Source organism: Lepidochelys olivacea (genome assembly GCF_965140295.1).
Source record: "Lepidochelys olivacea isolate rLepOli2 genome assembly, chromosome: 3".
NCBI classification, from domain to species: Eukaryota; Metazoa; Chordata; order Testudines; family Cheloniidae; genus Lepidochelys; species Lepidochelys olivacea.
Genome location: NC_140413.1, coordinates 35,319,562 through 35,391,650, shown reverse-complemented (window position 1 = coordinate 35,391,650; position 72,089 = coordinate 35,319,562).

Genomic DNA, 72,089 nt, shown 5'->3' with positions numbered 1-72,089 from the left:
GGAGCTGGGTAGAATGCTGGCTTTTGTGAATCCCATTCTGAAGTGTCTATTTCTCCACATTCACTATATAGGGAGCCTGAATGCCTAACTCAGGCTTTGTGAATCCCAGTGATTTTCCTAGGTGCTTGCATTCCTTTGAGAATCTAGCCCACAGAATTCCAGACAAATGGGATAGTGAGTGAATGAGCAAAGCTGAACTACAGACAGATGAGAAGAAGTTGAAGAAGAGGCCAGGCTAGAGGAGAAAAGTAACTACAAGTTGTTATAAGGTCAGGTAGGTAGAGTGGAGCAAGTCAAAGAGGAAAAATTATATTGGCTAAGAAACTAGTCAAGGACCGTGAGGATTACTGACAGTATATAAGCTTCTTTGGGGAGCTTTATGAAATTCAAAACTTTTTGGCAGAATTTTGTATGAAATTGTTTACCATTTTCTTTCACACAATTCTGTACCCTCTGAACTTCACTTTGATTTATAATTTTGTACCCATAAATGCCACCTAACTTATAATGTTGACTAAAGGAATGTTTTTATGTGGGTAGTTTGTAAAAAAAAAAAAAAAAAAAAAAAAAAAAAAAAAAAAAAACAACCAAATAACTTTCACCTGTTTTCACTCATAAATACACTAGTTTTTGCTTGAAAATTGGCTTTTTTTTTTTACTGGGAAATATTCCGTATATTCCAAGTATTTTTGAGGCTTACCAAAAAGTTGAATTCCAACATGCACAAGTCTGGCTAAATCATTTAGTTTTAATTGCAATATTAAATTGAAAAGCTGCTAGAGAAAAATGCTTATATGTTTTACACTGTAATTTGTAGTATATCTACATAGCTGATTTTCCACCTTGTGTGTTGAATATTGCACTTTGCAGAGCTATCAAGAATGCTTGTAACTTCTCTTTATAGGCATATCCCCCCCCTCTAATCTTATTCATATCAATGTGATTTTCTTATATGAAACCCACAGCTTTAATTAGATAAAAGTGCTATTTTCTTTCCAAGGCTCTTGAAGGGTCAAAAACACTCAGCTATATTTCATGCATCTCTTACCTAAACTGCTTACTGTTTGATAAATTACATATAGCCATCTTTATCAAGTGCCACCTTAAACTCAGAGGGCAGCTGGCCCTTTACATCATGATTCACCAGTGCTGACATTCCCTCATTGCTCAAGTTACCCATCCTGTCATGTTGACCCCCTCTGTGCTCCCACTTCTAGCCTGCAGTTCTCCCTTGCACTGTTGTTTACTCTGAATGATCACCACCTCTCCTTGATACGTCCCTGAAATATATCAGCTACCTCTCTTTAATGCTTCTAGAGCAGCAACCAGTTTCTTCTTCATTGTTGCAGTAGATGATCATTTGTCTTCTTCCCTAGCCTTGATGTCTGCAATGTATAGCAGACACAGAATCTCAAAGGACTCTGGCCACTTCATATCTGCTGCCTGGAGTATCCAGCGTTCATGGCTATATGTAGCAATAGATCAAATAATCAGTGCTTATGCCAGCTTGACCTTTATGATCAGATGGCCTACCTGCCCTTTTCTCTTGAAATGCCTTTTAAACTAATGTCTGCTAAATGTGGCATGGCCAACCTTATCCATATGTTATTACAACTGTTGCCATCCTTATGCATAATGAAAGCCAGGTAGAGCATGTTCCTTTTCTTCCCCTCCCCCATCCTCTTTTTTCATTTTAGTAGAAGATGCCCAATTTCTTCCCTCTTCTTCTCTCTATTTTTACTTGTATCCTGCAGTGGGAGAGTAGGACCCAAGGTTTTAGAAATTAGCAAAGATTTTTGCATCTGTAAGGGTATGAGGAGGACCCCTTCTATTAAAATAACTGGACTGGAGCTCAAGAGCTATAAGTTCGTACATCAGACATACGTCATCTAGGGGAGAGACATATGAACTTTAAAGACGCTCATTAAAGCATTTCCTTGAATTTCAAAAGTCCCTGAGATTTGTTTTGAATATCAGACGTTAATAACCTCAGCGTCTCAAAGAAATGAGTTTCACCTAATTTTTCCATTGAAACCATATGAGAGTGTGAAATTCACTTGATTTTGATGCAAAACCATAAATCAGCCTCAGCTTGTTGAAATGGGAGCCTGGGGTTATTCAAAAGGGTTGTGAACCTTAGCAAAGATTTAAATGACACTGGTCAGAGTTGGAAGCTGAAACTAAGGGAGTGTTTTGGAGTTTTTGATGCAAATATTTCTTGCAGCTCAAGGGATACTTAAAACATGAAAAGACTCAGAAGAAAATGGAAAGATAAAATGAAGCAGTGTCGGTTTTCTCTCTCATGCACCTTCAGCTTAAATAGAGAACTATAGAAGTAAAAAATCTGTATTTTAATTTACACATGTGGAAAAGAAGTGATTTATATGTCGCTTGGGAAGGGCTTTAAGCTACACTGAAAAAGCTACTCTTATACTGGAATAAGAGTGCCCACATGTGCGGGTTACAGTGCTATAACAAACTTGCACGTAAAATTCAGTGAAGGATTTTATCATACTTACCATTAATTTCTTGATATCTTTTAATATTTTTTACCCTACAGCTGTTCGAAAACTAACTTTATTCCCTACCTAAATTTAGATTATTTTTTTTAAAATTGATTTCATCCAGGTTTTTCATGGAAAATACTTTTTGTCAAATCAGAAATCTATAATTTTTTACCTGGAAATGGAACATTTTTGCAACTGTTCAGTTTTTCAACAAAAAGTTGAAATTTTTCTAGAGAGAAGATACTTTCCCTAGAAAAAATATTTTAATCTTAAATCCAATATTCTGTCAACCAGCCCTAGGTTATCCTCTTCCTTTGAGATCTGTGAGCAAACATGCTACATTTTGATTGTTGTTAAAGGGGGTGACTTATAAAATAAAGATAAGGAAGACCCAACTGTTATCTGTGCCTTTGAAAATCTCGTCTTGACATATTAATGACTGCTTTGCTAATTCTGATTGTTTCCTTCCTGATGTGTCAGCGAGCATAATATCTAGTAAAACAGTACTGAACTCACTGGATTTCATATAGTAAATACAATTCATATCAGGAAATCAGCTGACCAAATATCTTAATGAGATGGGACAGAATTAAATTTTGTCAAGGCCAGGGGTAGGTTTAGTTGGGACTTCTATTAACATACTATTCCAGAGTAGGAAGAATTGATTAATACATGTATATGGAAAAGTTTTAATCTCTTTATATATGATTTGTAGGTATGATAAAAGCTGTAAGTCAATAACAAAAATAAAGGACTACCATGAGAAAATCTACTTTTTGCTTTTTAGAAAGGGTTTCTGCTTCTAAGGGGAAGTAAACACTTCACTGATAAAAGAATGCCAAAAGGGAAAAGTAGCAGGGATTTGTTGGAAATTTTATTTCAGCCTGGCCAAAAATGTGTGGATGAAAATAAGATTCTTAAATGCCTGTACGCTGACCTGAGACTTCACCTCACTTCTCAATTTGTGGATTAACAATTTGTGGATTGCCATTGTTTGTGGTACATTAGGTCCTTGGCCAGCTCTTTTAAAACTCTTGGATGCCAGTTATCCAGTCTGGCTGATTTGAAAATGGCTAGTTTTAGAAACTGCTATTTAACAAACTCTTGAGTGCTGTTTGTCTAAACTACAATTTATAGTGTGTTAAATTGCATTAGCTAACACATGTTAACTAATATGTTCTAAAAGTCTAGCGTAGGCTGCCCCCTTATGCATTATCTTGACCAGTTTATAATGTGATAAGGTATGTGCCACCTTGGCTACACTAGACTTTTGGGTTTAACACACCATTAAATCCTTTCTAGACAAATGTATGCTCCATTCAGGCATAAAGGGGTGGGAAAGAATTGGAGCCATGCTCCTCCACACAGCACTCTGCTGAAGGACGGTGCAGTTTATGCATTATGGAGCTTGAGGTCCTCAGGCTTCTATTTCCATGATGCAGAACCCCTTCCCAAGCACTTACAGGATTGTGCAGCTCTCTCTTATTCCAGTGCAGGGCTATGCACAAATGGCACAACCTAGTCCAGTGGCTTTCCAGACTACTGTACTGCTTTCAGGAATCTGATTTGTCTTGCATACCCCAAGTTTCACCTTACTTAAAAACTACCTGCTTACAAAATCAGACATAAAAAATACAGAAGTGTCACAGCACACTATTACTGAAAAATTGCTTGCTTTCTCATTTTTACCATATAATTATAAAATAAATCAATTGGAATATACTGCACTTACATTTCAGTGTAAAGTATATAGAGCAGTATAAACAAGTCATTGGCTGTATGAAATTTTAGTTTGTACTGACTTCGCTAGTGTTTTCTATGTAGACTGTTGTAAAACTAGACAAATATCTAGATGAATTGAGGTACCCCCTGGAAGACCTCTGCATACCCCCAGGGATACCCCTGGTTGAGAACCACTGATCTAGTTCTCAATTTGAAGTGAGCTTTGGTACCCCAATTCCCCTGCTCAGCTCCCGACTATAAACATGACTCACCCAACGAAAATTCTGTGCTATTTAAAGTGTGTTAAAGCTGGGAAGCTTAAAAAAAAAAGTTGACAAAGTCTCCTTAAATCTCATCATAAAAGACTTATAGAATACTCTAAAACCAGATCTAATATAGAGGAATTGAAGGAGTTAACAGATACCACATTCTTTCTAAGTGCAACTGTGTGCTACTGTTTGCACTCAGTGTCTGCTTAACACTTAACTCATCATTCATCTCCCTGATTCACTTTTTTTCAGCTATTTACTTTGATACAGCAATAATGGAGCCCTTTGTGCTATTGATGTGCACTCACCCATGCATGCCAAATCAACAGAGAATCTTTTTTCTTCGGAGTTAGCTTCAATTAGCCCACTTAGAATCTTGGAATGAATGTCCTTTCTGACCTTCAGGCCAGGTTGTTTCTAGAAAATGATTTAACTAGATTGGACAGTAGACAGAGATGGCAGGGTTTTGTTTACTGTCCAGCTGATGGACCTAGTCTATGGTCATTAAAGAAAAGCAGTACTAATTGGTGACTCACAGCCCATAGAAACAGCAAACAAACACCACATTTTAATTTGTCCCTTCCCAGCAAAACACTGTCTTTACATTAAAAAGTATCTGGGCCCATTTCTCTAATGCTACCAAGACTATTTCAATTTATATCTGACCAATATTACATTTGCTAATAGCACTTATTGCTATGAACATTAAACTGGTCCTATCTGTTTTATTTCCAGTTTTACTATAGGCTCTAAACCTCTCCAAATTAAAAAAAAAAATGGTGCAGAAGATTTAAATTAGATGTTCTGATGTTTTTACAACGGATTACCATAATTATGAGATTGGAAGTAAATGGACTAAATACACCTGTATTATCTACTTTTCAGAAATAAATAGGAATTTTACCAATTAACAAAACATCTTTTTTAGGCATGGAAAAAGCAATGTTATGAATGAGACAGTAAGAAATAATGGGAGATCATTTTCTGAACTGTGTGAGAGCTTCTGCACTGAAAGAGTTAAAGAGCTTGTGTGTGTCTTGTGTGTTGTTCATTCCCATAAGTAACTGATGATGTATTTCAAATGTTAATCTTGGAAAAAATGTTCTCCTTAGCCAAACTATTTTTAGAAAGATTAATTAAAAATCCTTTCAGTAGGTTGAAAAGAAAGTTAACAGAGACAGATAACCTGATATGTTATGTTATGTTTTTAATTTTCATCTAAATCTGCCTGGTACTATATATCACCACAGAGTAGAAGACTAATATTAATATCAGTGGTGAAGAGTCACGTTTCTGACTCAACATCCATTCAGGCAGGGGGATTATAGAAATGTGTTTGGTATGCAGTCAATACTAAAAGAATTATAATGAAAGGAATGAATTCACCCACATTAACAAGACAAGATACTATACAGAATTGTGTCTAAATAACTTTCCCCATTCTATTAATATTCATCCTGTCATTTTACTGTAGGTTCACAGGGAAGATGCTGGTTTTCCATGGGTTTATAGAATTTGCCATATAGTATTAAATGAGTGAATCTGGAATCTCTTATCAACAGTGAATACGTGCTGGTTCAGCGGACACCACCATAATTTCGAATTCACATATGGAATAAGCTAAATTGTGGCTCCCTGCACAGGCAGCAGCGTGAGTTTGCACTGTCCCAGTGGGAGCTCCCCTCCAGGAATGGCCAGCTCCCCTCCAGGAAGGCCAACTCCCCTGCCTCCTTTTGCAGAGCCAAGTGTCAGTCATGGTACTAGCCTTGCAACATCCTTGCAGTTGTAGAGTGCAAGTGTGATGGCCCCCATCTTCACCAACACACTGGGGACTGAATTGGGGACCTCCAGACCCAAACGCATAAGGCTTTACAGCTTGAGCTAGAGAGTCAGTCTTGCAAACTGAGTGCAATAACACACCCACATCCTCTATGGATTGGGAACAGACAGCAATGAATAACTCTCCCTGAACAGTGGGATACACAAGGACATCCATTGTGCCATGTTCCTTAAGCTACTAATAATAGTCTAATGATATGGAATAGTCTAACCTCAGATCTGCTATAGAGGCATTTTATGGCAATGATGGATATTACAGGGACTGGGCACTGTCAGACTTAATACATAGAGCTAGCTGTGTAATACTGTACAGTAGGCGAGTGAGTAAGGAGGGAAATTCCTTCTTGCATCCTTCACGTGATCAGCTTACACTTTGAAGCATGAGTTTTAAATGTCTATCTTGCTTGAAGGGCTACAGATGTTATTAGCATAGACTCCATTAGTGAAGGCTCCCAACAGAATCAAAGCCTCTGTTTTGAACAATGAATTTAAAAATGACACAGACACTAAATCATGGGTATTTACTAGTCAATGTAAATAAGACAGTTGGCCTGCTGGCAAAATCTCAGATGTGTGTTAGAATATTCCAAAGTCTCATTTCAGTAACTGATACACCATATCTTAGAGCAGAAGCTGTGCTGACCACATTTTTCCTAGAGTGTCATCAGCCAGATCCTTGGGGGAGTACTACAAGCATCTGGCTAGGCAGAGATACACATTTGGTTCCCCAGCTTGATACTGTTTGCTGCCATGGAAAGGAAACAAAGAGAAAAGCAGACAGAACTTGGAAAAAAAATAAAAGAAAATGCATGGCAGGACAAAGTTCAGGGTGACAGATACTTATATTTTGTAATGTGAGTGGATTTCTCTTATGAGCTTCATGTACCCTCACGGTGAAATCTACACATTTGTTTAACATGAAATGCCAGTGCCTGTACCATAGGTTAATGAGAGAGTTTCACTGTACCTTGGAAGGACTTTCATTGATCTAATGGAACCTAGAAGCTATTTAGAGTAACCAATGACTAGTAATTTAGGAATTAAAGTGCAGCTTCAACAAATGGCATACTACAGTGCTAACAAGATTAGAAAGTGTGAGCCAATTTTCCTATGCAGAAACATGTGGAAAATAATTTCTAATCCACAAAATGCACAAAGGGTGTATCCATAATATAATGAAAAAGAGTATATATATATCTGATTGCTCACACCCCAGATTCTGTTGTATTATTAGCACATTTTCATTCTGAATATAATTAACCCCCTTATTGGAGATGGTATATAAAGCAACTGATCAGCAACCACTTGGCCCCTATGTTTAAAAAAAAGAGAGGAAAAAAGCACCCCATGCATATTTAGGAGGCAAATAATCATGACACCAAAACATTTTTACATTTCCCAAGCAATAATTGGTTTTAGTAGCTCTTGTTAATTCATAAAGTGTTTTCTTTGTTTCCAAAATGCTAATCCTAAAGCTGTTGCTTCTTCAGATTTCCAGTAAATCAGTTACAAACGTAATGGGGAATGTGTTCAATAGGCTTCACAGAAAAGCAGACTACAGAGCATAGATCAAGAGGGTGAAAATCCAAACCACTCAGAGCACAGTGGTCAGACTTAGGAGAAAGTGTGCTACAGACTTCATGCAAGACGAAGTGGTTTGAATCACTGGGCTGCCTGCTAGGTGAGATTTTGAGGAGGGGGATTTTTGAGCTGTTCTAAGGCAACAGGAGGAGGACCTAAAGGGTTGGACTCTGAAAATGAGCACTGTTGAGCTGGTGCACAAAAGTTAAAACAAGGATCAAAATAACTCGGGGAGAGAGCGAGGTCTGCCATGGTGTTTCTGTGGGAACTGGATGTGAAGGACACTAAAAGAAAGCTAGTGGTATCCAAAAGGAAAAAAAATAGAGGGAGAGGATGGAATGTAAAAAGGTCCACCTGGTGCCATAGTTTTTCATTTGTAGGCTATGGAACAACCACCAGCTCCTTAAACTCTTGTTGTCCATGCCTACAGGACTCCCTGCTAAGACAATTAAAATAATGCGGGCATTAGGGTGTCTGTTTGTTTGCGTCAGGGAAGCCTGGCTGTTTAAAAATAGCCAGAGCTTCGCGAACCAGCTGAGCAGCAGGGGACAGCAGAGCAGCACACAGCAGGAGTTTGCCTGGGAGTTCGCCTGGAGTGAGCCCAGTGAGGCTTACATCTTGCAAACTGCTCTGAGGAAGCTCATAGTAGGAAGGTGATATGGAAGGGGGGGGTTCAGCTGTTGTGACCTGCACTGGATGTGCCATGTTTGTCTTTCTTCCACAGGACAGAAGCGACTTTGTCTGTACAAAGTGCAAGCTGGTCTCCATATTGGAAGAGAAGATTGAAGGTCTGGAGCAACAGATAATGACCCTGCGTTGCATACGAGAAACTGAGGATTTTCTGGACAAAACTCAGGATAGGCTTCTAGGGGCACAAAGCTCTAAAGATATAGAGCAGGTTGCACAGAGGAGCCAAGAGGCCAGTGAAGAAGCTTGGCAACATGTGACCTCCAGAAGAGGTAAGTGGAATGTCCAGGTTCCAGTAACACAGACACAGGTAACTAACCGCTTTCATGTTCTCTCCACAGGTACCGTTGCGGAGAGTGGACCAGATGATATGTCTGGGGGGAGAAAGCAGAAGGAGACTCCGCTGGTTGGAAGGCATGAGATGTGATGTCCTGAGGTTGGGGGTTCCACGACCACCACTCCCAAGAGGAGAAGGCGGGTGGTGGTGGTCGGGGACTCTCTCCTCCGGGGGACTGAGTCATCTATCTGCCGCCCTGACCGGGAAAACCGAGAAGTCTGGTGCTTGCCAGGGGCTAAGATTCGCGATGTAACAGAGAGACTGCCGAGACTCATCAAGCCCTCGGATCGCTACCCCTTCCTGCTTCTCCACGTGGGCACCAATGATACTGCCAAGAATGACCTTGAGCGGATCACTGCGGACTACGTGGCTCTGGGAAGAAGGATAAAGGAGTTGGAGGCGCAAGTGGTGTTCTCGTCCATCCTCCCCGTGGAAGGAAAAGGCCTGGGTAGGGACCGTCGAATCATGGAAGTCAACGAATGGCTACGCAGGTGGTGTCGGAGAGAAGGCTTTGGATTCTTTGACCATGGGATGGTGTTCCATGAAGGAGGAGTGCTGGGCAGAGACGGGCTCCATCTTACGAAGAGAGGGAAGAGCATCTTTGCCAGCAGGCTGGCTAACCTAGTGAGGAGGGCTTTAAACTAGGTTCACCGGGGGAAGGAGACCAAAGCCCTGAGGTAAGTGGGAAAGCGGGATACCGGGAGGAAGCACAGGCAGGAATGTCTGTGAGGGGAGGGCTCCTGCCTCATACTGGGAATGAGGGGCGATCAACAGGTTCTGTCAAGTGCTTATATACAAATGCACAAAGCCTTGGTAACAAGCAGGGAGAACTGGAGGTCCTGGTGATGTCAAAGAACTATGACGTGATTGGAATAACAGAGACTTGGTGGGATAACTCACATGACTGGAGTACTGTCATGGATGGTTATAAACTGTTCAGGAAGGACAGGCAGGGCAGAAAAGGTGGGGGAGTAGCACTGTATGTAAGGGAGCAGTATGACTGCTCAGAGCTCCGGTACGAAACTGTAGAAACACCTGAGTGTCTCTGGATTAAGTTTAGAAGTGTGTGCAACAAGAGTGATGTAGTGGTGGGAGTCTGCTATAGACCACCGGACCAGGGGGATGAGGTAGATGAGGCTTTCTTCCGGCAGCTCACGGAAGCTACTAGATCGCATGCCCTGATTCTCCTGGGTGACTTTAATTTTCCTGATATCTGCTGGGAGAGCAATACAGCGGTGCATAGACAATCCAGGAAGTTTTTGGAAAGCGTAGGGGACAATTTCCTGGCGCAAGTGCTAGAGGAGCCAACTAGGGGGGGCGCTTTTCTTGACCTGCTGCTCACAAACCGGGTAGAATTAGTGGGGGAAGCAAAAGTGGATGGGAATCTGGGAGGCAGTGACCATGAGTTGGTTGAGTTCAGGATCCTGACGCAGGGAAGAAAGGTAAGCAGCAGGATACGGACCCTGGACTTCAGAAAAGCAGACTTCGACTCCCTCAGGGAACGGATGGCCAGGATCCCCTGGGGGACTAACTTGAAGGGGAAAGGAGTCCAGGAGAGCTGGCTGTATTTCAAGGAATCCCTGTTGAGGTTACAGGGACAAACCACCCCGATGATTCGAAAGAATAGTAAATATGGCAGGCGACCAGCTTGGCTTAATGGTGAAATCCTAGCGGATCTTAAACATAAAAAAGAAGCTCACAAGAAGTGGAAGGTTGGACATATGACCAGGGAAGAGTATAAAAATATTGCTCGGGCATGTAGGAATGATATCAGGAGGGCCAAATCGCACCTGGAGCTGCAGCTAGCAAGCGATGTCAAGAGTAACAAGAAGGGTTTCTTCAGGTATGTTGACAACAAGAAGAAAGCCAAGGAAAGTGTGGGCCCCTTACTGAATGAGGGAGCCAACCTAGTGACAGAGGATGTGGAAAAAGCTAATGTACTCAATGCTTTTTTTGCCTCTGTCTTCACTAACAAGGTCAGCTCCCAGACTGCTGCGCTGGGCATCACAAAATGGGGAAGAGATGGCCAGCCCTCTGTGGAGATAGAGGTGGTTAGGGACTATTTAGAAAAGCTGGACGTGCACAAGTCCATGGGGCCGGACGAGTTGCATCCGAGAGTGCTGAAGGAATTGGCGGCTGTGATTGCAGAGCCATTGGCCATTATCTTTGAAAACTCGTGGCGAACCGGGGAAGTCCCGGATGACTGGAAAAAGGCTAATGTAGTGCCAATCTTTAAAAAAGGGAAGAAGGAGGATCCTGGGAACTACAGGCCAGTCAGCCTCACCTCAGTCCCTGGAAAAATCATGGAGCAGGTCCTCAAGGAATCAATCCTGAAGCACTTGCATGAGAGGAAAGTGATCAGGAACAGCCAGCATGGATTCACCAAGGGAAGGTCATGCCTGACTAATCTAATTGCCTTTTATGATGAGATTACTGGTTCTGTGTATGAAGGGAAAGCAGTGGATGTATTGTTTCTTGACTTTAGCAAAGCTTTTGACACGGTCTCCCACAGTATTCTTGTCAGCAAGTTAAGGAAGTATGGGCTGGATGAATGCACTATAAGGTGGGTAGAAAGCTGGTTAGATTGTCGGGCTCAACAGGTAGTAATCAATGGCTCCATGTCTAGTTGGCAGCCGGTATCAAGTGGAGTGCCCCAAGGGTCAGTCCTGGGGCCAGTTTTGTTCAATATCTTCATAAATGATCTGGAGGATGGTGTGGATTGCACTCTCAGCAAATTTGCGGATGACACTAAACTGGGAGGAGTGGTAGATACGCTGGAGGGGAGGGATAGGATACAGAAGGACCTAGACAAATTGGAGGATTGGGCCAAAAGAAATCTGATGAGGTTCAATAAGGATAAGTGCAGGGTCCTGCACTTAGGATGGAAGAATCCAATGCACCGCTACAGACTAGGGACTGAATGGCTAGGCAGCAGTTCTGCGGAAAAGGACCTAGGGGTGACAGTGGACGAGAAGCTGGATATGAGTCAGCAGTGTGCCCTTGTTGCCAAGAAGGCCAATGGCATTTTGGGATGTATAAGTAGGGGCATAGCGAGCAGATCGAGGGACGTGATCGTTCCCCTCTATTCGACATTGGTGAGGCCTCATCTGGAGTACTGTGTCCAGTTTTGGGCCCCACACTACAAGAAGGATGTGGATAAATTGGAGAGAGTCCAGCGAAGGGCAACAAAAATGATTAGGGGTCTAGAACACATGAGTTATGAGGAGAGGCTGAGGGAGCTGGGATTGTTTAGCCTGCAGAAGAGAAGAATGAGGGGGGATTTGATAGCTGCTTTCAACTACCTGAAAGGGGGTTCCAAAGAGGATGGCTCTAGACTGTTCTCAATGGTAGCAGATGACAGAACGAGGAGTAATGGTCTCAAGTTACAGTGGGGGAGGTTTAGATTGGATATTAGGAAAAACTTTTTCACTAAGAGGGTGGTGAAACACTGGAATGCGTTACCTAGGGAGGTGGTAGAATCTCCTTCCTTAGAGGTTTTTAAGGTCAGGCTTGACAAAGCCCTGGCTGGGATGATTTAACTGGGAATTGGTCCTGCTTCGAGCAGGGGGTTGGACTAGATGACCTTCAGGGGTCCCTTCCAACCCTGATATTCTATGATTAATCTTGGTAACAAGAATTAATAACTTGTTGACAGTAACTTGCTGACATAAAAATTAAATTTCGGTTGGACTTTTGTGCTGGACATACAATAAGCATTTGTTTAATAGACAATGAAAATAATTCCCTTGTTTTTTAATAGGTTAGGCTACCAAAGTTTAGTCATGCCCAGAATATGTTTTTGGTCTGTCAACATTTGCTACTGGTGTTTTCCAGATGTCTGAATGTCTTATTAGTTTAAGATTCTAAATGCTTTACTTCTTGACCTAAACTTTCTCTTGCAGAATATCAGCTACTGCCTTTGAGACATTCTGCAATTTAGGCTTTTTGCATATATTTTGGTATACGTCAGACATGACCCAACATGCTCAATAGCTGGGTGATAGTTCTGCCTTCATATATTCACATGTATTTCCCAATGAAATCAATGAGGGTTGTGTGGAAGTATTTGAGAGCAGGAGTGGGCCCTAGAAGACCTAATGTAGTGTTTCAACATAATTAATGATGGGCAAGCAGAAGGTTTGGAATTTGGTTTCAGTTTAGATAAACATCCACAGGTTATGTTGCACTCAGATGCTATGGTGATAAGAATGGTATAAGAATCAAAATAGAACAGCATAGATTCAGTTGCATGTTCTCAGTTTACTTGATACAGTTGATTCTTTTGTCTGGAAATCTCTCAAGAATAGTCTTCAGGTTATATTTTTAAATGAGCTGACATATGGTATCCCCATTTATGCATGCAATTTGAATTTGCAAAATTGTCGCCTGAATTTTTGTATTTGCATTTCAATTAGGGATGCAAAAATTGAGATGCAAAATTTTGAGGCACCTGCAAAAGGAAGTCCAGTCTTCTTAAAATGTAAGCATTTTTTCCACACACAATGTATGACACTTCTGCTTTCAACCCCAGCTGAAACCCAAATGGGGTGGAAAATTATCAGAACCATTACAGATCTTTGAAAAAGTTTTGCTTCCAAACTTGTTTTAGAAATGAATAAATGTTCACAGAATGGGATTTTGTATTTTTCATATTACCCTAGCATTATCTAAATAGATTTCTGCAAGCCCTAACTTTAAGATTGCTTTTCAAAAGTTGCCCTTTGAATTCTGGGAAAATACAGATTTTGAAATTAAACTCTGAAAAGTTAGTAATTTTTTCTGGAGAAATATGTATTTTTTCATGTTAACAGTTCTGTGGAAGAGTCTTTTTTTTTTCTACCCCCTCCTCCTCTTACACCGTCTCACAATAATACAAATTATGACCAGTCCACTCACTCACTCCAGGATACAGAACTATATTACCCTGTCTATTCCTCTGGTGTGTTCACTGATTAGTTATCAATCACCGACACTCCTGATATTTAAAAACTTTCTATGAACTCCCAAATTACCACTCACAACTTCATATATAAACCTACACAGCTGACTGTTCACTGCATTCTCTTTATCTAGACTTCCTCTCTATTCCCTCCCAGTGATTTTCCATCTCTACTGTTTACAGGTCTTGCTGTTATTTGTGCTGTCCCCAGTACCTCCATGTATTTCAATCTCGTCATTAAAACTCACCATTTTCTCTTTGGCACATTTGGCTGCATTTAAAATCTTTTCTAAAGAGATATTTAGCGTTTGTGGCATTGGGCACTGTGCCCTGTGCCTTTAAGGGCTGAGATTCCGAGATACGGGTCTGGATGGGGAGCTATGAAGCATTTGATATGCACATCTAGTTGGAACCAGCCTCCAAATAAAGGAAGATTCTTTTAAGCACTGAGTGTTCACTGAACACCATAGGGTATGTCTACACTGTAGCTGTAGGGCTACAGCTAGTGTGTTAAAAATAGCAATGTGGATGTTCCCGTTCAGGCTGGAACTCAGTCTCACAAGCCTACGGGTCTGCTCGGCTTGAGAGCCTGAGCTTCCTTCCAAACCAGAACATCCACATTGCTATTTTCAGAGTGCTAGCTTGAGTGGGTATGTGAGGTTCTGTGCCTACAATGTGTAGGTCAGAATAGATGAGCATCGTGGTCCCTTCAGGCCTTAAAGTCTGTGAGTTTGTCTACCCAGGCTGGGAGACTCATTCTCAGCTGCAGAGTAGACAAATCCAAGGTGTTCTTGAAAGGTATTAGATTCTGGATACTGAAGTCCACTATTCGTATACTAACAAATTTATTTGAGCATAAGCTTTTGTGGGCTACAACCCACTTCATCAGAAGTGGTTTGTAGCCCACGAAAGCTTATGCTCAAATAAATTTGTTAGTCTCTAAGGTGCCACAAGTACTCCTGTTCTTTTTGCGGATATAGACTAATACGGCTGCTACTCTGAAACCTATTTGTACACTAAACACTGTTTGTATCTGCAGGGTGTAGGTGTAACCCCATATGTCTATCTTATCTGATGGTGCTGGACAATTTGGGCCATCTTTTTGTTCTGGATGTATTGAATTGTGGGCAAAGTAAAAGCTGAACATGCTTAGTAGAGAACATGAAAACAAACTATGGACAAAGTCCTTTAATTTGGAATTGATTTAGAAAATGATGGGAAACCAGTGGCTACTCTCCAAAAGGCACCGGAGGTATACTATGGCTTTGATCCCACAAACACTTGTGCACATGTGAAATGTTACTCATGTAAATGAAGTTAAGAACATGCTGCTCAGGTGTTTGCAGAATCAAAGCCTATGGTTCAAGAATTGCTGAGGAAAAAAACACAGAAGAGGAGGATGTAGCAGTAGGAAACATCAGGACACTTTTTGGCCCTTGTGGTTTAATTTATCAGCCCAGTATGCTTGTGGAAATTAAACCTGATTTAAGGAGTGGGAGAAGTTCTGTGAAATTATAACATCTTGGTTTAAAAAAAGTCCCATTCTGTTTGTTTGTTTTTTTAAAAGGCTATTTTTTCACTATTTGGATGTTTAAAAATTTTGTGTCAAATATTTAATTAATTTAATATTTTGGATGGTTGAGATCAGTCTCTAAATCACAGTGATGCTGGTTCCTGATTGGTTGAATCTACCCTATATAATCACGAAGAAGTTATTTTGACCATTTCTGTAACATAACTGTGTGATTACTTTTGATTTTGACAGCTTGCATTACATATAATTTGTAACTTACGTCATGTGACTTTGCCTTGCATTAGGATATGACATGATTTATAAAAACATGGCAAAATGAAATAATGACATCTGAGTATCCATCCATCTAAAGAACACTCCTTTTTCAGATTTGATAACAGTAATTAATTCACATAGGTGTACTTTATGAAATACTGGATAAAATATATAAAATGGATGTATATACAAAGGGGAGCTGAATTTAAATTGCTCTGTTTAGGAATTCCATATTACAAACTACATTTAAAAACATTAATTAAGTTGCAAAACCAAGCACTTGAAAGTTAGGAGATGCCAGAACGTAGGTTGGCCACACAAACTTTATTCTGCCCTTTGTGTATATGATACAGTTTTTAATTACATGATCACTATTTTATTCCTACAGGAACTCTGCCTCCTTCAGTGCACAGGATGGATTGTGCTCAGAGAAAGAGGCCTGCTCTTCAATATTTTTATCATTATCATTCAGTTAGTGGCCCATGCCTTATTTACTGCACACCATCCAATTAATACAGAGGTATACATTCCCTCATAGTCTTTTCTAGGGCTTAAGTAACTATAAAAGTGTTGTGCGAGCTAAAAATTACATTTAAAAAAACCAAAATTAAAAGAAAGCTGTTAAGCACTCCAACATTAGGAAAAACCTATATAAGATTGCCTTAATTTTGCCTCCTAGTGCTGTGGTTCTCAATCAGGGATGTATGTACCCCTGGGAGCATGCAGAGGTCTTCCAGGGGTACATCAGCTCATCTAGATATTTATCTAGTTTTACAACAGGCTACATAAAAAGCACTAGTGAAGTCATTACAAATAAATTTCATACAGACAATAATTTGTTTATACTGCTCTGTATACTGTACAGTGAAATGTAAGTACAATATTTATATTCCAATTGATTTATACTTATATGGTAAAAAATGAGAAAGTAAGCAATTTTTTAGTCATAGTAAGTAATTTTTCAGTATTTTTATGTCTAATTTTGTAAGCAAGTAGATTTTAAGTGTGAGGTGAAACGTGGGCTACACAAGACAAATCAGACTCCAGAAAGGAGTATAGTAGTCTGGAAAGGTTGAGAGCCACTGTCTTAGTGCGTCGCACCTGTGCACTGAATGAGGCGGACATCCTGTAGAAAAATGGTATCTGATAAAGTTAAAGACTGTGTCATAATGCATATTCACAAGGGGAGCAAATTAAGCTTAGTTAAATCCCCTACTGAGCATGCACAAACTAAGATTTTTCAAAGGCTTATAACGTTGCTAAATGTGGGCAGTTTTTGATGGGGACAGCAAAAGACACATCCCTGACATAAAGGTCACACACTCCTGCCAAATTAAGTTCTGGGTTCTCAAGGAAAAATTGCCAGTATTTTTTTTTAACACGGGTAAAACTTATTTTGTCCTTGATCTCATTCTTAGAAATGGCTGAACTATTTTGGCTGAAATTTTCCAGAATATTTCAGTTTGATACAGACACTTGATATGGAAAATTTCAGCCCAAATGATTAAAGTTTGCAAAAAAGTTATAAGCAACTGAAATCAGGGTTTTTATAATGGGAAGTGTCAGGCATGGAGTTGGTTGGAAAACCTTTGATGTAACCATTTTCCATCAAAGAATATAGTTCCATTGAAATTGAAATGCTTCATGAAATCATGTCAATTTCACAGAAATTTCATTTTGGAGAAAAACTGGGGAAAAAGTTCAGACAATGCTGACTTTGATTAAAATTTTTATTTTATCTTATATTTGTCTTATATTGTAATATAAAATAAAAAGGCTCAATAAAAACAAAACTTTTTGAATCTGTAAATGAAACATTTCAATTGATCAAATAAAAATAATTTCAGAATGTTCTTTTGTGGAGATTTTCAAAAAATTGGGGGGTTATTTTGATTTGGAACAGAGCCAAACTGAAATCTCAAAATCCTTCATGAAATGGAATTTCCATCCTCCAATACATCTCTAGTCTTGGGCAGCCTTCGTAATAGGAGGTGCTTCCACTACACCTACAATAAATATATTTAAAATACGCTGTATGGGAAATCAGAAGCCAAATTCGTCTCTCAATTTCTGTAGTGTAAGTCTGAAAGTAACTGAATAGATATCAATAAAATTTACTCTACATTTATAACAGCATCATTGATGGCAGAGTTTCTTCCAAAATGTTAAAAGTTATGGGAAGCTCTGACAAGAAGTATAATTATAATGGAGTTTAGTCTAGTTAGTGTAAGCATACTATAATGGAGAAAGCCTTGTAACAAGATAGAAAGCAAGTGTAATGTAGGAAGATATCGAAGTGCGTTCCTCTTATGTGAGTTGGTAGCAGATAAGAGGGCTGGTAAATTTCTACATGAAAAAAGCGGCTGTGCAAAAATGTCATATTGAGATCAATATGATCCTTCTACATATTGCCATTTCTCATCCATTTAGTGCATAATAAGTAATTGCATGTGGCTCCCTTTGGTACTCTTTTAACAACTCAGTAAACTAGAAGTGTCATTTAATGTTGCAATTAACCTGCAGTACCTCTGTAGTCAAACTATGAACAACAACCAAAAATGCTTACGGTGCTGATGAGCTTGGCCCTGCTCCAGCTGATATAGTGGCTGCTGCTCAGATTATCTCCTTGCTTTATGGCAACATAATCAGGTTGACAAAAACTGGACAAGATTTTTGGAGGCAATCAAGTGCTCTGTTTTACTTTAAAATGCTGAATAGGTGCAACTGGGACACATTCAAGGTGGTCATTAAGCAAAAGTTGCTTTGCATAAGATGGACCCAACATCTGTGCCTATTATCACAGATACAAAAGAGCAAGCCTCCAATGGAAATGTGAGTGGGATCCAAATGGATGAAGCAGCAGGACTGAATAAAACCTTCTGATTTAGGACTTTCACTGCTTATTGTAATTAGCATTTGAAAAAAAACAAGATCAATCTCTTTTTCCCTTGGGATAGGGGAGGAGGAGTCCGAGTTAATTAAGAAGAGCATTAACTCAAGGCAGCTACATAATCAAACGTTAACTATAATCAGAACAAGCGAAGTATAATGGGTTCTTAGTGATTTAAATGTTTTCTTGTAGAGCTGCACGGATTCCTTGTGGTCATTCTCTTTGTTTTAGCTGAAAACTCTAGTCAGTATTTCCTTCAAATACTCTGCAGTTTAAGACTGGTTAGTAGGACCTTCTTACAATAGATATTTTTGACATAGATTTTATATCAAAGATACTTTATTTACTAGAGAGCAAACAAGGATTTTGTATAACTTTGAAGGAGAACAATGTACTCAAATTGTTTTATGACCGTTTATTCACTCAGCAAGATAGTTGAATGTATTCATCTAGTTTTTTGTCACAATGTTCATGGGAACTATTACAATTTTTCTTACAAAAGTTGCCCAAGTGTCATTTCAAGCTTCATGTATTTCAGTTTATTACTTTTCTCTTTAGGTAATAGTGTTTTCATCATGTTGGTGACATTCAGCTTTGTATATCTATCTCACCCAATCCAGCCACTCTCCTGAATGCACTACCCAGGTCTGGTTGAGATTGCAGCATGAATGAGAGTCGGGTGTGGATAAGATTGGTGGGATGCTGATAAAATGTGGAAAGTAACTAGAAACTAGAGGATACATCTGCCCCTATCATAGATATGTGTGCCTACAATTAGTAATTTGGGGCTGATGTTGGATCCTCAGCTGCTGTTTAAATGATCATATAGCAGCAGTGACCATAAAAATTTCGCACATGTTCAGCAGGCCAGTAGAGTAAAGTGGTTTCTTTTGGATCTGAACCTGGCTACCATAACACCCGTCTCTTTGTCACCTCAAAACTAGACTATTTGCAGTGCACTATATATTTGCCTGTACTTTAAATCAGCCTGTACACAGAAGCTGTTCCAGAATGCAGTGGTTTGCTTATTGTGCAGTACATCATGCTGGGAACACATGATGCCAGTGCTTGTTGAACTGTGCTGGCTGCCTGCTTGTTTCTGGGTGGAGTTTAGGATTTTAATTTTCACTTAGAAAGCCTTTATTTATATAATTATTTAGATATAAAATAATAAAGATGCCTACTCAAGGCTTTATTTGGCACCCTAACATTACTAACCAAGTCCCAGCTGTATTAAAGTAGCCATTTCAGCAGGAACTCAGCAAGTAGACACCTACAGAAGCTCCTTTTCCACACCTTCTTCATTATTGGAAACACCCTCTCCAAGACCACATCAAACAGATGCCTTATGTTAGGAGCTGTCTACTGGAGGGACCCATATTGCCACAACTGCCGTCAGCTAAGGTGCTCAGCTTGGAGCCATGTCAGTATAAATGAAAGGGAGCTACCCTCAGGGCACTTTCCATGAGCATTCTCAACTTTGGAACTGACTCCTCCATTTGCTCCGAAATAGCCCAAGGCCCCTGACATTCTGAGTATGCTGCAAGGTCCATCGACTTGCCCCCCAGGCTGTTGGGAAAGCAAGGCTATGATGAAAGCTGCCACTTAAGAGTAAATATTTACTATTATATGTTGTTACTGTAGTCCATTATGGTAGGTGCTGTACATGTAGATAAAAAGAGTGAGTCCCCTGTTTGCAAAGATCAAAAAATCTAAATATAAAAAATAGAAAAAGGGTGGAAAAAAGGTGCCATTATTATCCTCCTTTTTCAGATGAGGAACTGAGCCACAGAGAGCTTAATTTCCGATAACGTGTACAGGAACAGGGACTTAAAGTGACTTGTCCAAGGGCACATAGCAAATATAGGTTAGACCCTGGGAACTGCATCTAGATCTCCTGAGCCCCAGACAAGTGGCTTTCTTCCGAGCTGGTCTAGTGTAAGCTCACACATTTTCTTATATTTCCCTCCCCTCCATTTTAATGTGAATAATAGTCACCCTAAACAGGAAAAGCATTGAGGCACTGGGTAGTTTCTCACTCCTTACAAGTTATATTGACTTGTATGTCAACTGTAATCATCTCCTATTCAAAGATGTAGATGAACTTTGAGCATCTTCCAGGCAGAAGACAGTGAATACGATAAACAAAAGTGAATATCCCATTTTGTCTTTTTCATTTTTAAGAGTATCATTACATTTCTGACAAATGGTACAATTTAGTAATCAACCTGTGAATTTAAAATGACATCCTCTCTCAGCTTAAATTATTTATTCCTTCTGAGGTCATCTTTTACATTACAAAGCTTCCAGCCTCTGGACTAAAAAAAAAGAAAAGGATTCAAACCTAGATATGGAAAAAATTGTTCAATATTACATTTTTAAGCAGAGGGCACTGTAGGGAAGCATGTAATCTTCTGCGCCTAGTAGCAGTCAGTTTGCAGACAGCAAGCCTAGAGAAAAGTGAATTGCGCCTCACTGATTTGGGGAGTAGGCTGCTATGTCTCTCTCTCTCTGTTTCAGGGTTCTTGTATGTTATCATTCTGTGAATTCTAAGAAATAAAATAGTGTTAAGTTGCAATCATCCATCAAGCGGGTTTTATGTTTTTATCTAGCTTCTCTGTTTGTGTGTTGTGAAATATAACAGGGTCTGTCTTCCCGAACAATTGTTAGTACAGGATTGGGACTGAAATATAGGGGCCTAATTCCAGGCAGCTAAGTTTCAAAATTTTGACGCTAGTCAATTATTTTCTACCTGTTTCACCAATCACATGAAAAATATGCACTGTGGGTAGAATAGTGAAATAAGATCTTCTCTACTTTTGACTCTGAAATATTTTTTAATATTCCCTCTTCATCAGGTCTTTATGTGGACTGTGCCCAGAATGTATTAACAAAAAGTGCTTCAAGACAGTATTTTGTGGTTTTGTGTATCACTCTTTATTCTAAACCTTTTGAACATTATCCAGTTAACTTATAATGAGGGGAAACTATAATCTGGCATGTTATAAATCAGAGTCCTGTTACACAGGCATCAAATAGTCTTGGCCTGAATGTACACTGGTATAAATCTGGAGTTGTTCTGATGGAGTGACATAGGTATGAAACTAGGATACATGAGAGCATAATTGGGCCCTATGTGTGTGTATTTAGATGGTGTCAAGTATCAGGGGGTAGCTGTGTTAGTCTGTATCCACAAAAACAACAAGGAGTCCGGTGGCACCTTAAAGACTAACTGTTAGTTAGCTAAATTAATTTTAGTAACTGTTAGTTACTTAGACTAACTGTTAGTCTTTAAGGTGCCACCAGACTCCTTGTTGTTTAGATGGTGTTACTCTAAAATTGAATTTTAAAGATGGAACTGGTGCATCACTACTCAGGCAGACCCAAGTATGTCTCTTCAAAGCAGGTTTCGATCCTTCAGCCATATTTATTTGTTTTCTGTGCTCACGAGGCAAACTTTGTGCTTCTGGAAGTGATTGATTGCACTGAAGAATGAAACTCTTTATCCACAGGCCACCTATGTTGACTGCCTCTTTTGACTTCTGTCCCTCCCTGTCTAATCTCTGACCCAGCTAGATAACAACAAGCTGAAATCATCTATTTAGGCTCCACACACATTCATTATTGAACTGTACCAGCCTGTGCTCAGTATAGGAGGAGATTGTGTATCTTACGTGAGATAGTGGGAATGCTATATGATATGAATTAACACAAACATGTGATAGGTGGTGTCACACTTAATTTAATCTGGTGTTTAGAGATGGCAGAATAGTACGGAGTGCCTGATCCTGTAAACCCTTGCTTATGTGACTAGATTGTCAGGGTTTCCAGGATCAAACTCTAAATCCCTTTACATAATGTCTGTAAAAGCTACAACAATTGTATATTTACTTTTTAAAAAGGTTTATTTTAAAACTGTATTTAAGAAAAGTGTGCGTGTGTCTGTGTGTGTGTGTATATATATGTATAATACACGTATGTGTGTACATAATAGTCTGGAATATCTTTTCAAAAGTGACTAGTGATCTGAGGAACAATTAAATTTTGGGGCTCTCTAACCACCAGCTTGCCAGCCTAGAACCCCCAAGCAGTACCATCCTGCCCTGGTCAAGTCTGGCCAGTAGATGGGTTTAATTGTGTTGAGTAGGGGCCAGATTTTCAGAAAGTGCTAGGACCCAGTCTTTTAAAATTGGGCCCTCTGTATAGGTGTCACAAACAGAGCACCCAGAATTTAATATACCCCAAAACCAAAAGTTAATACTGAAAATGTAGGCAATATGTATTTAGGAACCTAAATAATTGGACTGATTTTTCAAAGGCGTGGAATACATGCAGCTCCCATTCCATTCAACATAAAATGTGTGTGTCCAGTCCCTCTGAAAATCAGGAAAGTTATTTAAATGTCTAAATACAGATTTAGCTTTAGCCACCCAAGTTTTAAAATATTGTCCTGTGTGTGTCTGCACGCCATATCCTCTGTAGTGGATTTAAATTTGATTTATTTTCAAGCCTTGGACTAAGCGTGCAATTCCCTTTGACATCTATGGTTGTTCCTCATACAAAAACAGTTTAGAATTTAGGGCTAGTTTAAGGCATTTGAGTGTACGAGACAACTTTGGGTTCTGGGATCTCAAAATAAAGCCCTCATTGCCCCACCCCCTTACGGAGGCAGTAGCAAGGTCTGGCGCATGGCTTGCCATACCTTCTCTTAGGGAAGGCTCACCTCTCAGGATCAGGTAATGACATAAGTGTCTCCTCCTACATATAGAGTCCTGGGCTGGGGTGGTGTCAGCAGAGCCCCTGCTACCCCCAAATAGCAGGTGTTGGCATTAACCCCCCCATTGACATGAATTGGGCCATTCACACTGTGACAGGGTGCCATCTGGAACTGGGGTATCACTGAGCCCCCTGACCCACCAGCCTGGGCTCCCTCTCACACTGTGCTGTTGTGACAAGCCTGCACTTTCACCAGCATTCACACAGCTAGGGACACATCCAGCTGCAGTTACATGCAGGCTTTCTAACCACCAGCTTCCCAGCCTAGAACCCCCAAGGAGTACCATCCTGCCCTGATCAAATCTGGCCAGTATATGGGTTTAATACCCGGTCCACCTCGCCCTCAATGTGAAGAGGACAATGCACACTTGTGGTAACCAAGCAGAGATTTTCCCAAGCACTCCAGTCAAAGTTCACTGGTTTAGATTAAAACAACAAAAAAAGTTTATTAACTACAAAAGATAGACTTTAAGTGATCATAAATGATAGCAAAAGATCAAAGCAGATTACCTAGCAAATAAACAAAAAAAGGCAAACTAAGCTTAATATACTAAATAGATTGGATATGAATAGTAGATTCTCACCCTAACTGATGGTATAGAATCATAGAATATCAGGGTTGGAAGGGACCTCAGGAGGTCATCCAGTCCAACCCCCTGCTCAAAAGCAGGACCAATCCCCAATTAAATCATCCCAGCCAGGGCTTTGTCAAGCCTGACCTTAAAAACTTCTAAGGAAGGAGATTCCACCACCTCCCTAGGCAACGCATTCCAGTGTTTCACCACACTCCTAGTGAAAAAGTTTTTCCTAATATCCAACCTAAACCTCCCCCACTGCAACTTGAGACCATTACTCCTTGTCCTGTCCTCTTCTACCACTGAGAATAGTCTAGAACCATCCTCTCTGGAACCACCTCTCAGGTAGTTGAAAGCAGCTATCAAATCCCCCCTCATTCTTCTCTTCTGCAGACTAAACAATCCCAGTTCCCTCAGCCTCTCCTCATAAGTCATGTGTTCCAGTCCCCTAATCATTTTTGTTGTCCTCCGCTGGACGCTTTCCAATTTTTTCACATCCTTCTTGTAGTGTGGGGCCCAAAACTGGACACAGTATTCCAGACGAGGCCTCACCAGTGTCGAATAGAGGGGAACGATCACGTCCCTCGATCTCCTGGTAATGCCCCTACTTATACATCCCAAAATGCCATTGGCCTTCTTGGCAACCAGGGCACACTGTTGACTCATATCCAGCTTCTCGTCCACTGTAACCCCTAGGTCCTTTTCTGCAGAACTGTTGCCGAGCCATTCGGCCCCTAGTCTGTAGCGGTGCATGGGATTCTTCCGTCCTAAGTGCAGGACTCTGCACTTGTCCTTGTTGAACCTCATCAGATTTCTTTTGGCCCAATCCTTTAATTTGTCTAGGGCCCTCTGTATCCTATCCCTACCCTCCAGCGTATCTACCTCTCCTCCCAGTTTAGTGTCATCCGTAAACTTGCTGAGGGTGCAATCCACACCATCCTCCAAATCATTAATGAAGATATTGAACAAAACCGGCCCCAGGACTGACCCTTGGGGCACTCCGCTAGATATCGGCTGCCAACTAGACCTGGAGCCATTGATCACTACCCGTTGAGTCCGACAATCTAGCTAACTTTCTATCCACCTTATAGTCCATTCATCCAGCCCATACTTCTTTAACTTGCTGACAAGAATACTGTGGGAGACCATGTCAAAAGCTTTGCTAAAGTCAAGGAACAACACGTCCACTGCTTTCCCCTCATGCACAGAGCGAGTTATCTCATCATAGAAGGCACTTAGGTTAGTCAGGCATGACTTGCCCTTGGTGAATCCATGCTGACTGTTCCTGATCACTTTCCTCTCCTCTAAGTGCTTCAGAATTGATTCCTTGAGGACATGCTCCATGATTTTTCCAGGTACTGAGGTGAGGCTGACTGGCCTGTAGTTCCCAGAATCCTCCTTCTTCCCTTTTTTAAAGATGGGCACTACATTAGCCTTTTTCCAGTCGTCCGGGACTTCGCAGACTTGTAGATTCTTAAGGCACAAGCTACACTTGCTTTGCAGCTTGGAATCCTCAGGTGTTTCATACACAGGCTAGAAATCCCTTTAGCCTGGGTCCAGCATTTCCCCCAGTTCAATCTTTGTTCCTCAGGTGTTTCCAGGAGTCTTCTTTTGTGGGGAGTGAAGAACGTCAGATGATGTCACTTCCTGCCTTATATACCTTTAGCATAGGGCAGGAACCCTTTGTTTCAAAGCTTGGTTCCCAGACCAGTTTGTGGAAAAATACTGACATCCCAAGATGGAGTCCAGCATCACGTGGCCTGGTCACATATTCTTGTAGAGTCATAGCAGCCATTACTTACAGGCTGTCTGTAGCATTCTCAGGAAGCTCACCAGGTGAGATATGAGCTTCTCCTAAGGCCTATTATTTTCCCTAATGGCTCATTGCTCTGAAAAGGCCCTTCCCAACCAGCTGTCTAGACTGAAAGGATCTTGCCTAGTGGGGATCAACCAGGTGTAACTACATTTGAAGTACAGATACATAGTATTTACAATTTCAGATTCAAAAATGCTACATGTATAAAAATAGCATAATCATATTCAGCAAATCATAACTTTTCCATTGACACTTCACATGACTTATCTTGCATAAAATACATCATAATTATGCTGTAATCATATCATAATAATATCACTATGAAGAATATGGGGTGCAGTGTCACACACACACACCTCTCAGAACTATTATTCCAGGTCTTCTATAGACTCAGAAATTACTCTGTTCACATTTTCAAGGTTTTCTACACAATCATTACTACTGTAAACATAATTTTAAAAAAAATATGATAGCTGAGAGTTTGACATCAAGCGACTCAAGGAGCCAGTATGCTAGACAAACATTTCACTTGTCTTTATTGAGTATTAAGACATACTAGAAGATGATCATAAACGATTATTATTGGATAAGTGTCTTGTACATTCGCGACTAGCCTGAAGAAAGCAGTCATACTATAACTAACAATTGAGAGAAAAGAGATTCTCTAAGTGATACAAGTCTGTACTCCCAGAGCAGGTAGCCAAGTGTTCTCCATGGTGCATATTGACAATTTAATTGAGGAATTATTTTCACAGGTGATAAGCAAATCACAACTCCAGTTTACTTCATTTGAAGTCATTGTTGCTCAGAATAAAAAAATACAGCTCCAGATGTATTTACTGCATGCCTTTTACAGCTGTGAATTTAATACTGTGCTTAAGCAGTTTCTCATGAAAAATACAGAATTCTGATTTACTGGAGAATGTAGAGACCTGTAACCCATGTCCTCACCAGAGAATGACAAATGTTTACCCTTTTTTATATTTATTGCTGCTGTTCTTTATTATGGTGACATTGTTTCCATCTTCATTTGTGCATCTTTCTCTAACAGCAAATACATGCCAAATGTAAATATAGCAGTAAGAGTTTATGGAAGTAGAAACAAACATAGAAAAGATACTTTCCATGAATTTCCTGTATGGAAATTATTCCATAATGTGTTCCTTATGCCAAGGCAATGCTTTATTTTCTGGCCTGAGCAATTATCTTGCCTGTTGTCTAGGCTACAATATGCACTGGGAAAAAGACATGATGTAAATGGTTGTAGTCTACTGTATTAATATGAATTTTCCCTGTTTTTAAATAAAAGGAATGTCAAGTATGTTTTTAATGGGTAAATGATGAGATAAACTAGAAAAAATTGACTTGAATATTTGGGGATAGGGAAGGAAACATATGTAAGCCCCAGACACCTAGTGATCTGCAATAATTTATCTTGAACTATTAAAATAAAATTGTCAATCTCAACTAGAAATAACTCTGAACATTAGCAGAGTGATGTTTTTCACTGGATACTTTGCAAAAATGGAATGCAAATGACACATCTTGCTGAATGGGTAGGAAAAAAAATCCTCTTTTTTTGTTTAAGCATTCAAGTAGAAACTCTGAGCACTGGCAGAAATGTGTGTGAGAAGCAAAGCATGATTTCAGCAACAAGACTCATAAAAAACAGTCAATAATCTATTGAATTCTTTAAAAGAAAACCTCAAAGGCCACTGCTAATTTCCTAAATATGGGGGTGAGAAAAGGATATTGACTTATTTCTGCTTGTCAAAAATGATAGAACCATGATTTCTCATTCTGAGCTACTTAATTTGAACCATTTGGTGTATGCTCTCCTCTGAAGTCACGCAACATATTTTCAGTATTTTGCGTCTGGTTTTCTGAAGTTGCCATTCTCCTCCTCAATTTCTTTGTGAATTACCAAGAAATCTGTACAACACCTTCTCCTCATGGAACCCCCTGCATGTTTGCTTCACCTCAAGCTCCTGTTGTGATTTCTCTGCCTTATACCAAAGAGAATTAGTTTTAGAAAGTCCTCAGACTTATCCTTGTTCACCACTGTGTTCTTGCAGTATTATGCTGGTGTGACTCCATTCATTTCAGTGAAGTCACATTGATGTAAACTGGTATGCTGGAGTGGAGAATTGAACCCTGTATGTTCTCAGATGTACAATGGCATATTTCAAAAATATTTTGCCTTAATGACATCAGAACTACCCCACCTGTTTCCGTCTCTTTTCTGATCAATAAGCCCCGATCCAGTAAGTTACAATTTTTCTATTAAATGTAGCAGAAATTGATGGAGGTCAAATGGACAACATCTTTATGAATTATGGCAAATTAAATTCTTCTAATGCTTTTTTTGCTACTTTCTAGAAAAAAGGACAAGATACAGAGAAGTTATGTTTGATTAGAATAATCTAATTCAGATCTAGTGCAGAGGACCAAAGATTAGTTGATTAGATGCTTATTTTCATAGTTATCAGTATTCTTAAAGTAATAATATCAGCATTATCCTCAGGAACACATGAGCTAATACTGGCTTGTCGGCAGCACCAGAGACAGGGCTGGAAATCAGAAAGAGCCAACCAGGGTGAGAGGTTGTTTCTTCTCAGAATTTTCTTCATGCAGTCTAGGAAGGAGGAGAAAGGGACACTACCCTGCCCTACTATACTTCTCCAAATCTTCCTGCTTTCCCCATTCCCACTGCATACACTCCTGACCACTAGTCCATAGAAAAGGCACCCAGCTCATACAGCCTGTAGGAGACCTGTGCAGGTGGCAGCAGCAGCATCTTCCCATGGCTATCAGGTCGTTGTGGTGGTGCGCAGAACGGACTTCCATCTTGAACAGTCCTTTGCAAGTCTTGTTCCTTTGGCAACAGTCAGTGTGGGAGGATTTTGATTTTTTTAAATCCCTCCAAATTGCATCTCCCAACTTCATTCATGGTTGGCCTCATGCTCTGCTTCCTTCAACCTCAGTTCTATGAACCTGGTTCAGGTGGAGAAGGGTAGAAAGGAACAGAGGTTGTGGGGGAAGAGATCAGGAAGCACTCCCTCTTTCTGTGGACCTCCTAATCATATCATATATTGCATAAATGTGGACTGCTTGCAGGGGCACATCAAAGTGATAGCCTTTATGGACTGACCATCTTCTAGTGTTTTGCCTTATCAATGGCCATACCATAAGCCTGAAGTGACTCAATTCTTCATGGCAAGTTTGAGTCCTATGTCAATAGATCATGTGTCATTAGAATCTGGATCAGATCATCAGTAGCCAAACACTGGCAGATACTGATATTTTATGAGACTGATTTCTAAAACAGAGCAATCCTAGAAAAACACTGCTATGTGCCTGCAACCTTAAAGTCATCTTCATGAAGCTGTATGTGTGGAATACATACAAGACAAGTAGACATCCATCTTGAGGGACAGAATTTCAGTGGTTTGACATCTGGTCTGTGTGCATTTGCATATATCTTACCACAAAAAACAAGATTTGTTAATCAGTCTTTATACCCAGTCTATTGCCAAAGAGTGCTTTTCAAGTTTTTGCTTTTCAAGTGGAATCACTGGAAATATCACCCCATGCATGAAATAATAATGAAATGTAAGGGACAGTTCTGAAATATTTATGCAATATAAAGAAAAGTTATGATATTTTCATTTGGGCCTTATTTGATTCACAGATTTGATTGCTATTATTTAGACTCAGTAAGCTGAGGTTTGTTTCATGACACCATTGGTTGATAAGGGAATCCTACCACAGTAATTAAAGGGAGTTCTGGATCTCAACAAGTACATTGCTTCTCAAATTCTTATGGCTACCAAGAGGGAGAGGAAAATACAAAGAGAGGAAATTAATTCTCACGCTAATGATTTTTTTAATTAGTATTTAAAAACCCGAACTTCAGCAGTATATTTCCCTGCAGGGAGTGGTATAGAATGATCCAGGTAATTAGACCAAGTGAAAATATTAAAATAAACCTATGGATATAATGCAGTAAAAGATGTTTGAAGGTCAATAGCAGCAATCAAAGCAAGGATATGAAATTATTAGATGAAGATAAGGACTTCATACTACTCCTTTTTCCCCTGTAGAAAATACTCTAAAGATCACAACATTTCAGATAAAGGATGAAACAAATATAGATTTTTGGGGTAAGATCAGAATTATTTAAACTTGGATCTTTGTAAATTAGCTTCTCTTATGGTTGAACAAAGAAAAAAACTAAAATATGCGGAAGTACAGTTACTTCTGTTTTCAGATCATACTGTGGGTATGTTATCTTCACTAAGTCTATGATGTGAAAATATTATGGCATAACAAATAGTGCCTTTTAAATCAATAATGTATTATCCACTCGGTGCCACTGGATTATATTGGTAATGATTAGGAGGAAAGAAGACTTCTCTCCACCTTCCTGCATGACTGGATAAAATCTATCTGGATCTTGGGCCTTGGATCTTTCTGGATACTTATTGCTGGGAGCAAGAAGTCTGCAAGGGTGCAGAGAAGGGAGAGTAATGGGAGGAGCCTTGGTTCCACACACAGGAGCCCTACTCACTAGCCAGCTGTGAGGAGTAAGGTGACTTAAAACCTTTGAAGTGCTATCAGTAACTTAATTCTTCCATGGAGCATGAAGGGAGCAGGGAGGAATTGTGCCTCAGTTGTGCCACCCTTTTCTCCAGGCTTTCCCTAAAGGCACAAACTAGTCCAAAATAAATTATTCAGAATTCGTTTTTTTTCTAAATTATCAATTTAACCTTTATTTCAAGTGTTCACATTTCTCAGGCCTAAGGCTCATCTCCCTGCATGATTTGAGGTCAGGCATGTTTGATCTATCTTGTTTTACAACTACTACAGAGTGTGTCCCCAATGTCTAGGGGTAAACATATGAAGATAAAATATATTTACAGTAGTGGGTAATACTGGGGCTATATGCAAATACACAAAAATAATCAAAGGACAATTGAGCCAGGTTTGAAAGAACAACAAAAGGAATCCCTATAATAACCAACACTTATATATAGAAAAGAATAGCAACTAAAAATGTTAAATTGAAATAAAAAAACTTACCTTCACTTACTCCCAGTCCTGCAATTCGCTGCATATGGTGGGGTCCCATGGAAATCAGTGAATTGAAGGATCTGGACCTTTGTCCTTAGATATGAATATGCTATCCATTTGTGTCTTCTGTAGTCAAATTCACAGCTTGACCTGCTATTAGCTCTCTGTGACAGACAGTGAGCCTTTCAGCTAAAATAAGATATGAGCCTTTTCATCCACTAATCAGCTGAGACTGGGATTTTGGTTCCGTTCCATTCAAAGCAAAGCCTCCACTGAAGGTGTGTAACATAAGCCTGAGCTTAAGCCTGGCTCAGGCCTAACCTCCTTTGTGTCTACACTGCAATTGTACTAACTCAGTGCTCTGACTCAGGATCCCAGGACCCTGCAGGACTGGAGTGTCTGAGCTTGAGTTAAGCCGGAACACAGCCATGCTTGACTTGGGTCCCGGGAGTCAGCTGGAAGGATCCCACAATCCCATGGGACAGCTTCCTTAGACCTCTCTGTATCAACAATCTGCAATCCACTCTATTGAAAATGGAAGCCACACCCCCTTTGCAAACAGTAACCTCTCAGTTCAGTGTTAACCCATTCTCATCTGATCACTGATCTGCAAGCGCATTATCAGAGAGCCTCCTGGGTTTGTAATGGAGAGTGAACTGATCAAGCCTTTTGCAAGGTGAACTGCTTCCTGTAACATGCAGGGTAGGCAGTAAAGTTTTCCCACAGTGTCCCACAGCCATATATGGGGGTGGTGAGTACTAGGGACTCTGTGGTATGGTTACTTTGACTCAGGTGTACTTTGACTACAGAGTGTATGCCAGAGCCCTAGGTAAGAGGACAGGTTAGACATAACATAGGTTTAAAATACAATGTAGACAATCAAGCCCGGAGTTTCCTAACACAGGTCACCTGACTTGAGTCCCACTAACCCTGGGCTTGCATTGAAATGTAGACATACCCTCAGACTACCTTAAATGATTTCTTTTCCTTAGGAATAATTCTAGAAAATATATCTTGTAAGTTTTCTTGGTAGCTAGCATGTGGCCCATATAAAGTTCTCCTTAATATGTCTATTATGCTTCACACCAGTGCATCACTTTCATCCTCAAGAATCTCTGTGACTGCCATCAGTCAACATGACACATGTTGCTGGCAAGATACGACAACCTGAGGTCTTAAGTCAATCACCAAGCTGCTAAGGAGGAATGAGTGATATTCTTGAGTTCCAAAAGCCAGAATTCTGCCCTTACAGAAAGACAATATTCTGATACTGTCAGCCTGGAATAGAGTATAAAGCTTTTTTTAAAAAAACAAAAAACTGTTTGTTTTAAATTGATTGTTCATATTTTAAACCAAATGACAATTGCATTTTCTAATCTGAAGCTTTTAAGAAAATTATTGACATAGACGTTTTATTGACTGGCAGAGCTCATGAAGTAGACTTATAGTAGTGATGTGCTTTATAAAATATAATTTCTGTACTTAAAGTAGCATTTGGGGAGGCTTAGCCAAGGAAGGACATTAGTTTTCCATCTTGTCTCAATATACATGTATTTGCATATTGTATTATTATGGTAGTGCCAAGAGGCTCCCACTAAGATCCAGGGGCCTGATTTGCTATGCACTGTACATACTCACAGCAAGAGAGAGCCCCAGTCCCAAAGAGCATGCAATCTAAATAAATAAGACAGATAACAAGTGGAGAAGAAAAGTATCCCAATTTTCTAGTGGCCTAGTGATTAGTGCACCTAACTTCTGATCTGTTGCCTCTCTGTCAGGGTGCTAGAGGTACCTGTTCCTGATCTTAGGCTGGGAATCTATGACTTTCCACCTGAATCTGGGTCCCAGCCCAGAATCCTGTGGGAAGCAATGCTGGCAGGGTTCTCCTTCCAGCAAGATTGAGTTTGCTCCCCGGGCTACTTCCTGCCTATAGGTCCCTTCAGTTGGGAGTGCGGCCCCTATAGACCAGTTAGTCAGTCACTCAACAAAGAAAGGAGTTCAGAGGAGCAGGGCCATGTAGGACCTGCCGATTTGCAAAGGGGGTGGTGGCTGGATAAGGCATTGCCTGGGGGCTTACCTGGTCTGTGGTCCCCTCTCAGGCTCAACCTTCTGTTCAGCTTCCTGGAGAAGGGATTCCTCTCTCCTGCAGCCTGTCCACCACCCTTTGCCGGGCTTTTGGGCTCCCTATTAGCCCGCTCCTCCAGTTGAAACAAGCTCAATGGGCCTGGTGGGTTGGGCTACCTAGGTCCAGTATTGCATTTTAGCCCCTTTGGGCTCAGTGTGGGTTTGTTTATTCCATCACACCCACCTATGACTGCAGTTACCCTTCCACTCAGTCCCTGAGTTGTGGCTAATCCAGCCTTGGGGCTGAGCCAGCTTTCCTCCATTATATTAAAAGAAATTAGCATTTTTATTTTCTGTTCCTGCGTGGTGGGACACCTGGAAGCTATATGACTGCAACAAGAGGTACTACTGAATGATGTGTGGGCTGTGGTCTTTCATGGAGTTCAACCATTAGTGTGTTGTATGGTCTGTTAGTAGGTGGAAAGACTGCCCCTATAAGTAAGGGCATCCATATTCCATTTTAATACCTGGTCTCTTTCTCAATGGCCAAGTATGCCACCTCTTGAGGGAACATTTTTCTACTGAGAAAGAGGAAGGTATGCTCTTACCTTCAGAATTCGAGACAGCACCGCTCTGAGCCTACATTGCATGTGTCGGTCTGTATGATAAATGGCTTCACAAGTCTGGGTGGACCAGCACTGGTTCCTGGCTCAACCAGCCTTTCGGTGCTTTGAGTTCCTTCTCACAGCTTTTCATCCAACAGGTATTTTGGGCACCAAATCCTTTACCAGGTCCATTAAAGGGGCAGTAGTGCTTGCAAAGTTTGGGATGAAATGCCAATGGTACCCTGCCAATCCCAGGAAATGGTGTTCTTGCTTCTTGGTGGATGGGACAGGGCAGTTCACTAGGGCTTGGACTTTGTCCAGCAGGACTTCTTGGGTAGCCAGATGGCACTTGGTTGGGTTGGCAGTCAATCCTGCCTCCTGAAGATCATGTAGTATCCCATGTGCCTGATATGGTCTGTATATGACAATATCATCTACGTAGCTGGCTGTGTATGCCCCATGTGTCTCCCTACTGATGCAGGGATAGGACTTAGGTCATAGTAACCAGCAGGTCAAGTTCAGGGTTGGCGGGAACGAGGTGATAAGGAGACCCTCGTGGCCCTTCAACACCTTCAGTATGTTGATGTTTTACACATGGGTCTGCTGCTTCCTCTTGGCTTGTCAGATCTTGTGGTCAACCTTCCCCACTCATCTCACCACCTCGAAGAGGCACTGCCATTGGGCCAATAGCTTTGATTTCAACATTGGCAGCAGGAGCAACACTCAGTCTCCTGGCTGGCACTCATGTAGATGTAGATGGTCTCCTTGTTATAGGTCTGCTCTTGTTGGTTCTGTGCCCTATTCAGGTTTTCTCTCACAACCCCAATACCCAGGGTCTTCAACTTCTGTCAGTGCTGAATAACATAGTGCACCATGCTCGTTGCCTTGGAGTCTTGCTCCTGCCAAACCCAGGACCAATGCTACATATTCTTGAGCACCATTTATTGGCACCTTAATTATTAACTATGTGAGTACAAATATATATGTATATGTTATAGGAGTGCTGTATGTGTGTGTGCATCCCATATATATAATATAGAGAGACACACACACATATATAAACATCAGCAATATGATTTTTTTCCTAGCAAAATATTTTCTTCATTTAGTTTGTAGCTGTGCTAAATTTACTTGATTTTAAGTAAGTGAATTTCAGCTGTAAAATTTTGCAGGAAAAATTTCCCTTTTGGTATATTTGAATGGGGTGAGGAGGGGACTATACGGATAACTTTATAATGGGATTTTGAGTAAGAAACTAAATGCCGGTTTATGGCTAGAGGAAAGAAGGAAGGTGACCCCTTCTTGTCCTGCTGGGCAGTATTGGGGGAAAAAGTGCAGTTCTTCTATGTGTCCCTAGGGCACATTATACCCCCACAAGAGCAGAGAGGAAATAAGCACATGGCTCCACTTCCCTGTGCACTGGTTAGCAAAGCTGGTGTAGCACATGGGGGAATATGCTACAGCTCCTGAAGGTTTCAGAGTAACAGCCGTGTTAGTCTGTATTCGCAAAAAGAAAAGGAGGACTTGTGGCACCTTAGAGACTAACCAATTTATTAGAGCATAAGCTTTCGTGAGCTACAGCTCACTTCCTCAGATGCATATTGTGGAAACTGCAGCAGGCTTTATATATACACAGAGAATATGAAACAATACCTATTCCCACCCCACTGTCCTGCTGGTAATAGCTTATCTAAAGTGATTTCCAGCACAAATCCAGGTTTTCTCACCCTCCACCCCCCCACACAAATTCACTCTCCTGCTGGTGATAGCCCATCCAAAATGACAACTCTTTACACAATGTGCATGACAATCAAGCTGGGCTATTTCCTGCATAAATCCAGGTTCTCACATCCCCCCCGCCCCCATACACACACAAACTCACTCTCCTGCTGGTAATAGCTCATCCAAACTGACCACTCTTCAAGTTAAAATCCAAGTTAAACCAGAACATCTGGGGGGGGGTAGGAAAAAACAAGAGGAAACAGGCTACCTTGCATAATGACTTAGCCACTCCAAGTCTCTATTTAAGCCTAAATTAATAGTATCCAATTTGCAAATGAATTCCAATTCAGCAGTTTCTCGCTGGAGTCTGGATTTGAAGTTTTTTTGTTTTAAGATAGCGACCTTCATGTCCGTGATCGCGTGACCAGAGAGATTGAAGTGTTCTCCGACTGGTTTATGAAGGTTATAATTCTTGACATCTGATTTGTGTCCATTTATTCTTTTACGTAGAGACTGTCCAGTTTGACCAATGTAAATGGCAGAGGGGCATTGCTGGCACATGATGGCATATATCACATTGGTGGATGTGCAGGTGAACGAGCCTCTGATAGTGTGGCTGATGTTATTAGGCCCTGTGATGGTGTCCCCTGAATAGATATGTGGGCACAGTTGGCAACGGGCTTTGTTGCAAGGATAAGTTCCTGGGTTAGTGGTTCTGTTGTGTGGTATGTGGTTGTTGGTGAGTATTTGCTTCAGGTTGCGGGGCTGTCTGTAGGCAAGGACTGGCCTGTCTCCCAAGATTTGTGAGAGTGTTGGGTCATCCTTTAGGATAGGTTGTAGATCCTTAATAATGCGTTGGAGGGGTTTTAGTTGGGGGCTGAAGGTGACGGCTAGTGGCGTTCTGTTATTTTCTTTGTTAGGCCTGTCCTGTAGTAGGTAACTTCTGGGAACTCTTCTGGCTCTATCAATCTGTTTCTTTACTTCTGCAGGTGGGTATTGTAGTTGTAAGAAAGCTTGACAGAGATCTTGTAGGTGTTTGTCTCTGTCTGAGGGGTTGGAGCAAATGCGGTTGTATCGCAGAGCTTGGCTGTGGACGATGGATCGTGTGGTGTGGTCAGGGTGAAAGCTGGAGGCATGCAGGTAGGAATAGCGGTCAGTAGGTTTCCGGTATAGGGTGGTGTTTATGTGACCATTGTTTATTAGCACTTTTTATTAGCATTGTTTATTAGTGCTAATAAACAATGGTCACATAAACACCACCCTATACCGGAAACCTACTGACCGCTATTCCTACCTGCATGCCTCCAGCTTTCACCCTGACCACACCACACGATCCATCGTCCACAGCCAAGCTCTGCGATACAACCGCATTTGCTCCAACCCCTCAGACAGAGACAAACACCTACAAGATCTCTGTCAAGCTTTCTTACAACTACAATACCCACCTGCAGAAGTAAAGAAACAGATTGATAGAGCCAGAAGAGTTCCCAGAAGTTACCTACTACAGGACAGGCCTAACAAAGAAAATAACAGAACGCCACTAGCCGTCACCTTCAGCCCCCAACTAAAACCCCTCCAACGCATTATTAAGGATCTACAACCTATCCTAAAGGATGACCCAACACTCTCACAAATCTTGGGAGACAGGCCAGTCCTTGCCTACAGACAGCCCCGCAACCTGAAGCAAATACTCACCAACAACCACATACCACACAACAGAACCACTAACCCAGGAACTTATCCTTGCAACAAAGCCCGTTGCCAACTGTGCCCACATATCTATTCAGGGGACACCATCACAGGGCCTAATAACATCAGCCACACTATCAGAGGCTCGTTCACCTGCACATCCACCAATGTGATATATGCCATCATGTGCCAGCAATGCCCCTCTGCCATGTACATTGGTCAAACTGGACAGTCTCTATGTAAAAGAATAAATGGACACAAATCAGATGTCAAGAATTATAACCTTCATAAACCAGTCGGAGAACACTTCAATCTCTCTGGTCACGCGATCACGGACATGAAGGTCGCTATCTTAAAACAAAAAAACTTCAAATCCAGACTCCAGCGAGAAACTGCTGAATTGGAATTCATTTGCAAATTGGATACTATTAATTTAGGCTTAAATAGAGACTTGGAGTGGCTAAGTCATTATGCAAGGTAGCCTGTTTCCTCTTGTTTTTTCCTACCCCCCCCCAGATGTTCTGGTTTAACTTGGATTTTAACTTGAAGAGTGGTCAGTTTGGATGAGCTATTACCAGCAGGAGAGTGAGTTTGTGTGTGTATGGGGGTGGGGGAGATGTGAGAACCTGGATTTATGCAGGAAATAGCCCAGCTTGATTGTCATGCACATTGTGTAAAGAGTTGTCACTTTGGATGGGCTATCACCAGCAGGAGAGTGAATTTGTGTGGGGGGGTGGAGGGTGAGAAAACCTGGATTTGTGCTGGAAATCACTTTAGATAAGCTATTACCAGCAGGACAGTGGGGTGGGAATAGGTATTGTTTCATATTCTCTGTGTATATATAAAGCCTGCTGCAGTTTCCACAATATGCATCTGAGGAAGTGAGCTGTAGCTCACGAAAGCTTTAGCTCCTGAAGGGGTGCAGCAGTAATGTGCTTCTCTTGGGAAGGGCGGCTCCATACCACTCATCATGTGGGACTATCTGGTTGACACAATTATGTCCTAAAGTAACTTGGTTTTCTAAAGATACTTAGTGCAGGACAATTATTTTAATAATAATTCTTGGCTCTTAGCCACTTTCCTGCTAGGAAGAAGGCTGGTCTTGTGGTTAAGGAACAGGACCGGCGTTTTGGAGAGCTACATTCCAATCCTGGTTCTGGTGTTGACTTGACTCGGGATATTACCTTGGGAAAGACACTCAATCTTTGTGTACCTTGGTTTCCTCAAGCTGTGAGACTAGATACAGTGTGTGAAGTGTAAAAAACAAACAAACAAACAAAAAAACCCTTTAAAGTGCTAAATCGGATCCTTTAACAGCCCACAGCTGGGCAGATGTTTATCTGTACCAGTGAAGTCTTGGATACAATATGCTTAATGCACAGTCATTTATTTGAGAGAGAATCACACAAGCAGGTAAGGTTACATCATATACATCCTTTCCTACAAGCCTTAGCTCCCCTAGCATAAACCCTCAGTAACTATGTGAGCTCTACACAGTATCCTGATTGGCAAACAAAGCAGGTATAGCTACCAGTTCTAGATGGAAACTTTTTTTCTTCTCTTTTTTCCCCTCTTAGGTACTTGGTCTGTCAAGGGTCCCCCGAAGCAGAGTCTTGGTTACTCTGATGACCTCTGGTTCTAAGATCTCACAAAGGTCCCTTGAGGCAGGGTCTCGGTTACCCTGACAACTTCTGTCTCACAGTCTCGAACCTCTTCAAATGTTAATTGAAGAAGTCTAACTTAACTAATTTACTTTGCTTAGCATTTATATCTTCGTTCTTAAAGGAGTCACATGTCCCAGAAATATGTCTTGTGGGCATTTATCACCGGTTTTCTCTAATTAATATTTTGGAAGAAGGGGCTGCAGAACAGACCCAGACCAAAGTTCAATCAACGTTTACCCTCTCATCAATCATTCACTTATGCTCTTAGCATGATGTTATTCAAAAAGCGTCATTTTGACCCATGTCACCCTGTACCAAGCCCACCAATCGCATGATGTTATGTGTTTTTTACCTGGTGAGCTGTTTCTCTGCTGATATATTCCAAAGTTCGATGTTGAAACATATACGTATATAGAGCCGTTAATAACCATTCAAGTGCAGTTTTAGCACCTCCAGGACTTTTCCACATCATTCATCTAATGCTAAGAGAATTCTTCTCACAGAATCCTCTAGCAAGTTCAGGCATACTAAGCCATACCAAACTCATGCTTGCCACATTTATTCATATCAGTCACAACATAATCAGTCATAATAATTTGACACTGTTTCAACATAAAGCGCTCTGATATCCTTGATTGGACTGTGCTGTATACAGTGAAAGGTACAATTCAAGTCTTAAGGGGTAGATAGTCTTGCTCGCTCCTTTCTGGGAGACCCCAAAGAGTAGAGTTGAGCAGTTGCTCATCTGACCCCCAGGAGTCTCTCATATGAGGTTAAGTTTAAAGTGGTGGTGTGCCTGAAGTCTATTGGAGAAAGGGGTTGTAGGTTGTCCATAGGGGTGTGGAGTCCTGGGAAATGGAACGTCAAGCTGGATATGTATGGCAATCCTTGTCCATTAATATTAAATGTATGCACTAGGGAGCGCTAAAGGCAATAAACGTACAGCTAAAGCTACTAATATAACCCCCTATGTTTTACAGCTGAGTTGCTTACACTTATATAGCCCCTTTCATGTTAAAGGGTCCCAAAGTACTTCCAAACTGTGGCCTCAGTTTTGCAAAGGGAGCTGTGTGGGTGGACATTTCCTCTTCTGTTCAGGATCTTATGCAAAGCCCATCACTGTGATATCTGTTTCTTACGTCCTTGAAATCACTCACTGATGAAGGGCCAGTACCTCTGAGATGAACACAGCAGCATAGCAACATTAAAGTGCAATGTAGGGCAGTAAATTGTAGACAAAAATTAGGTACATAGAATGAAAATACCCACATTGTAATTTGCCTAAGGCACCATGGTTAACTCTTATGTTTGTGAAAAGTGCTATAGTATTTTTAGTGTTGTACTTTTTTATGTAATTATTACATAACCAGCACCAGAAAAATTAAAAACACTGAATCTCAAATGATTTTTCTATTTTCATAAACAGTTCCACCAATTTTGCTGCTGCTTAAATATATGTTTGATCTCCTGTATCCACCTTTATAAATAAATATAATTTCATTTTTTAAATGATAAAACATTTGAACTGTTCCTTTAAGATATTCATTTCACCTTTCCACTTAACAATATAGTATTGGCTAAGTATTATTTAAGACATTAATAGCAATAATGGCTCTTTTAGGAAATGCTATTAAGAATGGAAGTTATCTTAAATCATGCTAACTATCACTGAATAACAGCAGTAATATAGAGAGTAAAAAATATTCTAAAGTCATAAGGTAAGTTCTTCATTTTGTCACTTACAATAGTTGCAATATCCATAAATTTAACCAGATACTTTTTTCTTTTGTTTGTGCTATTACTCAGTATGATGATAACTACATGTGTTCTGTGAATGGAAGGTTAGAAAGATATGCTAAATAAACCATAATAATCCATTTAGCCTGAATTTGATATCTGGCCTATTGCAATTCATATACTGGGACTATGAAGTGCTCTTCCATAATATTTTAATAGTTTTAATCAATTCTGTGAAGTATTGCAAATTCCACCAGTTATTACAAGAACTTGCATAATACCAAAGTACTTAAGCATACTAATCAATCAATCAAAATAAAGATAGTCCATTAAAAAGACTTTAACATATATTTCTTGTTTGCTTTAGGGTACTTTTCTTTGGATTTTTTTTACTTTGATTTCTGTATGATTTTTATATTCCTGGACATAAGGTTTTATTAGGTAGTTTATGGATAGTTAATCTGTTTATGTGCTAGAGAAATCACACATTTCTGCTGAGATATCTATTTCTATATCTGGTTTGTGTTTTATGGTTTCCGTAAATTTTTAGTGTATTTTTTTAAAAAAATCACTAATTACTGGATAATGAGAAAATATAAAGCCAATTATATTGCAAATTGAATTTATCAAGATGGAATTAGTTGAGATTTTCTATAACAAAAACTTCTTTATAATAGTAATCCCATTTTACATGTACCTCCAAAGCTTCCCACCTTACAACACTGTCTCATATATGTGCCATAGTGAACACAAACTGACACATGAGAACAGTGTTGGGGCTGTGTTGCCAGTGCAAAGTTTCTGCCAGTAGATGTCAGCCAATTCTGAATATTTCTCAGAGGCAAATGCTATTTTCCTATAGTGCATGTGTTTGTTTGGTACCCTAGTTCCCCACAGAGCACTGGAAAATCAGCCTACCCTCCAGTGGGCTAAAGCCTGGCAATCCTGGTAATACGAATTAATCTCTCTGCACTACAGACTGCTCTATGGGATTTTTAATAGGTCTTTCCTCCGACCTCCTCCCCTTTCTAGTTCACAAATCATATCTGTTTTTGAAGGGAAAGGTGCAAATGCCTTGTGTTTCCCCCTCAGCTTGTTGTAAGCTTTCTAAGGAGAACTCATCCAAAACAGGAGGGGCAGGGCCTGGAGAGAAATCCTCTGCTAGTATCCGTGGATAATAGTTCAGAAAAGGATCAAGTCTTTGTCAATTAAATATAACACTTGGGCGTCATCCATCAAAGCGGCAGAAGTCCAGTCACCAGATGTGACCTGATACTTTTGGGGATTGGATCTTGCTTCACAATCACTACCCAGTCTACCAGCTGCTTTTCTGATGACAGGCATTGTATTAAATAAATAAACTTGTGCAGCCTCTGTTGTCTGCCACTGGCAATTCTGCAAGTGCCTGCTTCCAGAGCCAACCTGCACCAAGCAGAGCTGTAAATGATATCCCTGATTAATAATACAGCCCTATAAGACACTTTAATTGAGCCAATCTGGGCTGACAAAGAGTCTTGCTTGATGCTTGTTCATTGCACATGTACGAGGCTAATGAACTGGAGTTAGTGGCAATCTTCTGTGAAGCATGGAGACTGAACAGATGAGAAGGACTTTCAAGACTAAAAATAATCAGTATCATGAAAAGTTTATTGGATAGATCCATATTGAAACTATGCCTGCAACGTCCTGGAGATATCCCTTTCCGATTCCTGACCAGGACTTTGAAACCATCAGACTGCTTTCCAGAGAATCTAACCTTGGTTTTACAATGAGCCCAGTGCAGAACTTTGCGGATCAACCTCCTGGCTCCTGTTACTATCCTTTTGCATCGTTTTGGCCAGGTTTTCCAAGATGTAGAGTAATTCCTATGTGACATATATTTAGCATAGCTGGCTCTAGGCCACCTTTCAGCCCCTGATGTAATGGTTGTTCTGAGAGTGCGACTGCAGATCTGCTGTGCTGTGGTGATCCTCACCTGCTAGTGTGGCCCATTGGGGCCTTTGGTAGCCAGGCACAACTTAGAACAGCCTGAGCAGGTGTTACGATAACGTGGTGAGCACAACTCTCCCTCCTCTGTTAGAATTAGTTGGGAATTTCCTTCTCTCCCCCCGAGCTTGAGTAAGCAACATTCACGCCCCTTGCTGGAGTAATGAGAGCTCCCCATCCTATTTCAATCTGCTTTAACCACTGGCCTTGAGACTGCTCAAAGAATGTAATTTAAAATGGGCCGGGGAGGAAGCACAAAAATGCATTTCCATTTTCTCAGTAACCCTTCTCAGTGTCATGCAACCCATGCTGTCTGGTGCACTAAACCCCAGTGCGGTATGGGAAAAGAGCTTTCAGTTGTATTCAGGTGAGTTACTGTTGAATTAATTAGCAGTGAGATGCTCAAGTTGACTTCCTGTTGGAATTTTGCCCAGCCTGACCCAAGGAGAAGCATGCTACACTGAACTAGGGCTCCACTGCTTTGCTACCATGCGGAAGGAAGCCTGTGGTGGATGGGGGCTAGGAGGCATGTGCTCTTCCCTTCTTCACTCCATAGGTTTACTCTCTCCCTCCTTCTATAGTCTACTACCTTTTACACCTTGCAGTGGAAGGCGGTAGTTGTACTACCATTTTTTAAAGGGAGAGAGCTGAACTGAGCGGGTCTTGTTTCCATTTCAGAATGGTCTTAAACAACCTCCGAGCTTGAAGGAAAATGCCTCATTGCAAACATATAAATTAACCCCCTCTCCCTACAAATAAAAACCCTCCAACAGTAATTTGAACTAAGGCCAGAGATTGCACAGTACTTTACATGATCTTATTTAAATCTGTTCCTTAAAGTGTGTGTGAGTTTGTTGCATCCATTTTTAGAGTGGAACAACTTATGTATGTTCACTACTATTTTTAACATGCATTTCTAGCTTCTTTAAGGTTAACTGATGCTGAAGAAAATTTTTATCTGCCACTGTGAAACTTTTAAGACATCCATTCAATGTAAGAAACAAAACAGTGAGTCACTAGCAAGCAGGCAAGTTGCTCTGACATGCCGCAGCTGCCAGACAGAAAGTTTGCTGTGACACTGAGGGGCCAATATTCTGTTTTCTGGCAGACACTGTCATGCTGTCTGAGGCTGATAGGCAGCTAAGTGTCCAGGGGTGACCTCAAAGTTCACATGAAGGTTTCTCATTCCACTTTAACACCAAGTCACTATCTTGTTAGCAAATAACCCTGGCAGTGAGTGCTTGATAAGTCAAATATTTGAACCAGGTGACATTCAAGTATTTTATCCCGTAACACTCTGAGTAATGAGTCTCTCACAGTCACATGGGCACAGGCACTTGATTGTACATCATGTAAATAGAATGTTAACCACAGTTCAGAGAAGTCAGGCTTTTGGGACTCCATGGAAACCTTTAGAACTTTTCAAAGAGTTGTACAGATATTGCATAACTTTATTTCTTATTTAAATATATTGTCTAAAAAAGTATGAAGTCAATTAGAATCCCTGGAACAAACATATTTTTCTGCTTAGCATGCTGATTTATATTGTGACGTGAAAAAAATAAAATTAAAATAAAAAAAATATCCAATTTACCCAGACAGATTTTCTTGGATTGAGCTACTTTGTGTTCTTGTGAGTTTTTTGCCATTGACTTCAACAGGGATAGGACCAGACCCTTCATCTTTTTAATCTGGACTCCTCCTCTCTGCCTCTAAGGCCTTATTTCTCACTTTCGTCTTGTCAAGAATTCTTCTTCTCCAATTGTCCTTGTTTTCAATGCCTAGATTTTGTCTGTCTTCTACAAACATCTAATTTCTTGTTTTTTTTGGGAGATGCCAGCTCAGTTTCTAAATCAATTGCTGCTGGCAGGTCTTTCCACATGTGCCAAGCTCTCTCTTTCACTAGGGGCTTATCTACACCCAGGTTTTGTACTGCTTTAACATCAGTTTGAAAGTGGTATAACCCCACAGTGTGGATGCAGTTATACTGGTACAGCTTGACAAAAAAGTTGTACTACTTTTACCATACTATAGTTAAAGTAGCACAACCCCCTAGTGTGGGGACACTATCATATTGGTGTCATTCAGTAGGCTGCCTCCTGCATGCCCTATTGTGGCCTTGGGACAGCCTGGCAAGCAACCTCCTATCTGTTTCTCCCTTCAAGGAACTTCTTCAATAATTCACAGACACTTCTATCCATTCACACCTCTTCTGGGTTCTAGTTTTATTAACATAACAAACATTCAAAATAAAGTTCTCAAGTCCTCCTTCAAGTCCATTCATTATGCTCTGATCAGGTCACCCCCAGGCCAGAATTCGCAGATTTCTCTAATGGAGCATACTGCCTTCCAACAGCCTCTGTAGTCCCCTCTTTGCCAGTCACCTAACAACACTGGACACAGCTGATCCTGGCAGAGGGCTACCTGATTGACTGCACTTCCTTTTTGGTGTAGAGGTGCAGCTAGCTACTACTTATTGCAGCTTACTGGCCATTCAACATGTTCCTCTCCTGCAGCTGTGCTTGGTTCTGTTACCAGCTTCCTGCGTGTGCTCCTGCTCAGCCTGCTCTTGTGCCCACTTCAGTTCCTGCCCTTCTCCATCCTTAACCCCTGCAGCTCTGCTTCTCAACCACATCTGTGGCTTGCCCATTGGCTCTGGCATTTTGCTTCTGATCCCTGGCTCTGACCCTCAGCTCGCCTCTAGACTGTGATCTCAGATGTCCCGTGGTCCTGATTCTTGACTCCAGCTCAACTCCACTCTACCCTCCAGGCCTAGCCATCCCCATGAGTCCAACCATTAGGCCCGACCACCCATATTCCAGATACTGACCATTTGGAAGACTGAAGACCAGGTTGGCTATGAGGTAGACTGCTGTTAAACCTCCTTCTTCCTAACAAAGGTAAGGGACACCTTACAGAGGCTGCAGACCAGATTGTGGCCCCACAGGCAAGGTGTTGCTACCCAGGGCCCAGATCCCTTGGGAACCAAAGATTTCATGTGACGGGTTGGGTCATAGAAACCCCCTTGGGAACTGCCACCTGATGTGCTGGGACTACCTCTGAGCCCGTTTTCCCTGGCAGCTTGGGACTTCAGTGCCCTGCCTGGTTTGCCAGATGCTAGCCTGCTACACAAACAGACCCAGGTCTGAACCACGTCCCCCAAAAGCTGCAGGCTTAATTGCAAACAGCTCAATAAGTGCTCCTGTCTCCAACATCCAGATGCCCAGTTCCCAAGGGGATCCAAACCCCAAATAAATCCGTTTTATTCTGTATAAAGCTTATACAGGGTAAACTCATAAATTGTTCACCCTCTATAACACTGATAGAGAGATATGCACAGCTGTTTGCTCCCCCAGGAATTAATTACTTCCTCTGGGTTAATCAATAAGTAAAAAGTGATTTTATTAAATATAAAAAGTAGGATTTAAGTGGTTCCAAGTAATAACAGACAGAACAAAGTAAGTTACCAAGCAAAATAAAATAAAACACGCAAGTCTAAGCCTAATACAGTAAGAAACTAAATGCAGGTAAATCTCACCCTCAGAGATGTTCCAATAAGCCTCTTTTACAAACTAGACTTCCTCCTAGTCTGGGTCCAGCAATCACTCACACCCCTGTAGTTACTGTCCTTTGTTCCAGTTTCTTTCAGGCATCTCTTTGGGGTGGAGAGGCTATCTTTTGTGCCAGCTGAAGACAAAATGGATGGATTTCCAGGGGCATATATAGTTTCTCTCTTGTGGGTGGAAATCCCTCTGTCCCCCTGTGTAGAATCACAGCTACAAGATGGAGTTTTGGAGTCACATGTCCATGCATGACTCAGTTCTCTACAGGCTGAGCCATTGCCCACGTTAGCCCGAATGTTCCCAGGAAAGCTCAGCTGTGGATTGTTATCTATCAAGCTCCATTGTTAGCCAAGTACTTCCATTTACTTGAATAACCCCTTCACACTATGTTGACCAAATCTGCCTTAGGTGCTTTCTACAGCAAACACTTTAAATACAAGCATAGAGCCAACGCTCATAACTTCAGATATAAAAATGATACATGCATATTAATAGGATGAATACATGCAGTAAAACATAACCTTTGCAAAGATATATTACATGGCATATCTAGCCTAAAACATATTCCAGTTATGTCATATTTACACTCATACGCATATTTCTATAAAGCATTATGGGGTGCAACGTCACATTCCACTGCTGGCCCAGTTTGAAGGTGATCTCGGGAAGTTTCATCACTTTCTGAATCAGTCTTAGTTCCTGTTCATGCTATGACCCCTGTCATTTCCCATTGACCAGGCCTGAGTGGGGCTTGTTATCAGCCTTGCTGGGGTAGCTTGAGGAATTCATCCAAGCCCTAGTGATTGTTTTCAGTGACCTGAATCATAATGGCACCTCCAAGAATGTGCTTCTGAATCTATGCCAGGGAATAGACCAGTTGGCTGCAGGATTCTGGCATTTAGCAGCTGATGCTCGATGGAACAAGGCAGCACAATGCTACCATTTCTGACATGACTTGAACGAAGAAATCACAGATGAGCTATCAGAGATAGAGCCACTATCCAACTTAGAAACTGTGCATCAGTGCTGATGATTGCCTGGCCAAATGCCAGCTAGAAAGGGAGTACAATTTTTTGACCTCCGTAGGCCAACCAGATTTGACCCTGCCTTACAGACATAGAAAGGAGCCAGTGACGAGTTTTAGACTTATGTATATATTGCAGGGAACCTGGGCACTATGTCTAAGGTGCTCGAATAAGACACCTGTCCTGCTTTTGTCAAGTGGTACCCTGGCCCTGGTCAGCCATTGAGCCACCACCCTCCAGGTTCCTCTTTGGTTATGATATCCTGCCTTGTCTGAGGTCTAGCTATGGGCACTTGTGGACTCAGGGGCCTCCAACAACTTCATGGACTCATGGAAAGTGTCTGCCATCACTGGGTGGAGTGCCCCAAAGGATGGGTTTCAGCAGTTTCTGGGATTTGCCAATTTTTACTGGTGCTTCATTAAAGGATTCTCCCAGTTAGTAACACTAATAACTGTGCTCCTCCAAAACCAGATTCATCTTGTCTGGTTGGCAGAGCTACAATCTGCCTTTGTTCAGTTTAGAAAGCCTTCACTTCAGCTCCTGTTCTTGTGTATCTGGACCCCACCAAGCCTTTTACTGTGGAAGCAGGTACATTGAACTTCACATTCAGGGCTGTACTTTCACAAAGTGCAGGCCCTTGCAACCAACACCATCCTTGTCTGTATTGGAGTAACAGCCGTGTTAGTCTGTATTCGCAAAAAGAAAAGGAGTACTTGTGGCACCTTAGAGACTAACCAATTTATTTGAGCAAGAGCTTTCGTGAGCTCACGAAAGCTCATGCTCAAATAAATTGGTTAGTCTCTAAGGTGCCACAAGTACTCCTTTTCTTGTCTGTATTATTCACATACAACCAACCCTCACGGAGAATGATTTGATATCTGGGACAAGGAGCCTCTTACAATCTGAACAACGTTCAAAGAATGGACACCTCTTTCAGAGGGGACTCGGTTCCCAGTCCAGGTCTTCCCCAGTCACAAGAACTTAGAATATCTTCAGATGGTCTGTAATCTTAATTAACAGCAGATCTGTTGGTCACTTAGCTTTGCCAGGCTTGATTTCATCATTACCTAGTGCCATGGGTCAAAAGATGGGAAAGCAGATGGCCTTTCCCACAAAGATAAATATGCTAAGCCAGACACAGCTCCCCAAAATACTGTTTGTGACACTATCCAGGGTACTGTCTGGACTGTTGAACAGCTGTGTCTCCTCAATTCTCCAAACTGAGATATCTTTTACACTGCTTTGCTGTGAGACCAACCACTCCTGGTCTGCTCACACACAGCCTCTAGCATGCAAGTTACTCCCACCTGAATTATATTAGCAGAGCAACACCAGCAAGCTCCCAGTCTCAGACTTGTCCCCAGAAATGTGTGTCTTATACTGCCCAGTTCTCTCCTTCTGGACAATACAAGCTCATAGAAAGTCTGTCATTTTATTAATAGAAAATGATATGCACAACTGCTGTTATCTCAAATGGAGTTTCCCAAATACTTCAGTCCAAACTCATGGGCTTAGATAACACAAGTTTATTAATTACAGAAAGAAAGATTTTAAGTGATTACAAGTGATGAGATATAAAAGTCAGAATTCATTACAAAGAAATAAAAGTTAAAACACAAACTAACACCTAACTTAACAATCTAAGTGAACTTAAAGCAAAAGGGTCTCTCTCACCACCAGTTCTAGCAGTCTCACTGGCTGGATCCCTCTCCAGTCCAATGATGCTTCCTTTGTCTTTCAAGTGTTGTTGATGCCGTGAGTAGAGATGAAGGGGGAGACGATTTGTGTCCTTTATTCTCACTTCTCATGGTTATTTTACTTTTTGAAAATCATCTCCAGCTGAGGTTCAGGAGACAACATCTGTTTGCTTGGGAGCCTCTAGCTGTTCCATTGCCAAGATGTAAATTTCTCACTCACACTCTCCTGCCAAAGAATGGCCACTTAACCAGGTGATAGTCCATTTGATTATGTTGACACCTGCCTGAGGTGCTCATCTCTATCTAGTCACACCTGCAGACTCACAAGTTCCTGTTGTGACAGACTTCATTACCCACCTTCACCAAGTTCATCAGGAACTTACGAAGTGTCTTGAAGTCACCAAGGAAACATATAATTGCCATGTTGACTGAGACCACCAAATTACCCTGACATTAAGAGTGAGTGATAAGGTCTGGCCATCTGCTAAACATCTTTCCACAGTATGCATCCGATGAAGTGAGCTGTAGCTCACGAAAGCTTATGCTCAAATAAATTGGTTAGTCTCTAAGGTGCCGCAAGTACTTCTTTTCTTTTTGAGAATACAGACTAACACGGCTGTTACTCTGAAACATCTCAAATACTCCCACCCATTTACCAATTGGACCATCAATACTTGAGCCCATTCAAGATTGCTGAACAAGTCAACCTGGTAACATTCCAACTCCAGCTGTCCAAATCCCTGTAAGTCCACCTAGTTTCTCATGTATTCCTCCTGAAGCCCTACACAGAAAATCCCTTCTGCAGCTACTTCACTCCACTGCTTCCTCCCATGAAGGTTCAAGGTCAAGAAGACTATGAGGTCTGAGAAATCCTGGATTCTAGATGAATCCCAGGAACTCTATACTACCTCATGAACTGGGAAAGTTATGGCTCTGAAAAATGGTCTTGGAGGTAATGAAGGTAATGTTTATAGTCAGGAGCTCATATATGCTCTTCACCAGAAAAACTGGGCCCTAAGGCCACCAGAAGGTGCCCTCAAGGGGAAAGTACTGTCAGGGAGCCAGATGCAGCAGGATCAGTCTCCTAGCAACGTTCTGTATACAGCTCATCCTGGCAGAGGCTGCTTGATTCACTGCACTGCCTGATTGTTGGAGCTACTATTTGACCCAGCAGCAGCAAGAGCTCACTGGTTGCTCAACATGTTCCACAACCACAACTGCGCTTCTGGCTTCCTGCTTCTTGTGCTTGCTCCTGCTTAGCCTGCTCTTGTGCTTGCTTCAGTTCCTGCCCTTCTCTATCCTGGACACTCCTGGCTCTGCTTCCCAACAACGTCTCTGTCTCACCCATTGGCTCTGGCATTCAGCTTCTGATCCCTGGTTCTGACCCTGGGTGATCCATGGTGCTGATTTGTGATTCCAACTCGGCTCCACTCTAACCTCCACGCCTAGCTACCCCCATGGGCTGTAAACCCAGGCTCTGAGACTCACTGCTATGGGTTTTATTTTGCAGTTTAGACATATCCTATTCTGCAGCTTCCTGCTGCTTGTCATAGGGGAATCACCCGATCCCTGCTCAGGTGTGTCTACTTAGTATCTAGAATTGGCTGGACCCAGGCCTCTAGCTCTTATATAAATGATATAAACGTCCCAAGTGGGAAGGGGAATAAGCTATACCACTATAAGACATCTTTATACCAGCATAACTATGTCTACTCTAGAGTTTGTACTGATTTAACTCTATTATTTAAAAAAGAATCTCACCCCTAACCAAAATCATTTTGTTGGTTCCTATAATGCAGGGGTGGGCAAAATTTTTGGCCCTAGGGCTACATCGGGGTGTGAAACTGTATAGAGTGCCAGGTAGGGAAGGCTGTGCCTCCCCAAACAGCCTGGCCCCTGCCCCCTCCCACCTCCTGCCCCCTGACCACCCCCTCCCAGGATCCCCTGCACCAAACTGCCCCTCCGGGACCCCACCACCTATCCAACCCCCCCTACTCCCTGTCCCCTGACTGCCCCTCTGACCGCTATCCACACCCCTGTCCCCTGACAGTCCACCCAGGACCCCACCCCCCTGCTCCCTGTGCCCAGACTGCCCCGACCCCTATCCGCACCCGTGCCCCCTGACAGGCCCCCTAGGACTCCCAGGCCTTATCCAACCCCGCCCCCCATTCCCCATCCCCTGACCGCCCCCCACAGAACGTCTGCCCCATCCAACCACCCCCTGTTCCCTGTCCCCTGAGCCCCCCCAGGACCTCCTAACCCTTATCCAATCCCCCGCCGCCCCCTTACCATGCCACTCAGAGCAGCAGGAGTTCACAGCCCTGCCACCCGGACAGAGTCAGCTGCGCTGCCCGCACTGTGGTGTAGCTGTGGGAGTATGGGGACAGCAGGGGAGGGGCCGGGGGGCTAGCCTCCCCAGCTAGGAGCTCAAGGGCGGGGCGGGATGTGGCCCGCGGGCCATAGTTTGCCCACCTTTGCTATAATGTGTGTAGTCCAGGCCTAGGTTCTCTCCTTTGGCTGTGAAGCCCTTCTTTGTGGCTGCTTTCCTGTTTCTGTAACGGCTAGGTCTTTTTCAGGCATCTATCTCCATCAGGCTTCATTTCACATTTCTGACTTTACTAACTGCAATACAATGCCCTAATGCCACTTCCATGTAGTCACACTAAAACTACTCCCAGTTCTATTGCCACAGCCCCTAGGCTGCTCTCCTTGCTCTTTGTTCTCTTAGAAATACAAAGCTAAAACTTTTAATTAAAAACTCTCATTAAGAATTCTTCCTTCCATGACATATAATAAACAAAGTGTCAAAAAGTCCTGTGGCACCTTATAGACTAACAGGTGTATTGGACGGCTATCATTCTGATAATAAACAAAGTTAATCAGTTCTATTCTATTTAACAATAGAAAGTAAGGATTTGATCTTGCTAGGAACAGAGTATTCTGGGTTCCAATTCAGCAAAGCACTTAAGCACATGCTCAACTTCATGCGTGTCAACACTCCCAAGTGGGAAGAAATTCTATCTGCGTAAGTGCTTTGCAGGGTTGAGTCCCAGACTGAGGTCCCCTCAATAAGAGTAGGCATTTGCTAGTCATTGCGTAGAATGAAACAGCTGGTACTGCAGATCAAGAAAACAAGTAGGCTGGTTCTGAAACAATGTGAGTGGGTTGAATCAACCAATGATATGGCACTCTCTCTGCCCTGGGTGTGTGAGGGAACAAAGCCTGCCATTTTAGGGAGGGTAACTTTTTGTTAGTCACTGTTACCCTACATGACCAGAGTGTGGAGTTGGATAGTGCTGACACTTTTAGTGTAAGAAAATCTTACCAGAAGGTTCACAATAATGCTCTAAATGGGTGACATGAGTTTTCCTGTATGTTGTCCTCTGGAATCTAAACTTAAAAAACCCCAATTAAAATATCAGAAGTCATGGAAATCTCACCAATTTCAATAGCTTCTTTTACAGCTACCCTGAGGACTTCCAATATTCTCTCTCTTTGGTGGCATTTTGTTTCACTTATAGTGCATCACTCTGACCTCATTCACTTCAGCGAGTATCTCTTGATTTACATTGGCATGAGAGGAGAATCGGGCCCACTCACATTAATGGGAATACCCCCTACACATCCTTCCAGAGCTAGAGTATAATCTAATCTAATTTCACTTGATGTATTTTTTTCTGTATGTGATCATTCTTCATTACAGGAATCTGAGGAAGGATGATTCGATGTTTAAGATGCTAGCCTGGGACTTGGGAGGACTGAGTTCAATTCCTTGTTGCACCATACACTTCCTTAAGTGGTCTTGGATAAATCATTTAGTGTCTTTGTGCCTCAGGTTCCCCATCCGTTTTTTTTAAAATGGGAATAACAATCGCCACTTCACTGCCTCATAGGGTGTTCTGAGAATAAATACATTCAAGATAGTAAGGTGCTCAGATACTACCTTAATGGAGGCCATATAAGTACCTAAAATAGATACACCTGTTTGTCTGGCTGATGTGGGGCTTTGCTTAAAGAAATTTAAAGCTTGGACACAATCTTAAATCTAGTTGCCTAAAAGCAAAGGAAGCTGCACTTTGTCAGCACTTGATGAGTTTTATGGAGATTATGAGTCACACTTGAGTTACTGTGTACTAACTAGTGTTGCACTCCCCTTTGTGAGTCTTTAGGACTACTCCGGCATATCCCATGATTTGTAATACTGCAAAAAGATGAGCTACTCTCTGATTCTTTCTCAGTGAATTGTGGGAGAACTTATCTGTCTTTCTGGGCACATGTGGAATTGTGGGAAGGCATTGGAGAACTTTCAGCACTTGAGCGGATTAGCCTGGATCCTCTTTACAAAGTGGGTGGGTTACCAGCCTGAGTGTAAGCAGCATTCTGGCTTCTGTCTATACTCCAAAACAGGTCAGCTTGCCCTAGTTCAAGTCTCCCCTACACTTAGAAGCTTTTGTGTGTGGATGGGAGCTGGATTAACCGTAACAACTGAATAAGAGTCCAAGTTAACTCTGTAGTGAAGACAAATGCTCAGATAAAAAGAAGGCAGTTGAACTGAGATATGTGATAGAAGCTCTCGGGTCTGAATACCTGCTTCTCACTACCATCACACTGCTGGCTAGATATTGTCTGTGTTTTATGGGCAATTCTACCTTCATCTGACGAGTTGAGGGGGGTATTGATATCAATATTGATTGATGGGCATCTTTCCCTCATCATAGAAATCTGTAAAAAGTAACTAGTTTGACTAGTGTATGTATTTTTTTTACTGTTTCTTCTTAATATTACACTAGCATTAACAAAGTTCAAAAATATTTCCAACCACATTAATCCCTTCTATAAACCAAGAACTGATATTTAACTACATCACTCTATTCGTCCAAGCTGAATAAACACTGTAATGATCATGTTCACATTCAGTATCTCGGCAACTACATTCAGTATATTTAAATTGCTGTATTAACTATTTTTTTTCCTTATAAGTAACTCTCAAAGACAGACAGTGAATGGCTCTGCTTCAAAAATGGGAACTGATCTTGATAGAAGCTTTTGGAGCCAAAATGTCAGCCTGACCTTATGGGATGCCTGTCGGTAATATAAATGTTTGAGTTGTATTGCAATCTGAATACACTGAATTATTTCTAAGGAGATTGAAATGTAGCCGTGATCCTCTGTAAGTAATTTATTCTCCTAGATTTAGTCAGTGCTAGGGTTTTTCACTTGAACTGTAGTTTCCCTGGTACAATTGGACTTGCTGTGATATTCTGGAAATGAAAATTCTTGACAGCTTTCATTCTCTCTTCTTATTCCATTAATACAAGATCTATTTAGTTTGTCTTCAAAACAAGGAGTATGACTATTCTAGTGTAATATGAGTCTGTTTCCCTCTTCTGAGAATCCTGTTACTGCTTTTGCCATCTACATACAAATTCTTTCAATGTACATAGTTCCTCTTTGATTGAATAATTATAAAGCTGTGAAATGTGAGGTATGAATACATGTTGGAAAGTATGGAAATGCAAAGTCAAGTTACTCTGCCTTTGTATCCCCATCTATTGTCCCAAACAAAACCATGAGACAAGTATGTGCCTGCACACCATAACTTGTCAGCAGTCACAATATGAGCCTATACCTTCATTAATTGTAGCATACTGAACATACTATAACATATATATAACATAGTGTTGTCCATCCACTACATATATGGAGGATTCAGCTTCAGACTTTGACAAATCAGTATGATAACCTTCCAGACTTCTTAAAATCTTTTAATCCATCTGATTTGGCTCCAGGCTTTAACAAGTCTGCATATGTGAGTAAGTTTAAAGAGTTCATAGACTTTACTTCCATGAAGTCCTTTAACCCAGAAGGTGCCACTATGGACTTTAAGGAGTCTCTGTGTAGCTTGTAATCTGTGCTGAAGGTTGTGTTTATGTGGATAGGTGATGGTTTAATGTTTGTTGTTGACAGGAGGAAAACCAATGCATTATCCCAGATTTGTATGGAGCTGTGTAAGATTACTATGTCTTGGGGCCAGGGTGCCCAGTTCAGTGGCATCGGGGAATCAGCACTCACGCCTGATTAGTCTAATAAGTAACAGCTCAGGTCTTCAGGGTGAGTTATCACCCAATCAGTAGCTCAGGCTACTCACCTTAAGAGTTAGTGCTCACCCATCCCCTAGTGTGGGCAAGGGGGACCCAGGCCCTCTCTGCTCCACTGGGTCCCAGCCCAGGGCACTACAAGTGAAGGGTGACCTCCTCACAGGGTTGATAGGGAAACATGGGGTTGCTGCCTCACCTCTCAGCAACACAATGGGACCAATGTTTTGCTTCCCTGGGTTACTTCCTAACAGTGTCTGGTGGGGCTGCTCCACACCTGCTGGGGCTTGGTTCCCAGTCTCCTTGCCAGGCTGCCCACTCTCCACTCACTCTTTGGGTTTTTCAGTCTCCCAGGGCAGTGGTTTGCCTTCTCTCCAGGCTGGCTCAGGAGAGTTGTTGCCCACTGCAGCCGGTTGTGGGCTCCGCTGGCAGTTCTGCTCCTTGACAGGGATATCTGGCTCCTTCCCTGGTCTGGCTCCAACTGAGCTGCAGGGCCCTGCTCTTATACTGCCTGCCCCACCCCTTCACTTCCTCCAAGGGGGACGGGGCAGGCTTAGCTGAGTCCAACAGAGTGATTCATAGAATCATAGAATCATAGAATATCAGGGTTGGAAGGGACCTCAGGAGGTCATCTAGTCCAACCCCCTGCTCAAAGCAGGACCAATCTCCAATTAAATCATCCCAGCCAGGGCTTTGTCAAGCCTGACCTTAAAAACTTCTAAGGAAGGAGATTCTACCATCTCCCTAGGTAACGCATTCCAGTGTTTCACCACCCTCTTAGTGAAAAAGTTTTTCCTAATATCCAACCTAAACCTCCACCACTGCAACTTGAGACCATTACTCCTTGTCCTGTCCTCTTCTACCACTGAGAATAGTCTAGAACCATCCTCTCTGGAACCACCTCTCAGGTAGTTGAAAGCAGCTATCAAATCCCCCCTCATTCTTCTCTTCTGCAGACTAAACAATCCCAGTTCCCTCAGCCTCTCCTCATAAGTCATGTGTTCCAGACCCCTAATCGTTTTTGTTGCCCTTCGCTGGACTCCCTCCAATTTATCCACGTCCTTCTTGTAGTGTGGGGCCCAAAACTGGACACAGTACTCCAGATGAGGCCTCACCAATGTTGAATAGAGGGGAACGATCACGTCCCTCGATCTGCTCGCTATGCCCCTACTTATACATCCCAAAATGCCATTGGCCTTCTTGGCAACCAGGGCGCGCTGCTGACTCATATCCAGCTTCTCGTCCACTGTCACCCCTAGGTCCTTTTCCGCAGAACTGCTGCCTAGCCATTCGGTCCCTAGTCTGTAGCTGTGCATTGGGTTCTTCCATCCTAAGTGCAGGACTCTGCACTTGTCCTTATTGAACCTCATCAGATTTCTTTTGGCCCAATCCTCCAATTTGTCAACCCTCTCTGCACTGGAATGAGGCCACTCTGCCTCATTACAAGTGGACAGTGGAAGAGTCTCTGTAGGTTTGATGGTGGAGCTTAGTGTGTGCTGAAGGGAGGATGAAATCCTGGCTCCAGTACTAAAAATGCTGGCACAGTCTAAATATCTGGCAAACTTTGATATCTGCTTTTGCGAAGTTCTGAAGTCTGTTTGAATATTTGCATATTGGGTGTGTCCTGATTACCTTTGTACCTTACATGACCTTCAGGTCATTTTATAAACATTATGAAGTATTTTCAGAAATGCTCAACATTTCTGCTCCTGTCGAAGTCAATGGCAAGTTTCTCCATACACAAAGAGAAAATCAATACTTTAACTGTAAATGGCTTTTATTTTAAATCTGAGAACAACAAAACGAGAAAGAACAAGAGCAAAGTCTTCATAAGAGAGTTCACAGTTTATATGTCTCCTCTGTGGCAATTTGCACTGACCTAAAAACAAAACAACTGTCCTTTCTTTCAGGGTCCTCAGAGATGCAAAGAATCAATACTCAGAAAGAGAGGCTTCTCAATTACATGGTGAAATTCACCACAATAAAGCTTGCTGGAACCCAACACATAATTCAAATACTCCTAAATCTGTGCTTGCATTGCCAATATATTGTAATATAACATGTTCATTCATGTCTACAAAGTGAAACCAAAATACATACACTTTTTATTTTAAAGCTCTTTTTAACCACAGCAAATACATATTCTGCTTTATACATCAGTTGCAACAATCTACCAACAGAAACTTGTTATTTCCATTTTGTATATTTTCTTTCATACAGGTGCGTGTGCTGTATGCCTTTGCAACCTTTTATCTCCCCAACTCACTGACATAAGTTTCTGGCCAACCATAAAGCCTAATTTCAGTCTCAAATTACAAAAAAAGAAGTTTGCATCTCTTCATTATAGGTTGTTCTCGTTCACCAGTCATGGACGTGTAGAGAGGCTGCATATTTCTGCTCTTACTATTCTGTCCAGTGTCATTACTAGGACACTGTTCATGAAAAATAAAACTCTGAATGAATAGAATACCAGCCTAAAGACACTAATCATACCACAGAATGTTACCAATGGTTCGTTAACCCTTCCTTTAGGCATAAGAAGAACAAAATAATTTTTAGGATCTGTAGTGAGAAGTGGAGGTACTGAACATTATGGTACCACTTTGGCCCAGTCAAAACAACATGCAGTTCCATCCAAAATACTCTATTACTCATTTGTGGACAAGGGTAGAACATTGGATGCTGACTTATGTTCAGTGGGTGGAATTAGGGAATAATGGCTGTAGCTCAAGTAATCAACCTACTGTGGAGAGGGAAAAGCATCAGTGTGTTTTCTGTGCCGTCCTTACCTCACCCTGCAAAATGGTTCTGATTGACTAGTTATTATTATAATTGTATTTTATTAATAATTTTTATAATGATTTATATATTTTTATAATGGCTACTTACTGATGATTTTTCAAATAGTCCTCATACTTACACCTAAGAATACTGGGTATTTCTGCCCGGGTCAATATATATAATTTAGCAGAGTGAGTCCTGTCATGAGAGAGAGAGATTCCGAATTAAATATGATTTCATGCTTCTGCCCCCATTAAAAAAACTGCCCTCTATTTTAATGCTTAAAACTGCTTAATTGCAAATCAACAAAGTAATTAGTATTTACCTAATTGCATTATTTTGGATTTCTTAGGTGAACATGCCTATTGGGTAGAATTTTATCATACTGAACTCTCTGTGCCTATAGACAGACTGGGTACTTCATCATTTCAGCGACATGTGACTCTGACTATACCTATAAAGAAAATATAAGAGACTGCTTTGTACTAAAAATATCAGATGATAACCTGCTGTGAAATGCTCCAAGAAATTAGATAGAAAAAATGATCCTGCTAGACACTGAGCACTGTGGCCCAATCCAGCAAAGCATATAAATATGTGCTTTAATCACAACGGTAATCCCATTAACTACTTGTAGGATCAAGTATAAAAGCCTTGGGTTGTGTTGTTATGAGAGAAATGCCAGGAGGATGGGGTGAACTAATACAGTAATTGTGCCTTGTGCTGACTGGGATTCCGTCTTTAGAAAAAAGAAAAGGAGTACTTGTGGCACCTTAGAGACTAACAAATTTATTTGAGCATAAACTTTCGTGCATCCAATGAAGCGAGCTGTAGCTCACGAAAGCTTATGCTCAAATAAATTTGATAGTCTCTAAGGTGCCACAAGTACTCCTTTTCTTTTTGCGAATACAGACTAACACGGCTGCTACTCTGAAACCTCTTTTGAAAGGAAGTTGTATCTCCTTTAGCTTGTCTGAAACATTTCTAATTTAGCTATATTGTCTTTGCTCTGTAGAAAACTAAAGCCCTGACTCAGCAAAATACTTCATCTGTGCAGTCCCACTGGAGTCAATAATATGACTCATATGTTGAATGTTACACACATGCTTAAGTGCCAGGCTTTGCATAGGGCCTAAAAGAGGATACAGAACTTGGTGTATGTAATGTATGTGATAACCAATTAAAAAGGTGTTCTATAGAACAGGCTCATTCCCTGCGTATTAGAGTATATGCGAGTCCAAGGGGTTGATGTCTTGAACCAATGGCATGATAATGATGCAGGGGGCCCTTTTTTGTGTTAATTGCTGAAAATGTTTGTGCTTCTCTAATTAAAAAAACAACAACAACAACAACAACAACAAACAGAAAAATACGTTAGATTATCAGCTCTTTGGAGCAGGAACATTCTTTTTATGCCCAGGACAACTGTGTCCCAATTCCTGATTGGGCCCTTTAGGAACTGCTGGAATACAAGTAATCAATACAAATAATAATACATAGTCTTGAATTCCATGTCTGCTAGGTGTGCCTACTATACAGTTTAACTCCACAAGAGAGGTGGCTAACAACTTAAGTAACGATACTCTTTGAGCCATATTCAACAGTAGATGATGGAATTCTGGGAGTAGGGGTGATACAGCTGTCCATCCCAGGCACTACCATGGGACTTGGGAAAGCTGGAGTCAATTCCCTGCTCCACCACAGACTTTTTGGGTGTTCTTGGGAAAGTCACTTAGTTCTTCTGTGCCTCCATTCCCCGTCTGTGAAAATGGGGATAATTCTGGTTCCCTGCCTCACAGGGGTGTTGTGAGGATAAATATGTTAAAGATGGGGGTTCAGGTGGTACAGTTACAGGGGTAGATAGATACATGAAAAAATTCCATGCACAAAACTCTCAGCTATATGTGCAGATACCCATATGAATGCACACATGCAAGTATGGATGTATGCATCTTTGTCAGGAATGGATTTCAGCCCCTCTTAAAAAGAAATCCTATATCCTGTGTGGCTGGTACCTTTGGGTCTGCAATCAGCCTCAGCGTATGAAGTCTCTGGTTAATCTCTTCCTTTTAGCAAGGGGATGGAGCTAAACAGGGACGCTTAGTATATAAATCAGTTGCCAGGTGACCTCTTGAGTAGATTAACAGAAGTGGCCAACATGGGAGTTTTGGAGGGAATGTAAGAGGTTCTCTTGCCAGGTACAGTTCTGTGTTCAGCACCAAAATGGCCAGCAATAGAACAGTGGTTGTGACCCGCAATGGATTTTCTTTCTTGCCTGAAGCCAGAAGTAACTTCCTCTCTATGAAGTGCAAGTTGTTGGCTGTGCTGAAAGAAAAGACATATGATTTGGAAGGACAAGTACAGACACTACAGTGCATTAGAGAGGCTGAGGAGTTCTTGGACAATCAGATTTAGGAAGCATCACCACCCCAGATTAAAAAAAGGAATTGGCAAGCAAGGAACCAGAGCAGCAACTTGGCAGCTCATAGGTAAGAGGACCAGGAAGCATTCTACCTGGCTGGAGGCAGATAAAGGGTGGGCAGCCTCAGACTACCAGAGAAAAAGGTACCAGGAGGAATTCCAAACTGCTAGAAGTATCCAGTTACCATCAGGGAAACTGAAAATAGCTCTGAAGATCCAGATGGTCACATGGAACAGACAGTTGTATGGTATGTACCTGAAGATGACTGCTCAGCCCATTCTGCAAGATAGACAAGCATGCCCACAAAGAGATTTCCAAACGTTGAAAGGAGACAGATGATCCTTGTTAAGGATTCTATAGTAAGAAGGATGGAAAGAATGTTCTTCAGGGGACAGGTGGACAACAGAATGGGGTGCTGTATCCCAGAGTAGAGACACAAAATGTGACTGCAAGACTGCACAGACTTATGAAGTCGGTGGGCAAGGCTTCACTGATGGTGCACATCAGCACTAATGACACTGCTTCACATGATGACTTCACATTATAGATGACTTCAGAGAACTCAGAATGGTTCTGAAGCAGAGGAAAGTTCAAGTGATCTTGGAAATCCTTCCCACATTGCAAGGGAAGGAAGATAGAAGGCAGAAAATTCTGGAAGTGAATTACTGGCTGACTAAGTGGTGTAAGGTAGAGGATTTTGTGGAACTTTGGGCCACCTTGTTTGGGGAAGAGAAGGCTGTACAGTTTGAATGAATTCCATCTCAGTAGAAGGGGAACCAGCCTTCTAGGTCACAGGATGGTTAGACTAATTAGGAGAGTGATAAATTAGGAACAAAGGGATTTTATTGGTAGGACTCCAAAGATATCTGTCTTCAGCTATATTAATAGCAATAATAATACTGTGCACTTGCAAAAAGAAAAGGAGGACTTGTGGCACCTTAAAGACTAACCAATTTATTTGAGCATAAGCTTTCGTGAGCTACAGCTCACTTCATCATTTAGTGCCTTTCATCCCAAGATCTGAAAGGTTTTCAGACATTACTTAAGTTTCACAGTCTGTGAGTTCAATACAGTTCAATACAGTATTATTATTACTTTAGATGCACATATGGATAAACTGAGGCATAGAAAAGCTAAATCATTGAAGACTCAGGAAGTCAGTGGTAGAACTGGGAATATAAGTGAGGGGCCACGAAATCCTGGCTCCTAGCTCCCTGTCCTAATAATATTACTTCCAGAGTGTGAACAGCCACATCTTAAAACCTCATCAGTTTCATGGGAATGATCAAGATATGGAAGACTGACCAGGAGTGAAGGTTGAACATACCTTTTTTGCTTCTTTAATATTTCACAAATGCTGAAAAGCTGGCTTTGGATGAAGTGCCCAATCCACCCCTCAAAATTGAGAATTACAGAGTTAAAAGGCGGTTGCATTAATCAGCTTATTACATTTTTTAAAAAGTTATTTTTCAGCATTTACAGATTTTGGGGAGGGTGTGGTGGGAGGACCGGATTCTTTTCCCATTGCAAATTAAGCAACTGGTCAGATGAAATGGGCAGGTTTCGAAATATGCTGATTGAGCATGAGATTGGAGGAAAGTTGCATCGCTTCCATTTATACTACAATTACCTCAAGTAATGGAATCATTTGGAAAATTACCTACTGTAGGCTAAGGGGTGAGAGAGAGAGAGAGAGCGAGAGAGCAAGAGAGCGAGAGATTGTATGTTGGAAGAAAGAAGATGATAAACTGTCTTTTTCAAGTCCTCCTGTCCTCAACTCTGTGAGCTGACAGATGCTGTTTACCAGCATTTTTCCCCACTAGACTGGAATATAATAGATACAACTGCTAGTTTACGAATGCCTGCAGTTTGCCATTGTCCGTAACCAAGGGGAATCCATTTCCATACATCAAGATGATGTAGTTTAGGCTGCAGTAGACTGAAATGAGTTGAAATCAGAAGAATTAGAGAGGACATCCGTGGGAAAATATGAAAGATTAATTTTAAATATTTCAGTACAAATGAAGCAGTTGCAATGGGGGTAGTCAGAAGTGATTAACCACGATGTCAATTATTTTAATAAGAATATTATTCTCATTTTGCTGAGAAAATAATTATTTGTGACTTTGAAGGAAGGAAAGGAAAATTCATTACAGATGTTAGGACTCTGAAGAAGGTTAGTGCACTTCAGAAGCTCTCTAACAAATTTTGATATCTTCCAATGTTTGTTTTCCTTAGATGTAGTAGAACCAGCCTGACAGCAGTTTAGCTGGCTGAAAGGAATATGAGGTTGACAGCCAGGCACTCCTGAGCTTTTGAACTTTAACAAGAGTAAGGGTGCTCCAGTGGTTAGGGCATGCCCCTAACACTTGGGACTGTTGGATTCAAGTCCCTGTTCCTCCACAGGCTTCCAGTGTGACCTTGGGCAAATCATTTTTAAAGTACAGCTATACTAGAGCTGGAAGTTGTAACATACCCATACTAACTTTACTGGAGCTAATGCACTGAAAACAGAAGTGTGGCATGGTAGGAGAGGCTTGCCGTCCCAAATACATACCTACAGTTTTGGATAGGATCAGACTCAGGGCAGCTAGCCACTTGCACCATCTCAGCCATGCTTCTATTGTTAGTATGCTAGCTCAGTTAGAGTTAGTGTGTTTGTCTCCTTGAGCTGGAAATTACACCTTCTGGTTCTAGTGTAGACATATGCTTAGGCTACATCTACCATTGGCATTACAGGTGTGATTCCCAGCTCATGTAGATATACTCATTCTAGCTTTCATCCTGCTAGCACCTTAAAAATAATAATGTAGCATAGGCAGTGATGAGCAATGGCATGAACTAGCTGCCCCGAGTACAAACCCACCTAAACCCTATGGGTACTTACTTAGTGCAGCTAGCCCAGGCCAATGCTCACTGCTGCCTATGCTACCATATATATATAGGAGAAAATGATACCTCCCTTTTTTGTATATTATATATACTTGTTATAGCCTCATTCACTAATCACCTCACAATCACTAATGGAGTTTATCTTCATAGCGCCCTTAAAATATGAGAGTGGCTGCTTCTTAACTGTGCTCTTCCCCTCAGACGCCTTCTGGCTGTGTCCCTTTATTTATTTCCTCCTGGCCCAACTTGGCCTGGCCCAACTTGATTATCATACACATTGTAAGGAGAGTGATCACTTTAGATAAGCTATTGCCAGCAGGAGAGTGGGGTGGGAGGAGGTATTGTTTCATGGTCTCTGTGTATATAATGTCTTCTGCAGTTTCCACAGTATGCATCCGATGAAGTGAGCTGTAGCTCACGAAAGCTTGCGCTCAAATAAATTGGTTAGTCTCTAAGGTGCCACAAGTACTCCTTTTCTTTTTGCGAATACAGACTAACACAGCTGTTACTCTGAAACCTTTATTTATCCACTGTTCTTTTTAGTGTGTAAGAGATGCTGTTTAAAGGATAGTATTCCCCTCCATGCTGTCTCCTTGCTTCTGTTTCCTTATCTTTTCTTTATTTTTGATCCCCTCTGCATATCTTGTGCAACTGTTTTGTAAAATGCTTTGGGATCCATCAGGGGGGTGAGGGTCAGGTGGGAAGCTGCTCTATCCATATCAGGTGACTATTAGAACAGATCATCTAATTCATAAAAAAGATTTTAGTGCATTTCCTCCCTTCGCTCACAGGAGAGAAAGATTTCAGTTTATCCATTCATAAATTATTGTTGAGCGTATCATGATAGTATCAAAGTTTATTAGCTATTCAAAATCACTCACCAAACACTTTCTACAAGAAACTATTACCCTGTAGATTGCTTGTGAGAAGTCCTTGAGAATATCTGATATTCAGAATTTAGGATGTGTTTGTTTTGATTGGATACACGGGTCACACGGTATTGCTTCTGATCCCTGATTGTATATGCATAGCTCTGAGAATTAGGTTTCTGTTAATCCTCTCAGTTATGAGTTCAAAAGTCATCTTTCATTAATATTTTCTAATAGTTGTTTGAAATTTGCTGCTTTTACAAACATTCCTGCCAATAAATTTATTTTCTGGAATGTTCATGGAAAAAAAATGCAAAGGAGGCAGGAACATAGCTAAAACACATTGATATTTTTCTTTGTGTGAATGTTTACAGAAAATTATGAGATGTTCACTCAGTTGTAATCGTCATCACTGTTTGGACAACTAGCTTCTTAGTTATTGGACGAAGGAAGTAGATTTCAATTATGCTGGAGGACAAAGGTAAAAATAGCTGAGACCAAATTTCAATTTCCACTAAAAGAAAGTAAAATCACCGATGAGAGACAGAGCTCTGTGAACTGAAACTAAGCTTCCTGTATGCCATAACTGAGTGATCGGAGATCACAATTCCTGTGTCTACACAGTTACACATCGCATCTTCCAATCCATTTTATTAATTTGTGGTTCAGTAATCTTGTAAAGAAATAAAAAAAGCAATCACTTCTGATGAAACATTAGGCCCATTGAAAGACCTTAATTTATTCTTAACTTAGCCTCTTTTAATAATGAAGATAATAAAGGTGAACTATAATTATATTTCTCTATTTTACACAAAGCAGGCAAGTGTGCTCTGTATGGGCCAAATTCTGACACACTTTCTTTGAGTAGTGTGCTGCTCTAATGGGACTACTCACAGGGCATAAAGTAAAGGATGTGCATAAATTATTACAGGGTCAGGGGATAGGACTGTATTTTTCTCAGCTGAATCTCATTTTCTTACTTTCTGACCTTGCTTTTAACTTCTTTAAGACCCTTTGTATTTCTTGATCTTCACTGACGTTTCGAATATTTCCCAAGAAAATGTTGTGTGAACTTAGTTAATTAATGTGCCTTGTACGTCTTTTCTCAGGTTACTAATAATTATGACCCTGATTCAGTAAGGGATACAAATACATGCCTAACTTTAACATGAGTAGTTCTACTGAAGATAGGGGGATTACTCACATGCTCAAGAATGTTGCTAAATTGAATACTTAGGTTAAATAAGATTTGGTCTAACATTGATCCCTACTGTGTACCCCAGGGGATGGACAATTTTCCTAAACTTGATATCCACTTTTGTTGATGGCTTTGAGCTCTTCGAATGATAGATGATTTATAAGTACAGTGTTCATTTACCCATGTTTGCTGCCCTTCAGGAAATTTTAATCCACATCAAAGAGTTAATATTCAGACTAATTTGCACTATTTTTTAATGTAAAGATATTGCTAGGAATTGTGTTTATGATAATGCGTTGATCTCTAATGCATTCCCTCTATCTATTTACCTGAGTACTTGTATGACCCTCCTCCCTGTTGTATTTGAGTACCTTACAAGCATACCTTCACAACACTGCTGTGACGTAGGGAGGTAATGTCCTCATTTTATAGGTAGGGAACTGAGGCAGAGGGAAGATTAAATGACAAGATTAATTGATTGTCCTAGGTCACACAGGATTGATCTGGGAACTGAAGACAAATCTCCTGAGTCCCAGTCCATTAGTGTAGTCATTAGCCCATCCTTCATCCCAATGTTCCTTAATTTGATCAAAGAAATTGCATATTTTCACACAGGTCTGCTGACTTGTATATGTTACATTTCCCCATGTACGTTTTTTAAATGAAAAGGTTTATTAAAACAGTCATTTTTATTTTGTATCTATTTATAAAACTTTTATTTTATTCATCTTCTGAAAGACCAATTTTTTTTTAAAAAAAGGACAGTAATACAGCCATTTTAGATTCATTGTTGATTTTGTTCCCCTCCTTATTTATTAGTGTCCCTGCAATACTCCTTTCCTATTTATATATTTGTACATTACCTTCTTGTGCTCTTAGTAATTTTCTGACTTTTTGTTACTTTTTTTTTATTTTCCTCTGAAAGACTCCACCATTTGTGAAATGAGTCTATCAATAATTTTTATCCCAAGGGGATAAAAAGGGGCATGCTGACCAAAAAGAGACATACAATCCAAAATGCATAATTGAACTTTCATAAAAAGATTAATAAAACTAACAGCAGTGTCTCCTTTAGTCTTTTAACACCCAGAATCCATTTTATTCTTGTTTAAGAAAAGAGAGTACAATCAGAGACCTGTAGATAAACCAGAAAATGACTAACCAATAATCCAGGCAAATATTAGTAAAGATCAAAGTCTTTTCAGTCTTTAATGATGTGGCCAAACATTCATTCCAAAAGCACAGGACTCAGATGAAAATTTCATGTAAAGAAATTATAATCCAGGATCCCAATTTAAACAAAAAGGAAAAGCTAACAATATATGTTAAGGAATTATTATTACAAGTGGGAACTCTACATAACATGCAAATCATAACTTCCATTATTAGAAGACTGGCTCATTACTAGAACCCTGCAATATCCCTTCCCTTGCAAATGGAAGACTCTATTTTCCAGAAGAATGTATATGAATATTCTAAGAGGATTTACCAGGGCATTAGTCAAATTTCTTTCCATTTAACATTTTAATGAATGACCAGAATGTATGTCTATAGAAATATCAGTGGCATGCATACATGCTTCACAGCCAAGCTGGAAGGGCATATTGAGTGGGGTCCCACAGGGATCAGTTCTAGATTCGGTTCGATTCAATATCTTCATCAGTGATTTAGATAATGGCATAGAGAATACACTTATAAAATTTGCTGATACCACCAAGTTGGGAGGGGTTGCAAGTGCTTTGAAGATTAGGATTAAAATTAAAAATGATCTGGACAAACTGGAGAAATGGTTTGAAGTAAACAGGATGAAATTCAATAAGGACAAATACAAAGTACTCCACTTAGGAAGGAACAATCAGTTGCACACATACAAAATGGGAAATGACTGCCTAGGAAGGAGTACTGCGGAAAGGGATCTGGGGGTCATAGTGGATCACAAGCTAAATATGAGTCAACAGTGTAACACTGTTGCAAAAAAAAAAAAGCAAACCTCATTCTGGGATGTATGAGCAGGAGTGTTATAAGCAAGGCATGAGGATTCTTCTGCTCTACTCCATGCCAATTAGGCCTCAACTGGAGTATTGTGTCCAGTTCTAGAAAGATGTGGACAAATTGGAGAAGGTCTAGAGAAGAGCAACAAAAATGATTAAAGGTCTAGAAAACATGACCTATGAGGGAAGATTGAAAAAACTGGGTTTGTTTAGGCTGGAGAAGAACAGACAGAGGGGACATAACCGTTTTCAAGTACATAAAATATTGTTAAAAGGAGGAGGGAGAAAAATTGTTCTTTTTGACCTCTGAGGATAGGACAAGAAGCAATGGGTTTAAATTGCAGCAATGGTGGTTTAGGTTGGACATTAGGAAAAACTTCCTAACTGTCAGAGCTGGTTAAAAGCTGGAATAAATTGCCTAGGGGAGTTGTGGAATCTCTGTCACTGGAGGATTTTAAGAGCAGGTTAGACAAACTGCCAAGGGTGGTGTAGATAATACTAAGTCCTGTCATGAGTGCAGGGGACTGGACTAGATGTCCTGTCGAGGTCCCTTCCAGTTCTAAGATTCTGTGTGAAACATACAGTAAAATAACTGACATGCTGTAAGTATATTGTATTTCTGGAAAGGAATAATTTCTTAATAGCAAGAGACAAAAAAATTAAGGCACTGATGGAATGACTCCTGGAACTGAACATGAGCTGTAAAATCCAGTGTTGCTATGTTGGAAAAAAGGAAATAATCAAACGTCAAAATTTAGTACCCTTCTTTACAGATGTGAAAGCTGGGTTACATACTCCAAGCAGAAGTGGAGATTAAATAGTTTCTATCTATGCTATCTTAAAAAAATCCTTGGAGTTACTTGGTGCTAATGGATCAGCAATAACAAAATCCTTGAGAGAATTGGCCTAGAGTCTATGCTGGATATTCTCAGGCTTCGCTGGTTAGGACACGTGGAGCGCATGCCTCAAGATCATCTGCTGAAGGTTGTGCTCTATGGCCCACTTAAGAACTGCTCACGATGTAGAAGACCAAAGCTCTGATACAGTTACATGGTCAAGCAAGGTTTCAAAAAAATCAGCATTCCTACTGACAACTGGGAAAATTCTGACTGTAAAGAGAAAGGAGCAGGAAAGGGGCAAAGACAATTAAAAGGTTACTGGAAGCAGGACAGCTATTGAGCTTGTTGAAGAGCTGATGCAGAAAAGGTGCAACTGAGGGGAGCTACTTTGCTGGCCATGGTCAAGAGGGAACTGACTGGAAAGTTCCAGACATAGCAGTTACGTTTTGTGGTGGCTTGTGATCACCAGTAGAAGCAGTGGCTCATGTTCCTACCCACTTTCACTGCCCCTGGGACCACAAAGCCCTAAAATCTCGGAGTTCTGCTTTTCTTACACTAGTGATATGAGACACAGGAGTGAGACTCCAGCACAGATGGTATCTTTAGAGAAGAATTATTAACAAAAGTGTTCCAGACTTCCACCAGGGGGACTTGGGCTACCTGTCAGTGTGGGTTTTAAGTGCTAACTGAAATTTTGGTGGTAGAATTCAACCAAAAGTTGCCTAAGGTGCACATCCATGGATTGCCTTGGAGAAGGTGTGTGGACTTCTCCCTAAGTTCTAATACATTTGATAAACCACTCGTACATTACCCTCTTTTCCAGTATTGTAAACATTAAATTACTGTTCAGCTAACAAACGAATACATTATTTAATATCATATTTGGCTGTGATTCATGCTTGCCTATTGGCTCATCTGTCTCTTTTTTCCATTTAGTTCTTTTTAGTTTGTGCTGGCCTCTGTTGTACAAACAGTGCCTTTCAGTTTATGTGCTACAAGATCAATCTGAGGTCAAGTTTTGTTTTGCTGAGTTGAGATGAAAACAAGTGTGTCTGAACCATATAATATCACTCTTTCCTTTTTCTAGGATATTTTCAAATTCTAGAGGAAGAGCATAGCAGAGTGCACAAAAGCACACAGATATATCTTCAGATTTCATTCTTTGATCTTTTCAAAGGATACACCTTCAGCATAAATTCTAATGGTATACCCTTCCAAGGAAGTTCATGTGGACAGTGGAGGAGATACTGAGACTAGTTAAATGCAGTATGTTGCCTTTCCAGACTGCACTGTGAATGGCTCAAGTCTTAAATTTTGTATAGCAAAGATGTTTAATTTATAGTGGGCAGACAGTAACTGCACAACTACTAAGGGATTTGCCATAAAATGGCATAAGACTGAACACAAAGAACCTGTTTGTGATTTCTCACACTAGTGGAAATCAGGAGTTAAATCAGTTAAATTCAGTGGAATTATAGTGGTATAAAACCATAGTGAGTGAAATACGAATCAGGTTCACAATTTTATTAAATCCCGTGATAACTCTAAATTATCCAATGAAAAAGGAATAGCGTTATCAGGAAATGACCTTTTGGGAAAAGAGGAGCCTATACATGATGGATGGGCTCTACCTAAACCAAAGTGAAACCAGGTTGCTGGAATATAAATTTTAAAAGATCATAGAGGAATTTTTGTACTAAGAGTAGGGGAAAGTCAACAGGTGTCGAAGAACATATGGTTCAGATAGCGACATCCCTCAGAGGAGGATGTACTAAAGGGGAAACCTCCAGATCCTGGTAAAGAGGAGAGGATAGAAGTTCATAAAATACAGGTAGGAATGAAAGAGAAACAGTCAAACAAAAAAGAGTCCCATTCAATTATATCACATGACGGCAGATAATTAAATATTGACAAATTTTACAAGTGCTTGTATACAAATGCTAGAAATCTAAATACTAAGATGGGTGAACTAGAGTGCCTGCTACTAAATGAGGATATTTATAAAATAGGCATCACAGAAACTTAGTGGAATTATGATAATTAATGGGACACAGTAACAGCAGGATACAAAATACATAGGAATGACACAGTAGGTCATACTGATGGGGGAGTGTGAAAGGAAGTGTGGAGTCAAACACAGTAAAAAACTTGAATGAATCAAAATGTACCACTGAATGTCTGTGAATAGAAATTCTGTGCTTGAATAATGAGAATAGTAGTAGCAGTATACTATTGACCACCTGACCAGGATGGTGACAGTGATTGTGAAGTGCTCAGGGAAATTAGAGAGGCTACAAAAACAGAAAACCCAATAATGGGGGATTTCAACTATCCTCAGATTGACTGGGAACATGTCACCTCAGGATGGGATGCAGAGATAAAATTTCTAGACTCTATTAATGACTGCTTCTTGGAGCGGCTAACCCTGGAACCTACCAATGGAGAGGCAATTCTTGATTTAATCCTCAGCAGAGAACAGAATCTGGTTCAAGAGGTGAATATAGCTGAACCTTTAGATAATAGCAACCATAATGTAAATTACATTTAACATCCTTTTGGGGGGAAATACCAAAGAATCCCCTCAAAAAGGGAAGCTAGTTAAATGGAAATTAAAAGGAACAGCCAAAAGAGTGAAATAGCTGCAAGCTGCATGGAAACTTTTTAAAAACATCATAATAGAGGCTAGAACTTTATGTATATCCCAATTAAATAATAATAATAATTAATAATAAAAACCACAAAACAAAAGAGTAGAAGGACCAAAAAACTGCCACCATGACTAAACAGCATAAAACAGGCAGTTGGAGGCAAAAAGACTACCTTTAAAAATTGGAAGTCAGATCCTACTGAGGAAACTAGAAAGGAACATATGCTTTTACACTTGACTTGCCAGAGTTTAATTGGGCAGGCCAAAAAATAATTTGAAGAGCAACTAGCAAAAGACACAAAAACTAACAGCATTTTTTTTAAGTACATCAGAAGCAGGAAGCCTGCCAAAGAATCAGAGGGGACCACTGGATGATCAAGGTGCTAACAGGCCACTCCAGAAAGACAAGGCTGTGGCAGAGAAGCTAAATGAATTCTTTGCATCAGTCTTCACTGCAGAGAACTTGAGGGAGATTCCCACGCCTGAGTTATTCTTTTTAGCTGACAAATCTGAGGCACTGTCCCAGAGGAGATTTTGGAACAAATGTATAAATTAAACAATAATAACTCACTGGTACCAGATGGTATTCACCTTGGTGTTCTGAAGAAACTCAAATGTGAAATTGTGGAACTGCTAACTAGCCATAGATTAGTATATATCATCTATGGCTTAAATCAGCCTCGGTACTAGATGACTGGAGGATAACTAATGTGATGCCATGTGTAGTTTCCATAATACTGTCAGATAGTTTTACCATGAATAAAGTTTTTCAGGTGTGCATTTCACTCCACAACTGTAGTTGCGAGTCCACACTAAATCTCAAGTTTAAAAAGAATGATTATGAGTCTTACATCATTGATCAGTTTCCATAGCTTGGGATCTGGCTAAACGTGAGGCAACATCAGGATGTAGCAGGTCCCAACAGGTAAGCAAAGATTGCTTCAAGAAAAGATTTGCAGGTGACTCCAAGGTAATAGCCTCTGGTGTATTCCTGTAGACAAGCAAGAAATTGTCCAGTATCTGCAGATTACTGAAACTAGACTTGTTAGCTTTTAAGGCATTCTTAAGTATTTGTACAAAGCATTCCGCTGGTCTATTTGTAGCAGGATCGTACAGAGCAGAGCATATGTGCTGCAATTTCATTTGAAGCTTAGAACCTCTGAAATTCTTCAGAACAGAATTGAGGTCCTTTGTGACTCACCATCTGTAACAGTTAACCTAATTAGCTAAACAAGGCACAAAGATGTCCCGTGGGCTTGGTAATTGTAGTAGAAGTCATTCTGAACATTTCTGGCCATTTTGAAAGGGCATTAACTATGACTGAAAACACATAACTTTCTAAAGGTCCAGAAAAGTCCATGTGAATAGGTGTCCAAGGAGTTTGAGGCCACAACCAAGAGCACAGATGAGTTGGGCCAGGATCATGCTGAATTTGCTGGTACGTAGTACAGCACTTTGCCTTCCTCTCAATGTCTATGCCGATCCCCAGCCACCAGACATGACTCTGAGCTATGGCCTTCATCTGTACAATGCCAAGATTACCTTAGTGAAGAGCTTCCAGAACCTGAGATTGAAGTGATTTCAGAATGATCACTCGCATTCCCCATAAGATACAACTACGATTCACAGATAATTCATGTTGATGTGACACAAATTCTGCAGTCAGGGCAGAGCAACCAAGGGTCTGTGAGCCCAGGCCCTCAATCAGGGCAGGGCAGCAAACAGGTAGAGGGCTCTGTCCTCAGACAGGTCAGAGCAATAAAGGGTCTAGCAGCCCCTAGCTTTGGTGAACAGTAGACTACC